The 72,089-nt window shown below is 39.3% G+C and overlaps 1 protein-coding gene across 1 annotated transcript; it reads right to left on the minus strand.

The window, feature by feature from the left end:
- Window positions 1-6,336: 6,336 nt before the first annotated feature.
- On the minus strand, window positions 6,337-20,098 carry LOC110289434 (pyrin and HIN domain-containing protein 1). The gene is made up of 7 exons (XM_021155639.3): window positions 19,829-20,098; window positions 14,583-14,864; window positions 13,140-13,276; window positions 11,747-11,986; window positions 10,110-10,523; window positions 8,004-8,192; window positions 6,337-6,835 (listed from the first exon to the last, which is right to left on the minus strand). The coding sequence occupies exons 2-7, from the start codon at window positions 14,842-14,844 to the stop codon at window positions 6,815-6,817; spliced, it is 1,263 nt and encodes a 420-aa protein (XP_021011298.1). The 5' UTR covers window positions 14,845-14,864; window positions 19,829-20,098; the 3' UTR covers window positions 6,337-6,814.
- Between the last annotated feature and the right edge of the window lie 51,991 nt (window positions 20,099-72,089).

Consider the following 72,089-nt stretch of genomic DNA (forward strand, 5'->3'; position numbering starts at 1 on the left):
CACCTGTTTTGTTTTGTTGGGTTTTTTTTTCATTTTTTTAAATTTATTTTTTATTAGATATTTTCTTTATATACTTTTCAAATGCTATCCCGAAAGTTCTCTATACCCTCCCTCTGCCCTGCTCCCCTTCCCACCCACTCCCACTTCTTGGCCCTGGTATTCCCCTGTACTGGGGCATATAAAGTTTGCAATACCAAGGGGCCTCTCTTCCCAGTGATGGCCGACTAGGCCATTTTCTGCTACATATGCAGCTCTGGGGGTACTGGTTAGTTCATATTCTTGTTCCACCTATAGGGTTGCAGACCCCTTCAGCTCCTTGGGTGCTTTCTCTAGCTTCTCCATTGGGGGCCGTGTGTTCCATGTTATACATGCCTGTTAGCATCCACTTCTGTATTTGTCCGGTACTGGCTATAACAGAGTCCCATCGATGCTGGCAAGGATGTGGAGAAGGAGGAACACACCTCCACTGCTGGTGGGATTGCAAGCTTGTAAAATCACTCCGGAAGTCAGTCTGAAGGTTCCTCAGGAAATTGGGCATAATACTCCCAGAAGATCCAGCAATACCTCTCCTGGGCATCTACCCAGAAGAAGTTCCAACTGGTAATAAGAACACATGCCCTAATATGTTCATAGCAGCTTTATTTATAATATCCAGAAGCTGGAAAGAACCCAGATGTTCCTCAACAGAAGAATGGATACCGAAAATGTGGTACATTTACACAATGGAGTACCACTCAGTTATTAAAAACAATGGATTTGTGAAATTCTTGGACAAATGGATATATCTGGAGGATATCATCCTTAGTGAGGTAATCCAATCACAAAAGAAGTCATTAGATATGCACTCACTGATAAGTGGATATTCGCCCAGAAACATAGAACACCCAAGATACAATTTGCAAAACACAAGAAAATCAAAAAGAGGGATAACCAATGGGTGGATACTTCATTCCTCCTTAGAATAGGGAACAAAATAACCAAAAGAGAAGTTACATAGACAAAGTTTGGAGCTAAGATGAAATGATGGACTATCCAGAGACTACCTCACCCGGGGATCCATCCCAGTATCAGCCACCAAACCCAGACACTATTGCATATGCCAGAAAGATTTTGCTTAAGTGACCCCTGTTGTTGAATAAGGGAAAACTGACAGAAGTTGAGGAGAAGGGCAATCCTGTAGGAGGACCAGCAATGTCAATTAATCTGGACCCCCGAGATCTCTCCAACACTAGAACATCAAATAGACAGCATATACCATCTGATATGAGGCCCCCAACACACATACATTTGAGGACTGCTGGTTCTATATTCATCCAGAGATGATGCACCTAACCTTCATTAGACTGGAGGTCTCAGGGAGTTTAGAGGTCATGTGGGGTTGGAGGTGGGGACATCCATGTGGAGACAGTGGGTTTGGGTGTGGAAACAGTTGAAGTTTGGGCCAAGGGGGGATAAAATATGGAGTGTAAAAATTAATTAATTAATTAAAACAAAGAAAAAATACTAGAGTGGGAGGACTGAATTATAAGCCATCAGACAAGGAATTTAAACTTTAGGATAACTTACTCAGAAATACCTTCTGTTTTAGAATTATATGTGTGTGTGTTTGTGTGTGTGTATATATATATATATGTATACATATGTATATATTCTATTTTTTAAAAAAAATGAAGTATGTAGCAGGCAGGAGGAACATTAGCAAGTGTTATTTTCTTGTCTTTTGTTTCTTCTGCAGGTGTTGAGTAAGTTAGAGCTCTTTTAGAGACCTAGGGCATTAGCACCCTTAGCTTTTTAAGTCTTACAACTCTTCAAAGGATGTGAAGACAGCCTAGCATTACAGCCTCTGGGCAATCTTAGGTGTTGAGATGCATGAGTCCTGGTAGGGTCTGATTTTGAAGTTCCCAAGTCTGAGGTGTCTGACCCCTTTGACTCTAAAGCAGTGGTTCTTAACTTGTGACAGTGAAACTTTTGCAGGTTGAATGATACTTTCACCGGGGTTGGGTATTAGATATTCTGTGTATCAGATATTTACATTAAGATTTATAAAGTAGTAAAATTACAGTTATAAAGCAGCAACAAAAATAATTTTAAGGTTGGGGTCACCACCTCATAAGGAATTGTATTAAAGGGTCACAACATTAGGAGCATTGGGAACCACTACTCTAAAGGCTTGACCATTATCACGAACTATCCTAATGATCTTAACTGGTGGGTTTTCTTTTCTGTTTCTTCCCTGACTAGTCCGTTGATCACTGTCATCTTTACTCCTACTCTCCCCATTCTTTCCTGACAACTCTCTCAAAATATCTAGCTGTCTCTTCAGTTTCCAGGAGTCTGGCCACCTTTGCAGTTTAGCCTGGTGACAGCATAGATGCCACTGCTGTATCACTGTCTCTGCCACTACTGTCATCCTGCTGCTCTGCTGCTCATGTAACCATATATGATTATATATGTTTGTTCTCATATAACCAAATCTGCCCTCACCACTAAACGTAGCCAAGAAGAGAAGCTAGACAGAAGCCTATCATTGGGCCATTGTACTTCTCTAAGAGCCACAAGAGTAGAGGTTCTTCCTGCTCCCTTGGTAAACTTGAACAGCATCATTATACAGCCAGAGAAGAGTGTCTGCATCAGTTAAAGTACACTTCATCCACAAGTGAGGGTTTGTCTGCATCAAAACCACAGGTGTTCTTGGCATCAGGGAAAAAGTGGTGTTCCTCTGGCTGCTTCTGTGAAATGGTTTCCGGGGCAATGTTGCCCAAGGCTTTTGACAACAAACTCTGATACCCATTGTTTGTCAAAGTCTCCTTGAGGCTGTGTTCTCAGAAGCTAAAACCATGAGCCGCAATTGTGTAATCTTCTTCAAACATCTCTAGCATATTCATTTGATGTTGGTATAAGGTCAGTCTGAATATGCATTTGGCTAACATGTCAGCCTTTTGGACAAATGGTCAAGGAGAGTAAGGGAGTGCCCAGGAACTGTTTTTTAAAGAGCCAAAGCTCCCAACCCTTCAGCCCATGTGTCCATTTAAAGGAAAAGGTACTCAAGGGGGACAGCTTGTAATAAAAACTTGGAGAAATTATCATGAACAAAAATGGTGATTTTTTTTATCAGAGCTTTTACAACACTGGACTCATACACAACTCCCAGGAACAAATAATCTATCTATCTATCTATCTATCTATCTATCTATCTATCTATCTATCTATCTATCTATCTCCATTCTTATTTGGTGTCAGTACCCAACTCAGTAGGTAGCTTCATTCCTAAGGCATATGGTTTATATAAAATTGTTTAGTTAACCATGAACAAGGAATCAAGAAAGAACAAGCAAGAGAACCAGCTAGTGGTGAGCTTTTTCTTGTGGTTTCTTGTTGGAGTACCTGCCATTAGTTCTTGGCCTAGCTTTCCTCATTGATAGACTGTAACCTGGACGTGTAAGCCAAAAAGACGTTTTCCTTTCTAAATTTCCATTAATCAGCATGTTCTTACACAATAGAGAAGAAAGTAGAATACCAGTGCTATGAAATCAGTGTTATGGGGATTAGCAGACTTATAGTTCATTGAAGTTGGACCCCTCCCTCATGGCTAGCTTTGGATCCCATGCTTCATTTCACTGGTAATCCTAGAAAGGTGAACGTAAAAACTATTTTTTCTTAGGGTTTTAAAATACTATATGAACATGTAGAGCAATTGAGGATTTGTAGAGGTCCACTAAAGGAAATCCACTTTTTTTCTGGTTAAAAGGATGGCTAAATTATGCCTCTGTCTAGGAATGAAGAGATGATATTATGAAATGCATTGTATAGTGTTTGTTAAGGCCTAGGTAAAGTATTAAGGGCTATATGGAATGTTAAGGCTTAGGTAACTGTTACCCAGCTAGTCTGGCATTTTGTGCTGTTACTATTATTGTAAGGAAACTTTCTCATATGTTGTTTCTGCTCTTACTAGGAAACTTTTCTCATGCCTAAGTTGATTACAATATTCTGTGCCCTTGGAAATCAATCATGACAGAAGTCAGTAGGACTGCTTTGTATAGCTGGGAAAACAAAGAAAAGACTTTGGCTATTAGTGAGATTTCTTGCTGTATCCTTGTTACAGGATGTGCTGTGTAGTCAACTTGGCACAAGCTAGGTTATATGAAATGAGAGAACCTCAATTGAGAAAATTGCTTTGTAAGATACAGCCATAGGTCTTTTCTTAGTGCTTGATGGAGAAGGGCACAGCCCATTGAGGGTGGTACAATTCCTGGGCTTTTGGTCCTGAGTTCTATAAGAAAACAGGCTAAGCAAGCCAAGAATAACAAACCAGTAAGCAGCACCACTCCATGGCCTCTGCATCAGCTCCTGCATCCAGGTTCCTTCCCTGAGTTCTTACCCTAACTTCCTTCATTGATGAATAGTAATAGCCAAATATCACGCCCTGCTGCAAACTTGCTTTTTCTTATAGAATTTCATCACAGCAGTAGAAACCCTAAGACATAAGATATTTGTGTGCTCAGGTTCTTGACCACTTATTCAGAAATTAAATTGAACAATCATACAATTTTCAAAGTAGGAGCGGACATTTATTTAAAGCTGTGGAATATCGCAGGTGAGGAAGAAATATGAAGTCAAAGTGAATAACAGGCCACATAATGAAGATACTGAAGCATAGCAATTACTGTGGTGTTAACATTATGGACTTCAAGAGAAGTAGGAGGTTGATTGACCAACTTGGGTATCATAGGATTTTGTTTATTGCATAGGTCATTTAATATTAATCAGTAGCATATACAATAATATATAGGCATAAAATGGTAAATAGTAGACAGTTTGTCTCTTTTTTTTAATTTTTAATATTTTTATTACATATTTTCCTCAGTTACATTTCCAATGCTATCCCAAAAGTCCCCCATAGCGCTCCCCACTTCCCTACCCACCCATTCCCATTCTTTTGGCCCTGGCATTCCCCTATATTGGGGCATATAAAGTTTGCAAGTCCAATGGGCCTCTTTTTCCAGTGATGGCTGCCTAGGCCATCTTTCGATACATATGCAGCTAGAGACAAGAGCTCCGGAGTTCTGGTTAGTACATCATGTTGTTCCGACAATAGGGTTGCAGATCCCTTTAGCTCCTTGGGTACTTTCTCTAGCTTCTCCATTGGGAGCCCTGTGATATTTGTCTCATTTATGCAGTCAAACAAGTCTAGGCTGGATTAGGCTATCTCTTGTAGTATCAAGGTGTGTTCTGGGATATATATCACTAAAGAATTGCTAAAAGAATAATCTACTTCCATGTTTGAAACATATATCTGAAGCCTGATGCACTTGAGCATTCTAGGTTGTCAATTGGTTTGTAGGTGCATTGTTTATAGAGGGGTTTGTTTGCATAGTGTTTGAAAGTAAGTCTCTGAAGCTTCCAGTTCATTGTTAGAAGGGGGTTGGTTATATGCCCCAAGCCAAGTGGAGTTCCAGGTTGCTAAACTATAACCTATGCTTGATTGATTTCTTCTCAGGTGGTAGTAATATAAAAAAAAATCCAAGAAATCGGTCCTCAAGACCCATTACTTTGTAGTGATATCAATCTATTCATGAGAACTGATAAAACCCTTATGACCTTCGTACATCCCAATTAATCCCATTTTCCAATGTCAGTCTACTGAGGCCTTTGTCTACACAAATTTCCCAAGGGGTCAGAAACACTTATATCTTGTACTTATCTTGTTATAGCTGCTATTTCTACCTTTCCTTTGCTCCTTTTCTCCATGATTGGTCATCATTGCCCAGTGTCCTTATTGATATTGATTATAAAGGTAACAGGATATAGATCCACGTAGGAGGCAACACTCTGGGCATGTTTGTGAGGAATTTTTTTTTCCATAAATCAATTTGGGAATTCAGCCTAAATGTGGGTGACAACATTCTACTGGCAAAGTTTGTGAATTGAATATAAAAAGAAAGAGAGCTCTCCGCAAGAGCATATAATTGCTCTCTGCTTTCTGCTCTGCTGATACAATGTGATCAGCCACGGCACTCTCATTTACCATTAAACTGTGAGCCAATATAAAGCATCTCTCTCAGTTTCTGTTTCTAGATATACAGTCATGACAATGAGAGAGGTAATTAACACTGCAGGAAGCCTTGACTGAGACTCATTTGTTTTAGGACAGCTTCCTCATGGTCTCAGGATTTCCTTGACATGCTTTCACCCTATATTCAGAGGTGAGATTCTTTTCTGTTGCAAGCAGTACAATGTACTCTGATCATCCACTTCTGGAAATTCATCTTTCAAATGACTAAACTCTACAATGTACTCACATTGACTCAGGGAAAGGCATAGGAAGGACTGCATCACTTCTGAAGACATTAGTCTCCACAACTGCATTCCAGCCTGCATTTCAGCCTCCATATGCTTTTTATTGATGGCTTGATGTTTCTGAGGATGGCACAAGCTGTCCCTTTATGAGTAAGGCTTTGTCTTTAAATAGCACACCCAAAACATAAGTGAAAATATTTCATGAAACATGTTTATTCCACCTTGGTCTTCAGACCCAGTTTTAAAGCAACTGACAAACGCAAGAAACTTGTGAAGTACCTGAAGTTTTTTTCATTCAAAGTATAAACACTATAAAATCAAAATATGTAATAAAATGCTAAAACTGTAGAAAGAATAAGCACCATTTCCTAAAGCAAAGAGCTTGCTTTTATCAATTGAATGACATTTTTCTGTAGTTGGAACAGGATCTTATCTGTATAAACATCAGTGATGTCCAAGTCCACAAAACAATAATTAATGTAGTTTCATAAAGGAAGCAGGACTGAGTGGTTGTTTCTCAATTCCTAGCTTTGATAACCTTGAAAAAGATAGTAATGACATTAGATCAGTCTTAGTAAAGCTGGTTATACACTCCCCCCCCCTTTAGTCACACTATCTGGTCTCTTTGTGCCACTTCTATATTGTTTTTTCATCATCACCTGCCTACTTATGATTTTCTGCCCCTGTGGTCACCTTTTACTCTTTGGCTAGAGACAACTAAAATGCATTATTTTTTTTTTTTTTTATATTTTTTACTCTAAACCAGCATGGATGAAGGTGGAAGAGAATGATAGTTTATGGAGCAACGAGAGAGAAGAAGGTGCAAGACCTAAAGGCAAGGGCTCTTGAGTGGAGGGCTTGTATTGGGTAGGAGAACAGGAAGAATGTACAAAATGCATGCCCCAAACAGCTGCTGTGGGAGGGTTTAGAATGTTGACTCGTGGTCCTAAGAACTAGGGCTCTCTGAGAACATTACAATGTGACTCAGGAGGCCAGCCCTTATATTTCATTCCTTTGCACTATAATCTTAGCCTTGCTTTAGTATACAGCCAGTGCTGCATGGATCTGTGTGTCAGGGTGACAAGAACATGGACTCTTGCAGCTTTGTGGAGTAACTTGCTCTGGGTATTCTTGGCTGCTTATATGAACTGTTGTAAGTTCTGCTTATTAGTCTTGGTGATGTGCATTAATTTTATGTTGTAGATGAGGAGTTTTACTCATTTTGTAAAGAAACCATGTAGCCAGAATTTGAAACATGTCTCTTAATCAAAGCTACATTCTTATCAGATAATCTCTCTGTTTGCATAAAATTAATACTTTCATTACTTAAAAAAAAAAAACCAAATAAAAAAAAAACTGACTGTTTTGGAATTGGGCTGGCTTAGAACTCACTATGCAATCCAGGCTAGCATCCAACTCATACATATCAACCTGCTTGAGTCTCCTAAGTGGTGGAATTAAAGGTATCAACTACCATGTCCTGCCCATAATATAATGGCATTTAAGAATCTTTCTGAATTGCCTTTTTTTTATAATTAAAATCATCATAGTTTAAAGGATAAAAAGGAGATGTTTACATATATTAACTGGGAAACTTACTTTTCTTTCATCTCTTGAATTTTCTATGCTATAGCAGCACTGAGTTTCAGTATAATATCCTGAAAGCATGACCCCTGGGAAGGAGAATATTCCCCTAGAGCACTCACCTGCATGTTACTATGTGCTGTAGATCTCAGCTGTGCTTTTTCTTCATCTGAGGTCAGTTTAAAGCATACGAGTCTAAGTTTATCTCCAGGATTACAAGCAATATTGGTCAGTCGTCCATAGACCTCCACTTCCATCATTCCTGTATCATCTCCTATCTCATAGCAAATGTAGTTCCTCTTTTCTTCTTTCTACCAAATAAATTAATGTTCATTCTGTGAGAAATGGCCAGACATTGTCACATCTATCAGAATTGAAGGGTATCTGCAGAACCTTGCTGCTGACAAGAAGATTAGAGCTATAGGTTGAGATATGAGGCAGCAAAACAGATTCTGGGTTGCAAATCCTGATTTGTAAACCCCTTTCAAGCTTTTCTTATAGCCTGTGATGCCCAGTCTTGGTTGTCAACTTGACCACACCAAGAATCAACTAAACCACAACTGAATGCAAAGGTAAGGGGTTATCCTTGATTGGATAATTCAAGATGGGAAGACTAACCCTAATTCCAGACACTTTGAGGTCAACAGACCCATTTCAAACTTGGGTTACCCCTTCTGATGGAAGCATACAGAAAAAGACCTGGAAGTAGGATGCTTCTCCTTTTTACTTGTCTGCCCTCACACTCACAGGTAATTTAATCTACTCTGCTGCCGAGTCATTCCTTAACAGTTATTAGAACCTACTTCTTTGGGGATCCAGTGTAGGTTGATGACAATCTAGGTTATTCAACCTTAAGGAAAGAACAACTAAACATAGGATTATTGGATTTTTTTTTTTTTTTTTTGGTTGGGAGATACCCATTCTTTGACTAGCCAGACCATATCCTATAAGCTACTTTACTATCTCTTTTTAGTATATATATAGATTTATTCTACCAGTTCTGTTCCTTTAGAGAATGCATACCTATATTTGCTGCAGCTTTCCCCCATAGGAAAAATTGCCTTAATTTTTACTGCTATACCAATATAGGTTAAATTTCTTCAGGGGTCTACATAAGAAAAGTGAAAACAAAATCTGTGTATTTCTTACATAATTTCCCATATAAAGATAAAAAGGCCGCCTTGTTTATTTTTGTGTAGAAGAAATACTGTTTTGAGTTTTCATTGACTGGATCCACATTCGTGTAACACATACATTTCCTAATCCCTGCTGTGTCAGTTTGTACTCCACCCAATTAATTTTTGAACTCTATGTCTATTATACCTGCAAATTCATTTAAATTAACTGCACATAAATGCCTGGAAAAATAAAAAACAAAAAATTCACTGTGTGTGCACGTGCACCTGTGTGTGAGAGCATAAATACACACACACACACACACACACATTACAAATTCGTGATTTGAAAGCATTTATGTCTGTTAAGCATAGATAACTTGAACTAAAAGACATACTCTTTCATTATTTTTCTATTTCATTATCTCTATTTATAAACTAAGAGATTAAACAGCCTTTCTTATCTGTTACATTTATTTCTCTTATCTTTTAAAGCAGAGGTCATTCTCTTAACTACCTTTTTGGCTAAAAGTAAAGAATGGCTGATCAGAGCCGGGCTTGGTGGCGCACGCCTTTAATCCCAGCACTCGGGAGGCAGAGGCAGGCGGATTTCTGAGTTCGAGGCCAGCCTGGTCTACAAAGTGAGTTCCAGGACAGCCAGGGCTACACAGAGAAACCCTGTCTCGAAAAACCAAAAAAAAAAAAAGAATGGCTGATCAGAACCCAACTTTCTGCACCAGCTCCATTTGGGGGCAGATGGGTTTATTTTGATTTTTGTTTTGGTTATTACAGCCTGTGTCATTTCTTAGGACATCAACTCTCAAATTCTCCTTCAAATTCTCACTAATGTAGGAGGTAAAGAATTCAACAAAGCAAAATTTTAATGATACAAGTCTTGATGTAAATGCACAGTCTATGGATGTCTATGAATAGCCACCATTTCTTGGCAAAGCTCTTTCTAAAGCAATTTTCATCATGATATCCCAGTCTCCAATACTGATCAAGTATGCCTTGAGTTCTGGCACTCAGAAAATTGACCGATAGCATCTGCCAAACTAAGATTGAAAATTAGAGATTGCAGAAGAAATTTTACCAAATAATACAATAGCTTACCTTAAGTACAGTAAACACTCCATTCACAAATATTCCTCTTCTCTTTGAGCAAAGATAGTTGATTTTAGGTGTTCGATTGGCGCTTTTCCTCAGTGAAAGTGGGATATTCATTGGTTTGCCATCATTTACCTCTGACACACTAGATGCACTGTATATATTTATGAATCCATTGTAACCAACATAGTTTGAGATGGTAAGGACCTTATTTGGTATGAACTTCTCCTTCAGGACAATGTCAAACACCTTTACTCTAAAGAATTCTGTTTCTGTAGCCACAGTGGCATGGAACATCTTCTCTGTTGTCATGTCATATGAAAATGGTTCTGTTACTTTTAACACCATCACTTTTTTGGAACCTTGCTGGTGACCATTTTCCTCAGAAGGTTCTTTGGGTACATTTTTCAGTCTCTGTCTCTGCATAGAATGTACACAGCAAAAATGATACCATTAAGGCAAATAATTAGGTAGAATGAGAAAAACAATCTGAACAATAGCTGGCATGATATAACTTAGTTCTTAGAAGAAATGGAGATGTGGGTAATAATTTCAGCTTAGTAGATACTTTCATACTTAGTAGATAAGGCTATTATATGTACATTTCCCTAGTATTAACAAATAAAGCCAAGCTAACTTAAATAGTAGCTCCCAGGATGACACCAGTGTCTGATAAATAGTGTACAGGACTTAAGGAATCACTATCATACACTTTCTTTAGAAATGAAGGACGTTTAGTTACAGGTGATTTCAGTATGCTTTGCAGGTACAGAAAAGACTGGAAACAGCCTAAAGCCAAACTACACAGGGTTATCTCCATAGATTCCTCATGCAGTGTTTCATATAATAAAATCATTTATGCCTACATTGATTGCATGATTGGTAATTCAACAAATATTAACTATGGTAAATATTTTTAAAAATTGTTTTCTGTGAGAATGAGTGTAAGAATGTTCATAGATGTGTGAGTGACAGAGAACACAGGACAAGCTGTGGTGCTAGTCTTGCCTTTTAACCTTGTTGGAGATATTTTTTTCTGGTTCACTGTGGTGTGTGCGAGGTAGGCTGGCCTGTGAGCTGCTTGGGGAATCTTGTGTGTCCTCTGATGTCTCCATTGGAACACATTATTGTTAAAGAGATGATTGCTACACTCTATGGTGTTTACTTGCTATGCTCTTAGGATTTTTCAAATTGATATAAACTAAAATGAACAGAAAGAGGGAATCTAAACTGAGAAGTTACATCCATAAGACTGGCTTGGCAACCAGGCTATAGGGTGTTTGTTGTTATTGCTGTTGTTGTTGTTGTTGTTGTTAATGACTGATGTGGAAGACATAGCAGTTCTCTCTGAGTGGTGCCATCTCAGGTAGATGTTTCTCTATTATATAAGAAAGCAAGCTCAGCAAGTAAGGGTTTCCTTTCTGGTCTCTGTTTCAATTCCCACCTTCAAGTTCCTGCCTGATTTTCTGCTTTGGCTTCCCTCAATGAAGGAAGCTTAAAGTGAAATAAACTCTTTCCTTCCCAAGTTGCTTTTGTTCAGAATGCTTCATCATTGGGAAAGAAAAAAGCTAGTACAGGGATTAATGAGGTTGTCCAAGGTTGTAATAACCATCTGTCATTCTATTGTGAAAACAGAAAATTACCTTGGGCGGTGTTGCTAGAGGAACTCCAAGTGCCTGGGCACTGCTGGATGCTGTTCCTGGAGACACTGGAGGGTTCAGAATCCTGCTGGGTGGTCTTGTTGGAGTTTTGGGGGACTGAATGATGCTTTCTAATGTTTCTGAAGATCTGCTGATGGTCTGACCACTGCTGGATGCTATTGTTGGAGAAATTTGAATGGCTTCGTTTCTTCTGGAAGCAGTTGGTAAAGATACCTGAGCAGCCTGGACAATATGGGAGGGAGTTGGAAGGCATTTCAGAAGTCAGGGGACTGAGGCTGTTGCTGCAGACACCTGATGAGTCAGATTCTGGCAAACATATAAGATGGCTCTGTAATCTCCTGAAGTATTTGTGACAACAGTTCAGGATTTCTGGTGTCATCTGTTAACATTAAAGTATTTTAACTGACCATCTAAAAACTCTAGATAAATTATACTGCTGCCTATATATAGTCTATTGCCATCAAAATGACTTTATATTGGCATACCCTCCCAAGGAAGAAAAAAGATTTATTTAACTGAGGTTTTGATATAAGCATTTGATAATAGGGTGAGTGATTTAATCGCATGAAGAGATTGTAGAATCCTAGGTTTATATGGGTTTGCTTTCCCTTCTTTCAGTGATCCACATCTCTTTGTCTTGTTAACCATCAATTTTCTTCCTTTATTATGTTAGAGACTAGATCCAAACTCTTATGCATGCCAAGCTGCTCGCTCCTCTCCTACTTATTCTGAACCCCTCCACTAGTCATGGTTTTCAATGTGAAATGAAGCACAATCATTTTCGAAAAAGAGATTCAAGATCCTTGAGAACAGCATCCTTTAAATAGAAGATCAGAGGTAGGATTGCCTCACACTGGTTCAAACAATTCATTTACATCACTCTTCAGTGCATCATCGTGGTGACAGATTAGCTGGTCTATATTTAGAAAGTCCAATTTGAGGTTCAATATCCTCTAACAGGGTTTGGAAAGCAATGTCTTTAAACTGACCACATTTAAACAATGTATAAAGAAAAATAATGATTTAGCCTGTTTCATATTCCCATATTGTGCCTGTTTGGGTGGGATGTACCATTGTGGCCTGTGGGATCTGTGGGTTGAACATGGGCCTTCAGCATGGCACTAAGCACCTTTACTTGCTGAGCCATCTTGCCTGCCTAAGTAATGATTTTATATTTCCATTGTAGAGAATTACGTAACATAAGTTACAGCATGCACTAGTTCAGACACATGAACGACCAGTAAATATAAAATTAATTACTTCAAATATCGATTTTTACTAGGTCCTATGACTAGGTGGACAGATAAATATTCACTTGGTGGTAAAATGGGGAGGGACCTTAGTAGATTTTCCACTGGGATCTTAGCCACCATACCTGTGTGTCAGGTGTTCTCCTCCCTGATTCTGGTTCTGCATCTTCATTTGTGGTGGACATAGGTTGGGAAGTACTGGGTTCTTCTTGCCTTTGTCTTTTTGCTGCAGTTTTCCTTTTCCCTGTCCGTTTCCTTTTAGCTGATGCAAAGAGAAAAGACAGTAAACACTGGGAACTTTTCTAAGAGAACTGAAGTATACCCTTTGCTCTCAGCTCCTGCTTGTCTCACTGTGCTTACCTCCCTCTGCTAGTGAAGTTTCGTGTGCCCACACAGTGGTCAAAACTATGAAGTCAGGCACAGGACAGCCTCTGGGTTTTCCTTGTTCTCCACAAGGGAAGTTGGTATAGTTTTCCCATTCTGGGGACTTCTATGTCTATCAGTCAATCCCTGCCCCAACCCTCTTATTCTACAGTCTATTTCTAAGAATTTAAAGTTTAGGTCTGGGGAGATGTTTCAGTGGGTAGAGCCCTTGCTCTCAAACATGAAAACCTGACTTTGGCTATCTAGTGACAACTCAAATTGCCCATCTAGAGCTTTTAGCCTGAGCAGGAATATTCTAGCTTGCCTGTTTAAGAGAAAATGAGAGCCTCACGTTCAGGAAGAGACTTTTTCTCAAAAACAGTATAGAACACAATAGTGGAAGTCACCCAGTGTTGATCACTGGCCTCTAAATTCTCCTATGACAATAACCATTGACAAATCATCCTTTGTAGATGATCACTAAGAATTAGAAAATCATTGAAAGAAATGATCTGATTGGTGATATGACAAAATGGTGCTATTTACCTTGACTTTCTACCTTTGTGTCTGTTTGATTTTAATCTATTAATTTGATTATTGATTGTTTGTAGGGTTTGATATTGAGTCTAGCTACATAGCTACAGCCTGGCCTTTAACTGAATATCTCTGTGTTTCATCTTTCACAGATGGGACCACAGATAGGATATTTTATGACCAAATTAATCATACTTTTTGTTTGTTTGTTTGTTTGTTTGTTTAATGCCAGGTGACTTTAAAAGTGGAACCACTTATCATTCAGAAGTAGACTTTAATGTATTTATTTAATTTTATTGTATTACAGATAATGTTGAGTGCCTTAATGGAGCATTAGCATTAATTAACTTAAATATTTTAAAATAAATATCCCTAACTTTATTTTATAATTTTCTCACCTTTCTACAGTAGGGAGAAGTCTCATCTCCCAAGAGCTTCTGTGTTTTTATTTTTCAGAATGCCCCCAAAGATATCTAACCCCAAATACATCAAAATTCTTTGCAGGAAGGAAATTTTGTCAGGTGTCAAAATATTGACACCTGAAATGTTGACATTTCTATACATCCAGAAACACACACCAAAATAGGCCATGTCACTTATGATCACTGTGGAGCAAGCACATGTTTGAAAAAACTAAAGAAAGGGTGACATCCAGGGTGTTCCCCTATTACCTTTTGCCTTCTCATTTTTGAGTTTATTAGCAATGTCTCCAAGTCCTGGAATCTGCTTATATAGTTTTATCAGTTGATCCACTCCAGCATCTTTTGGGTACTTGTCTTCCATCAAATCAGCAATCTTAACTCTGTCGTACTCATCTTGCATTCTATTTAGTTTTAGTTCTTTGCTCAACAAGGACTTAACCATTCTAAAATCATGGTCATTAATACCCATTAATCCTGTCAGAAGAACAATTCTCTTGTATTCATTCACCATCTTTCAAATTATGTGTGAACCTAAATGAGAATAATAACATACATAATTATAAACATTTACATACAATTTCAAAAACAAGATACACCCAGGTGAGTGAAAGACCCATGCCATGTCTGTCGTGGAAGAAAAGAGAAATAAACAGTTGCTGCAGTGTTTAGAGTATGGGCTATAAGCATTGTCTTAGTCATTGTTCTATTGCTGTGAAGAGACACTATGACCACAACAACTCTTAGAAAAGAAAGCATTTAATTGGGTGCTACATCCATCATCATGATAAGGAGCATGGCAGCAGGCAGGGATACACAGTGCAGGAAAAATAGCTGCGAGTTCTACATCAGGATCCATAGGCATCAGGAAGAGAGAGCCACTGGACCTGGCTTGGGATTTTTTTTAAGCCCACACCCAGTGACATACTTTCTCTAACAAGGCCACACCTATTCCAACAAGATTGTACTTCCTAATCCTTTAAAATAGTGCCACTCCCTAATGACTAGCAATTCAGATCTAGGAACCCATGTGGGGAGCATCCTTATTCAAACCATCAGATATGTTGAAATTCTGGTCGGTCTTTCTAGTAATCATTGATAGTGGAGCTTATCTCTGGATGTCTGAAGCTTGTAGGTTCCCTACACTATTGACTGGAATGGATTATATGCAAAGGGGCTGCATCCTCTCACCATATAAATGGATATTGGTTAGCTACAACACACAACCCTTACTGGGGGCACTGACTCTTGCCCACTTGGTTCTAATCATCTCTTATTGGCATTCTGTTTCTGTTGAGTCCTGATCTCAGGGTCCTCTGTGACCAAATGATTGTCACTGTGATGAACATATTCATACTTTTAAGAGTCAGGTCACAATATTTATTGGGCAGAAGTATGCCAAAAGTTGCTTGTTTTTTTTTTCTCCTTTCTGTTTGATGTCTTTTGATATCATTCATCACTCTTATTTGTTCATAGAATCTGTTTACTGTATATAAATGATGAATACATTCAGTTTAAATCCCTCGATGATCCCTCAATTTGTTTTTGTTTTAAACATTACTCCTTAAAATCTTCTGGGAAGCCTCAAATGATCTGTCTTTGTATTTGTGTTCTTTTACTCTTAATATGAGAGTCCTAAGGGTCTACAGCCTTCCTGCACTTGTTCTGCTTTGTGATGTAGCTAAAAAGAGTTGCACTGCCATTTATTCATTTCTTTCTGTCTGTTGCCTATGATAACTTTTAGGAAGGAAAACAATATGAGCCTTTGCCTTCTGGAATGTTCCAGAATTCCTGAAAGAACATTATTCTGCAAGTCTGGATCTGATTAGCCATTTGTGTACTTTCTGGGTGACTCCGAATAGGTTCCAAATTAGCTTAAATCTGTAAATACTGTGGGTTAGGGATTATGTTCTGTATATCTTTTGTATAATTGGAATGTTACATTTCCTGGGCCTATTCATTGCTATTCTTTGGAGAAAAATTACAAGCATCATGTGGCTGAAAAGACCCAGAGGATGAAGGGAAAGACCACTCAAAGATACATGCTAGGTAAGATGATTAAATATATTGAAGAATGTGAGTGTCCTGTAAACCTTTAGACATGAAGATGGCTATCTTAGGGTTTCTATTGCTGTGATAAAATATTGAACCAAAGCTGCTTGGGAAGGAAAAGGCTTCAGCCTCCAGTTTCTTGCCTTAACATCCTGTCCTGATTTCCTTTAAGGATATGCTGTAGTGTACAAAATAAACTCTTTTCTCCTCATGCCACACAGGGATGTTGCTTACTGGCCTGCTCTCCATAGCTTATTCAGCATGCTTTCTTACAGGACCTAGAACCACCAGCTCAGGGATGACACTTCTCACAGTGAACTGGGCCTTTCATGTCAATCAAGAAAACTCCCCACAGTCATGCCCACAAGCCAGTCTGGCAGATCCATTTTCTCAATGAAGATTCTGGTTTACAAAATGACTCTAGTTTGTGTCTAGCTGACATGAAAGTAGTCAGTCCAACTAGACCACTTGCAAAGATTCGAGGACAAGGTTAAAGCTTATTCTCAGCAGAAACTTTGCCTTGAAAAAGAATGTGTGAACTTTACATATCACTCCTCCATGATATAATAAATCAAAGAGCTTTACAAATAAAAATAATTTGATTTCTTTCATGACTTGTGACAAAACACAGCTCCAAAAGATAATGATATGTGACATGTCAGAAGGTATGAATAATTTGTATGCATTCCACTTACATGGGCACCATCACATTTTGTTCTTGACAGACTGCCTTGATTTTGTGGTAATGATCCCTATCAGTGAAGTTCCCAGTAAAATTGTATTTAGGAAATAGGTATTAATATACATCTGCAGATACCACATTCTGGATAGGAAAATATATTCCTGCTTTTATAAGGAGGTTCCTTAAACTTAGCATAAATTAAAATAAAAAAATGAAACAAAGCCTGCAAGTAGTATCTTAAATTGATAAACATGATAGTTTCAAAAATATATTGTGTGATACTGCCATCTTCAGTAGTTTCAAAGACCAAAACCACAAAAAACAGATATTAGAATTATTTGTGAGGAAGCAATTGTGAGTAAAGTTGGATTGCCTTGCAGTAAAAATTTAACAGAAACACAAATTTTACTGGTCTTGCCTCTGCATTACAAGAGAAGCCCAAGTGAAAGAAGAAAAACAGGAAGAATAGCTGACTGTTAGAGCAATGGAAAAGATGTAACAGTTCACTAACAGTTTTCTTTAAACTATAAAACATATCTATAAAGAAAAGACAAGGAGGAGAATACAGAAGTATCACAAATGAAACAACTACAGCAGAAACTTGAAAAAAATGGTATTATGAGCCTGAATAGATAAGTCATAGTCATTTAAGTAAAAGCTTTTGTTAAATTTTATTTAAGATATGTTGCTCTGGTTAAGTCAATGATAAGCAAGCTATAATCTGTAGAACCACACGGGGTAGGCATAGAATAAACAACTTGAGCTGTTGTTCTCAACCTTCCTGATACTGAAACTCTTCAATACAGTTGCTCATGTGGTGACCCCAACTGCAAAATTATTTTGTTGCTATTTCATAACTGTAATTTTGCTACTGTTATGAACTGTAAATATCTGTTATGCAGGATATCTGATATGCAGAATATCTGATATGCAACCCATGTGAAAGGGTCGTTCAAACCACCAAACATGTCCCACCCACAGGTAGAGAAACACTGGATGGAGTGAAGAGATAGATCTCTTTAGGAAATGACAATAAAATAGATAATTATGGAATGGGACTTGGGACAGGAAGATCAAGTGGGGAGGGGAAGAGGAGAAGGAGTTATGGAAGGGAATATGGGGAGAGAATATAAAGTTAAAGGACATTTGAGGAGTAGTATGGAAACCTAATACAGTAGAAATCTCCCAAAATATTATATATATGAAGGCAGTCTAAGTGGAATTTCAAATTAATAGAAGAGACAGAGTCCCACCTAGGCACTTCTTGTCACCATATGAAGCTTTCATAACTGGAATTGGGTTACACTTAATTGAGTTGTTGTCCAAAGGGTCCCCACAGGAATTCCCAAACAGCCCAGGCTTTTGCCAAGACTTCCGGTTGCTCATCACAAATGGACAAAAGGCCCCAGTGAAGAAGATTTCACTGTCACAACTCTGAACATAGAGATGTCTGGCTGGTGCCTACATAAAGCCTCACCCCCACTTGCTAATTCTGTTGGTACAAAAAGATATTCTGCACACTAACAAAAGAGAATTATAGAAGGGTTTTGCCCCCCCATGGGAAGAACAACAATATCAACCAACCAGAACCTCCAGAGCTCTCAGGGACTAAACCACCAAAGAGTATACATGAAGGGAACCATGGTTCCAGCTTCAAATTTAGCAGATGATGGCCTTATTTGGTATCAGTGGGAGGGACAGCCCTTGGTCCTGTGAAGGCCCAATGCCCCAGTGTTGGGGAATGGCAGGGCAGGGAGGCAGGAGTGGATGGGTGTGTGAGGGAGTACAGTCATAGAGGCAGAGGAAGAGGGGATAAGATAGTAGGTTTGAAGAGGGGAAACTGGGAAGGTGGATAACATTTGAAATGTAATAAAATAAAATAAAAATAAAAATAAGAAAAAGAAGTACATCTCTTGATTGCTAAAAATAAGTAAAATCTTTTGCAGTGATTTAGAAAGTTTAGCTACAATAATTAATAAACTTAGCGAGACTGGTCTAATGTTTACAGAACTCTGAAATCAATTAAGAGCTTCTATCCAAGTTCACACAAAGTCCTCTGCCGTGGTACATATATTCTTCAAACTGTTCTATAAATGTGCAAGATACATGTGTTCTAATTAACTTTCCATCACTCTATTACACTTCACCATTAGAGAACCAAAAGGAAAACAACACAGCCAAAATAACTTTCCTGACGGTAGAAATTAACAATGGAAATACCATCTTTAGAGAGGTGTGAAGAAGAGAACAACACATAATGGGCTTGGGAAATGGTTAAACCACTGTGTGTTTATATATTATGAACCTGAGAAACTTCCTACTACACATAGTGATCGGATACTAGAAAATTCATTTCATGTCCAGAGGCACTTTTCATTCACAATAATTTTTCATGTCACTATCTTGGCTTTTTCCCACTCACCCACAGCTCCCAAGTAACCATGAACTCCCTATCCAAGCTAATTAAAGCTTTCACATTACCCACTTACTCAGATTTATACTTAGAAAGTTCATTAAACGATGTAAAATACGCAAAATGTTTTATTCTTAGCTCATTCCTCTGTGGTGGAGGACTAAAGGTGTCTGCCATCTTTTTGAGTGACTGACCCTAATCTGGCTGCTGTGGGCTCACTGCTGAGTGCAGCAGGCACCAAATCAGCACTGCCTCCTCCACAAGAACCAGCAAAGGTCTTTTCACTGTCCTTGTTGTTTTTACAGATGTAGCCAATATCTACCATATCTACAGAAAACAGGTAGAACTCACCTTACTGGATGTTTTTCTAGGGATGTAAAGCTGAGATCTTCTACAGGGCAGGACTAGAGGCTTCTCCACTCCTCTTCCTCCTCTTCTCTTTTGTCTTTCTTCTTCTTAAAGTTTGTTGGGGACTGGGAGGAGTTGGTGTGTGTGTGTGTGTGTGTGTGTGTGTGTGTGTGTGTGTGTGTAAGAAGATAAACCAATAAATCTCTTGGGAACTGGAAAATGTAATCTACAGAAATTCTCAGGTTAGACTCACTCCATGGACTGAGGCTTGCTGAATGTCTCAGCTGGGTGTTGTTTTGTGGGCAGAAGAGCTAAGAAACAGCAAGTTCCCCTCCCGGCAGAGTGCATCGCTTTCAATTTCCTCAAAGATTGAAACTCAACAGTTTTCTTCCTGTATACCTTTTAGCCACCATAAGAAAGTCAGAGACAGTTACACTCCATTGATATGTTTTGCTTTTCTTACAAATCTTACAGGTACAAGAACCAAATATAAAAGCTCTGCATCCAACAAACTCACAAGTGAGTCACCAGGAATGTGCTCTCTTTTGAATAAAGATGAAACCCCAAAAGGCAAAGCTAAGTCACCAGGTCTCTTTCTTTCCTGCTCAGGATGCAGATGGCACCAGTAGAAATTGGCAATTGCTAGCTGCTCTTGAATGAATTTAAAAAAAAAAAAAAAGAAGAAGAAAAGAAAAGAAAAAAAAATCTGAGATGAAATTGCTTTTGGTTTAAACACTTCACTCCTTGGTTAGTTCCCTGGACTTTCCAGAGTACCATGCTGTTAGAAACATAGGACTCCAATCTCACGTAAGCAGAAAGGATTTTGGCTTTAGTTTTCCTCTTTTCTGTTACTACTACTACTACTACTACTATTATTATTATTATTAATTTATTTACTTTCAAAGACAGTCTCACTGTGTAGTCTTGGCTGGCCAGGAACTCTCTCTGTAGACCAGGCTCAGTTTAGGTTTAAATCTTTTACGAAGCTTTGGAAAGTAGTATTCTTTAACTGGTGGTTGCCTTAGTTAAGAACTTTTAAAAACGTGCCATCATTTCATGTTTTCATCATTGGGAATTGGATTACCTTGAAGTATTTCTGAAACAATGTAGATGACTAGAAACTGTGGATTTGCTGACTAGATGCCACCTTCACTAGTTTCTTAGACTACATAAAATACTAATTATTCCCAAAAAGGACAGAAGGGGAAGGAAAGCCAAAGAGAAGCTTTTCTTGGGAGAGCTAAGGCACTGGACCTGTGCTGTGTCTCCACCATTGATTCTGGTTGTAGCCCTTTATTCATGGTGGATGGAGGTTGAAAATTACCATCTTTATCTTTCTTTTGTTTGGCCAATGTAGCTTTTTTCATTTCCTTTCTTCATCTTTTGAACTGATGTAGTAAAGAAAGCCAGGGGAAGTTGATCCTACTGTTTCCACTCAGCTCCTGCTTATGTCTCAGTGGACTTGCCTATCCCTGCTGCAGAAGCCCAACATAGCCACAAGGTAGCCAAAGGTACCAAGCCGGGACAAGCACTGTGGACAGTCTTTGTATGGATCATTCCAAATTACAGCATCAGAGAAAGAAATTATGGTTTAATTTGTGATGTGGCAAAGTGGTGATGTTACACTTTGACTTCTTATCCCTATTGCTGTTGTCATTTGATATGCAATGCAGGGTCTGACTATGGAGCCCAGGCCAGTCTCAAAATGTAGCTCTCCATGCACTGGCCTCCTGAGTGTAGGGATCACATGTGTGTACACTATGCCTAATTTCATCATGTTTTCTTTATTACCAATTGACTTTATAAAAGGGACTTGCTCATATCTCTGAGATACAGTTTTACTTATAATTAGATATTGTCGCACAGGATGAATACTAATAATGTAATCAAATAATAATTAAACACGAGTATTAACTTATTTAATGTTTAATGAACTTTTCTCTAAATTAATTTTTACTTTTCACTATTTTATATAAAATTCCTTTTTTCCTTATTATTTTCCACTTTCACTTTTTTTAGATTTAATTTTTATTATTTTAGGTGTATGAATGTTTTTGCCCACATGTATGTCTGTGCAACATATAAATGCCTGGTACCCAAGGAGGTGATAAATCTCCATGTGGTTGCTGGTAATCGCACCTGGGTCCTGAAAGAGCAACAAATACTCTTAACAACTGAACCAACTCTTTAGCCCATAACATTAATTTTTATTTGAAAACTTCACAAACTTATGTGATTCATTCGGTCTCCATAAGAGTCCAAGAATCGCTGAAGGAAGACCCCAGACTCAAATAGTATGCAAAAGCAAAGAGCATTTATCTTGCAGAAATGTCTACCGGGTAAGCTATCCATACAAAATGGAGACAACCCAGAGAGATCTCAGGCCCCATTTATGCAGGGCTGGAGGAATTTTCTAGAACAGTTAGGAAACCTCTAACATGATTGGCTAGAACTGCAGCAGCGACATTAGTACAGTTTTGATTGGTTCTATTATTTGGTGAGGCCTCGAAGAATCTAGGAACTGACTCAGCTCTGGGCTTGTTTCTCCTTCAGCTAAATATTCCAGGAAATGACCCAGCTCTGGGCTTATACTCCCTTTTGATCCAGTATTAGGACAGCCATTGATTAATGGCCCATTTTTCCTGGCTGCCCCAAGGAACCTTGTTCATTTTCCTGGGAAACTCAAAATTTTTCATTCCCAAGGTTTTTGGATCTCTCAGCTCAATTAATTTTTAATTTTACTTCATCATTTTCTTTCTTTTTTAATTTACTTTTTTTTTACAAACCATATTTTATTCTCCCCTATACCCGTCCCTACTCTGACTGTTCCACATCCCATTTCTTCCCCCAACGCCACCTGTCTCCACAGGGATGTCCCCATCCCCGACCCCACCTGACCTCTAAACTCCCTAGGACCTCTAGTCTCTTGAGGGTTAGGTGCATCATCTCTGAATGAACAGACTCGGAAGTCCTCTAATCTATGTGTGTTCAGGGCCTCATATCAGCTGGTATATGCTGCCTGTTTGGTGTTTCAGTGTTTGAGAGATTTCAGGGGTCCAGATAAAATGAAACTGATGGTCCTCCTACAGGATCACCCTTCTCCTCAGCTTCTTTCAGCCTTCCCTAATTCAACGACAGGGGTCAGCTGCTTCTGTCCATTGGTTGGATGCAAATATCTGACTCTTTAAGCTGCTTGTTGGGTCTTCCAGAGTGTGGCCATGCTAGGTCCCTTTTTGTGAGTGCTACATAACCTCGGTAATAGTGTCAGGCCTTGGAACGACCCCTTAAGTTGGATACTACTTTGGGCCTGACACTGGACTTTCTTTTTCTCTGCCTCCTCTCCACTTCCATTCCTATAATTCTTTCAGACAGGAACAGTTATGGGTCAGAGTTATGTCTGTGGGATGGTTCCCCTCTCCCTCAATTTGATGCCCTGTCTTCCTGTGGGAGGCGGGGTCTATAAATTCCTCCTACCTACTGTCCAGCATTTCATCTAAGATCCCTCCCTTTGAGTCCTGAGAGTGTCTCACATCTCAGGTCTCTGGTGCGTTCTGTAGGGTTCCCCCAACCTCCTATCTCCTGAGGTTGCCTGGTTCCATTCTTTCTGCTGGCCCTCAGGCCTTCAGTCCTTTTCACTCACCCAATACCAGATCAGGTTCCCCCCTCATTCCTTTGCCTCCCCCATCCAATATACCTCCCAGGTCCCTCCCTCCCTCCCAACTTGTGATTGCTTTGTTATCCCTTTCAAGTGGGACTAAGGCATCCTCCCTTGGGCTTGTTGACCTATTTGAGATTTGTGGACTGTATCTTGGGTATTCTGTTTTGTTTTTGTTTTTTGTTTTTGTTTTTTGTTTTTGCCTAACATCTACTTATTAGTGAGTACATACCATGCATGTCCTTTGGGGTCTGAACTACCTCACTCAGGGTGATATTTTCTAGTTCTATTCATTACAAAACTCAGGATAATAGCTTAATAGCTGGATAATCTTAATAGCTGGGTAGTATTCCATTGTGTAAATGAACCACATTGTCTGTATCCATTCTTCTGTCATGGGACATCTAGGTTGTTTCCAGCTTCTGTCTATCACAAATAAGGCTGCTATGAACATAGTGGAACATGTGCCCCTGTGGCATTGTGGGGCATATGTTGAGTATATTCCCAAGAATGGTATACCTGGGTCTTCAGGTAGATCTATTTCCAATTTACTGAGGAACCTCCAGATTGATTTCCAGAGTGGTTGTACCAGTTTGCAATCCCACCAGCAATGGAGGAGTGTCACTCTTTCTCCACCTCCTCTACAACATGTGTTGTCACCTAAGATTTTGATCTTAGCCATTCTGACTAATGTCAGGTGGAATCTCAGGGTCATTTTGATTTGCATTTCTCTGATCACTCAGGACTTTGAACATTTCTTTAGGTGTTGATTGGGTTGTTTGGTTTTTTTGGTGACTAGCATGATGTATTGGAATTTATAAACTCCCTCTTTTTTCAATTTTAACCCTCCTGAAGACATCAATCTCAAATGCATTAGAATTGTTGTAAGAAAGAAGTTCTTGAGTATAAATTAGCTGCAGAGGGCGGGGAAAGGGTGGGTGTTCTATGACAGTGCTTTCTATTATCTTTGCCTTCATTAAGATTTCAGCAAGGTCTTTAAAATCTTCTATGAGTTCACACACTTCTATCAATTTTTCTAGTATAGTCTTTTGGGGAAATGTATACTCCATCAGGACAGCCAGCTGAATCCTGTCATAATCATCTTGCATTTATTTCTTTAGTTAGTTTAATTTGTTTCTTAGTAAGGGGAACTTGATTGTCTTAGACTGGTAGTCATCCATGCCCTCTAATCCTTTTAGAAGAACAATTTTCTTGTATTCACTCACCATTTCTCACATTATGTCTGAGCCTAAAGGATAAAAATGGATACAGTATTGCACACACACACACACACGCACATACACACACACACACACACACACACCAATTCTCTAAACAGGATATTCCTGTGTAAGTGAATGATCTTTTTCTTTCTATTCCATAGTGTTGTCCAAGAGTATACATGGAAAAGAGAGTTAAATATAAAATGTGGCACTGGAAAAAATAGGTGGGGAACTAATCAGTTGATAAACAAAGCTAGAACATTTTCCCTATTAATATCTGACTTATGTCTGTCATTATTTGTGGTGGGAGAATGTGTGGAATTCAGTAATCACTGTATTGTTTGGAGTTGTGACTGTTGAAATTCTGGGTCCTTCTTTTATCTCTTATTGGTGCTAGAACCTGTTCCTGGATATATTCTTGACTCTTCCTGTGCTCTTGGCCAAAGTGCAAAGGGTCTGCATCCTCTTGTCATATACAGGAATCATGGTTGAGAGCTTCACTGTGGCCCTTGCTCACTTCCTGTTTCTTAAACAGTTCTCATTATAATCTCATATTCCTTTGTATTTGTACCCTTGTTCGTGCATTCTGTGCCCCAATGACTGCCATGCTGAACAACTGAACAATTGATGATTTAATTTGTTAATAGGTCTTTCTATCTACAAGTCATTCTAAAATCCTGCTAGAGTCCTACATCTATTGTAAAATACAAAAGGTTTAAAATTGAAAAGGTTTGAACTATTTTGTGACTTGTGACATTACAAGTATATCCAAAATATAGTTGGATGTGAGATGACAAAAAACTATGGATACTTTTATGAATCTGAATTACATGTGAACATTCATGTTTTGCTGTAGAAATATTATTAAGGTTTTGCCATATGATTGCATTCAGAATTAGTGAGGGTGCAGTTGCCACATTTTAGATACTAGAATATATTCAGCTCCACTGGCATAAATAGGTGCTGGAGCTAAACATAATTCAAATCTAGTCTTAGTATTTTTTTATTATTTTTTTAATTGGTTAATTTATTTATTTACATTTCAGATGTTATACTCCTTCCAGGTTTCCCCTCTGCAAGTCCCCCAGTGCATCCACCTCCCCTTGCTTCTATGAGGCTGCTCCCCACTCATGCATTCCTGCCTCACTGCCCTAGCAGTCCCCTACACTGAGGCATCAAGTCTCCACAGGACCAAGGGCCTCCCCTCCCATTGATGCCAGATAAGACAACCCTCTGCTACATATGCAGCTGGAGCCATGGGTCCCTCCTTTGTTGGTGATTTAGTCCCTGGGAGCTCTGGGGTGTCTGGTTGGTTGATTTTGTTTTCTTCCTATGGGATTGCATAGGAAGAAACCCCTTTATCTCTTTCAGTCCTTCCTCTAACTCCTGCATTGGGATCCCCATTCTCAGTCTGGTGGTTGGCTGAGAGAATGTAAGCATCCACATCTGTTTTGGTCAGACTCTGGCAGAGCCTCTCAGGGGACAGCTATACCAGTCTTCCTGTCAGCAAGCTCTGTTGGCATCCCCAATAGTATCTGGTTTTGGTGTCTATAGATGAGATGGATCCCCAGGTGGGGCCTTCTATGCATGGTTTTTCCTTCAGTCTATGCTCCACTCTTTGCCCCTGAATTTCCATTAGACAGGAGCAATTCTGGGTTAATATTTTTGATATGGGTGGGTGATCCAATCTTTCAACCACAGGCTGTGCCTAACCACTGGATATGGTTTCTACAGGTTCTATCTCCCCTTTGTTGGCTATTTTGGCTAATGTCATCCTTTTTGGGTCCTGGGAACCCCTTGCTTCCATGGCATCTGCGACTTTCTAGTGGCTACCCTTGTTTCCCCATCCTCCACTGGTACACACCTCCATTCAATTTCTGACCCTCTGTACTTCTCCTGCCCTCTCTGTCACCTCCCACACCTGATCCTTTCCCTCCTCTCCTTTCTCCCTCCCAGGTCCCTGCTAACCTCTACCTCCCATGATTATTTTGTTCCCCCATCTAAGTAAGACCGAAGCTCAAGAAAAAGGATGACCAAACTGTGGATGCTTTAGTCTTAGTAGTTTTAATGGTAAAACCCACATAAAAACAGCCACTGAAAGTGTAGGAAGGAAACAGTGAGTAAAACTGAGAAATACTTGAAACCAAGGCCGAGCAGCATGAAAAAGAAGCTTGCTTCACTGTGCCTCTGCTTCAAAACTAAAGCCCTGGCCAAAGAAAGGGGAAACAGGAAGGATATCAACATGGTTGACAGACAGAGAAAGGAGGGCATAAGTCCTAATTTATATACTGTTAAATGTAAGAAAAAATACTATAAGGTGAAGGGGCAATAATGAAAAGAAAGCAAAGCAAAATAAAACCCCATATTATATATACTATATATATAATATTATAGTGTTATTATATATTACATAACATTAGAGTGTTATCAATCTATGCTGGGAGCAGCTAAACAGCCACTGAGATTTAACTTTTATTAATTTCCAAACACATTCACCTGTATGTTGTGTGTAAATAATTCTTAAATGGTGAAATAATTTAAAAACAAATTACACAATAATTCTTTGAAAGGCTAGATTATTTATGTAATGTACTTTCAAATAGAACTCAGGAAATGTTTTTTAGTAGCTATCACAAAATTATAGAGTTGCTCTTTCAATAAAAAGAGAATATTTTGGATTATGGATTTATTCAGTAAAATAATACATTGTATTTCTTATAAAACTCATGTTCATTCACCATTCAAAAATAGTGTCCTAAAATATATTTTGTCCCATATATGTACACATGAACACACACCCACTCAAGTATGTACACATTGTACATTCCATTTGTATATAAGAGAGCACACATAAACTAATTTGAAAGAGCCACAAGAAAAACCAGACATTGATTTATGCTACATTTTGTATGGTGTCTCTCAGTTCATAAGTGGACAAAATGAAAACATCTGCAAAGAGTTAGAAAGTTTAGTAATATAACTGATAAACTTGAGAGGATTTTTCTAATGTGTGTTGAATCAACATTTAAAGTGCTTTGTACAAATACACATGATGGGCTATTCCAGGAATGTATAGGTAGCTTGTAGAATATTCCACAAGTAGGTAATAGAAATGATTTTCACATTAACTACATCTCTTCCCCATGTCTTAATGTAAGAAATTAAAAACACAAACTAACAAACCAAAACCGTGACATCTCCAGATGATGGACCTTTCCTCATAGGGCTTGTTAAATGTACTCATGAAATCATTAAAACATCGTTAGTTTGAGTAGTTGTGCTTGTGAACCCGAAAAATTTTCTACTGCGCATGCCCATCAATCTTGCCTGCTGTGTAATAGTGAGAATGCAGCTTAATGTACGGATGTACTTTTGACTAAATACTGTTTCATGATAATTCTTTTGTTTCACTATTTTATGTTTTACCCAGTCAATCAGCACAGCCAAGAGGTTCCTTTGCACTCTAGGCCAAGCTAACCAAAGCTCTCTTCTTGTATTCTGTTTACTCATACTTACACTAAGAAAGTTTGTTTTATGATCTGCCACAATCAAAATGCATTTGTGTTGGCCCAGGCTGCAGTAAGGGTGGGCTAGAGATGTTTGCTGTCTTCCCTAATGAAGCATCATGATCATGCTGCTGAGGGTTCACTGCCCAGAGTGCAGCCCAGATCCTTCCACTCTCCCATAAAAGAACCAATAATGGTATCCCCTATGTTGCTGAGGGTTCCCCGAGCTCCCAACTCCATTCAGCAGAGACAACACTCATCTCTCTGGGGATTTCTTTAGCAGTGTCTAGGTCCTGGCTGATCCTCCAGGCAAGAAACAGGACGATTTTCATTTGAGAAAGAAATGAATAAGGTCCAGGTTCTCAGAAACAGGACAGGGATGTTGCAATCCCTAAACTGCCAAGAACATGAAGTATTTTAAGAGATGGGAAGAATGACGTTGGTCGGAGTCATTCAAGCTGAGCAACACTGAGTGTCTTGTACTATGTTCTCCCTGGGGAGAGAAGAGTTGCAAGAGATCCTCCCATTGTTCTTAGCTTTCAATTTCCCCAACTAGCAAGATTTGGTGATTTCCTGCCTAGATACACTTTACCTGCTGCGAAAAACTAACGCCTGCTGTGCTGTTGATTGTTGTTTCTATCTTTTTTTTAAATAGGTATTTATTTCATTTACATTTCCAATGCTATCTCAAAAGTCCCCCACATGCTCCCCCACTCACTCCCCCCACACTCACACTCCTACTTCTTGGCCCTGGTGTTCCCCTGAACTGAGGCATAAAAAGTTTGCACAACCAACGGGCCTCTCTTTCCACTGATGGCCAACTAGGCCATCTTCTGATATATATGCAGCTAGAGACACGAGCTCCAGGGGGTAGTGGTTAGTTCATATTTTGGTTCCACCTATAGGGTTGCAGATCCCTTTAGCTCCTTGGTTACTTTCTCTAGCTCCTCCATTTCGGGCCCTGTTATCCATCCAATAGCTGACTGTGAGCATCCACTTCTGTGTTTGCTAGGCCCTTCATAGTCTCATAAGAGACGGCTATATCTGGGTCCTTTCAGCAAAATCTTGCTAGTGTATGCAATGGTGTCAGCTTTTGGAAGCTGATTATGGGAAGGATCCCCGGATATGGCAGTTTCTAGATGGTCCATTCTTTTGTCTCAGCTACAAACTTTGTCTCTGTATCTCCTTCCATACATGTGTTGTTCCCAATTCTAAGAAGAGGCAAAGTGTCCATACTTTCATCTTTGTTCTTCTTGAGTTTCATGTGTTTTGCAAATTGTATCTTATATCTTGGGTATTCTAAGATTTTGGGCTAATATCCACTTATCAGTGAGTCCATAATGTGTGAGTTCTTTTGTGATTGTGTTACCTCACTCAGGATGATGCCCTCCAGGTCCATCCATTTGCCTAGGAATTTCATAAATTCATTCTTTTTAATAGCTGAGTAGTAATCCATTGTGTAAATGTACCCCATTTTCTGTATCCATTCCTCTGTTTAGGGGCATCTGGGTTCTTTCTAGCTTCTGGCTATTATAAATAAGGCTGCTAAGAACATAGTTGAGCATGTGTCCTTCCTACTGGTTGGAACATCTTCTGGATATATGCCAAGGAGAGGTATTGCTGGATCTTCCAGTAGTACCATGTCCAATTTTCTGAGGAATCGCCAGACTGATTTCCAGAGTGGTTGTACAAGCTTGCAATCCCACCAACAATGGAGGAGGGTTTCTCTTTCTCCACATCCTCGCCAGCATCTGCTGTCACCTGAATTTTTGATCTTAGCCATTCTGAGTGGTGTGAAATGGAATCTCAGGGTTGTTTTGATTTGCATTTCCCTGATGATTAAGGATGTTGAACATTTTTTCAGGTGCTTCTCAGCCATTCGGTATTCCTCAGGTGAGAATTTTTTGTTTAGCTCTGAGTCCCATTTTTAATGGGGTTATTTGATTTTCTGGAGTCCACCTTCTTGAGTTCTTTATATATATTGGATATTAGTCCCCTATCTGATTTAGGGTAGGTAAAGATCCTTTCCCAATCTATTGGTGGCCTTTTTGTCTTATTGACTGTGTCTTTGCCTTACAGAAGCTTTGCAGTTTCATGAGGTCCCATTTGTCAATTCTCAATCTTTCAGCACAAGCCATTGCTGTTCTATTCAGGAATTTTCCTTCTGTGCCCATATCTTTGAGGCTTTTCCTCACTTTCTCCTGTATAAGTTTCAGTGTCTCTGGTTTTATGTGGAGCTCATTGATTCACTTAGATTTGACCTTAGTACAAGGAGATAGGAATGGATGAATTTGCATTCTTCTACATGATATCCACCAGTTGAGCCAGCACCATTTGTTGAAACTGCTGTCTTTTTTCCACTGGATGGTTTTAGCTCCCTTGTCAAAGATCAAGTGACCATAGGTGTGTGGGTTCATTTCTGGGTCTTCAATTCTATTCCATTGGTCTACTTGTCTGTCGCTATACCAGTACCATGCAGTTTTTATCACAATTTCTCTGTAATACAGCTTTAGGTCAGGCATGGTGATTCCACCAGAGGTTCTTTTATCCTTGAGAAGAGTTTTTGCTATCCTAGGTTTTTTGTTATTCCAGATGAATTTGCAGATTGCTCTAATTCATTGAAGAATTGAGTTGGAATTTTGATGGGGATTGCATTGAACCTGTAGATTGCTTTTGGCAAGATAGCCATTTTTACAATGTTGATCCTGCCAATCCATGAGCATGGGAGGTTTTTCCATCTTCTGCGATCTCCTTTAATTTCTTTCTACAGAGACTTGAAGTTCTTATCACACAGATCTTTCACTTCCTTAGTTAGAGTCACGCCAAGGTATTTTATATTATTTTTGACTATTGAGAAGGGTGTTGTTTCCCTAATTTCGTTCTAGCCTGTTTATTCTTTGTGTAGAGAAAGGCCATTGATTTGTTTGAGTTAATTTTATATCCAGCTACTTCACCGAAGCTGTTTATCAGGCTTAGGAGTTCTCTGGTGGAATTTTTAGGGTCACTTATATATACTATCATATCATCTGCAAAAAGTGATATTTTGACTTCATCTTTTCCAATTTGTATCCCTTTGATCTCCTTTTGTTGTCGAATTGCTCTGGCTAGGACTTCAAGTACAATGCTGAATAGGTAGGAAGAAACTGGACAGCCTTGTCTAGTCCTTGATTTTAGTGGGATTGCTCCCAGATTCGCATCCATTTACTTTGATGTTGGCTACTGGTTTGCTGTAGATTGCTTTTATCATGTTTAGGTATGGGCCTTGAATACCTGATCTTTCCAAGACTTTTATTATGAGTTGTGTTGGATTTTGTCAAAAGCTTTCTCCTCGTCTAAGGAGATAATAATGTGGTTTTCGTCTTTGAGTTTGTTTATATAATGTATTACTTTGACCTGCATCCCTGGAATAAAACCTACTTGGTCAGGATGGATGATTGTTTTAATGTGTTCTTGGATTCAGTTAGCTAGAATTTTATTGAGTATTTTTGCATCTATATTCATAGGGGAAATTGGTCTGAAGTTCTCTATCTTTGTTGGATCTTTCTCTTGCTTAGGTATCAGAGTAATTGTGGCTTCATAGAATGAGTTGGGTAGAGTACCTTCTACTTCTATTTTGTGGAATAGTTTGTGCAGAATTAGATCTTCTTTGAAGGTCTGATAGAACTCTGCACTAAACCTACCTGGTCCTGGGCTTTTTTTTTTTTTTTTTTGGTTGGGTGACTATTAATGACTGCTTCTATTTCTTTAGGGGATATGGGACTGTTTAGATTATTAACTTGATCCTGGTTTAACTTTGGTACCTGTTATCTGTCTAGAAATTGGTTCATTTCGTCCAGGTTTTCCAGTTTTGTTGAATATAGCCTTTTGTAGAATGATCTGATGGTGTTTTGGATTTCTTCAGGATCTGTTGTTATGTCTCCCTTTTCATTTCTGATTTTGTTAATTAGGATGCTGTCCCTGTGCCCACTAGTGAGTCTGGCTAAGGGTTTATCTATCTTGTTCATTTTCTCAAAAACCAGCTCCTTGTTTGGTTGATTCTTTGAATAGTTCTTCTTGTTTCCACTTGGTTGATTTGGCCCCTGAGTTTGATTATTTCCTGAGGTCTACTTCTCTTGGTGAATTTGCTTCCTTTTTTCTAGAGCTTTTAGGTGTGTTGTCAAGCTGCTAGTTTGTGCTCTCTCTAGTTTCTTTTTGGAGGCACTCAGAGCTTTGAGTTTCCCTTTTAGAAATGCTTTCATTGTGTCCCTTAAGTTTGGGTGTGTTGTGGCTTCATTTTCATTAAACTCTAAAAAGTCTTTAATTTTTGTCTTTATTCCTTCCTTGACCAAAGTATCATTGAGAAGAGTGTTGTTCACTTTCCATGTGAATGTTGGCTTTCCATTATTTATGTTGTTATTGAAGATCAGCCTTAGTCCATGGTGATCTGATAGGATGCATGGGACAATTTCAATATTTTTGTAACTATTGAGGCCTGTTTTGTGATCAATTATATGGTCAATTTTGGAGAAGTTACCCTGAGGTGTTGAGAAGAAGGTATATCCTTTTGTTTTTGGATAAAATGTCCTGTAGATATCTGATAAATCCATTTGTTTCATAACTTTTGTTAGTTTCACTGTGTCCTGTTTAGTTTCTGTTTCCACGATCTGTACATTGATGAAAGTGGTGTGTTGAAGTCTCCCACTATTATTGTGTGAGGTGCAATGTGTGCTTTGAGCTTTACTAAAGTGTCTTTAATGAATGTAGCTGCCTTTGCATTTGGGGCATGGATAATCAGAACTGAGAGTTCCTCTTGGAGGATTTTACCTTTGATGAGTATGAAGTGTCCCTCCTTGTCTTTTTTGATAACTTTGGGTTGGAAGTCGATTTTATTAGATATTAGAATGGCTACTCCAGCTTGTTTCTTCAGACTATTTGCTTGGAAAATTTTTTTCCAGCCTTTCACTCTGAGGTAGTGTCTGTCTTTTTCCCTGAGATGGGTTTCCTATAAGCAGCAGAATGATGTGTCCTGTTTGTGTAGCCAGTCTGTTAGTCTATATCTTTTTATTGGGGAATTGATTACATTGATATTAAGAGATAGTAAGGAAAAGTAATTGTTGCTTCCTATTATTTTTGTTGTTAGAGTTGGCATTCTGTTCTTGTGGCTGTCTTCTTTTTGGTTTGTTGCGGGACTACTTTCTTGCTTTTTCTAGGGCATGGTTTCACTCCTTGTATTGGTTTTTTTCTGTTATTATCCTTTGAAGGGCTGGATTCGTGGAAAGGTAATGTGTGAATTTGTTTTTGTCGTGGAATACTTTGGTTTCTCCATCCATGGTAATTGAGAGTTTGGCTGGGTATAGTAGCCTGGGCTGGCATTTGTGTTCTCTTAGGGTCTGCATAACATCTGTCCAGAATCTTCTGGCTTTCATAGTCTCTGGTGAAAAGTCTGGTGTAATTCTGATAGGCCTGCCTTTATATGTCACTTGACCTTTTTCCCTTACTGCTTTTAATATTCTATCTTTATTTAGTACATTTTTTGTTCTGATTATTATATGTCCAGAGGAATTTCTTTTCTGGTCCAGTCTACTTGGAGTTCCGTAGGCTTCTTGCATGTTCATGGGCATGTCTTTCTTTAGGTTTGGGAAATTTTCTTCTATAATTTTGTTGAAGATATTTGCTGGCCCTTTAAGTTGAAAATCTTCATTTTCATTTACTCCTATTATCCGTAGATTTGGTCTTCTCATTGTGTCCTGGATTTCCTTCATGTTTTGAGTTAGGATCTTTTTGCATTTTCTCTGATTGTTGTGGCTATTTTCTCTATGGAATCTTCTGCACCTGAGATTCTCTCTTCCATCTCTTGTATTCTGTTACTGATTCTTGCATCTATGGTTCTAGTTTTCTTTCTTAGGTTTTCTATCTCCAGTGTTGGCTCACTTTGGGTTTTCTTTATTGTGCCTACTTCCCTTTTTAGGTCTTGGGTGGTTTTATTCAATTCCATCACCTGTTTGGTCATGTTTTCCTGCAATTCTTTAAGGGATTTTTGTGCTTCCTCCCTAAGGTCTTCTACCTGTTTAGCAGTGTTCTCTTGTATTTCTTTAAGTTAGTTATTAAAGTCCTTCTTGATGTCCTCTACCATCATCATGAAATATGCTTTTAAATCAGGGACTATCTCGGGTGTGTTGGGGTGCCCAGGACTTGATGGGGTGGGAGTGCTATGTTCTGATATGGTGAGTGGTCTTGGTTTCTGTTAGTAAGACACTTATGTTTGCCTTTTGTCATCTGGTAATCTCTGGAGTTACTTGTAGTTGTCTCTGGTTAGAGCTTGTTCCTCAGGTGATTATGTTAGCCTCTATCAGCAGACCTGGGAGACTAGATCTCTCCTGAGTTTCAGTGTTCAGAGCACTCTCTGCAGGCAAGCTCTCCTCTTGTGCCAAGATATCTGGTGTTCAAACCTGCCTCTTGTCAGAAGATGTGATCCACTCAACAGAGGTCTTAAGATCCCTTGGAGGGTCCTGTGGGTACCTTGCAGGTGTCCACAGACTCTGCTCCCAAGGTATCCCGGTGCTGGCTTGGACTGGAAGGGACTTGTGACCCTGATCAGGCCGGGTTTTCTGCTTCCCAAAAAATTCAGTCTCAGGTCCCACGCAATTGGATTGGAGCAGAAGCTGTGTTCCACTCACCAGAGGTCTTAAGTTCCTGTGGAGGGTCTTGTAGGTACCTTGCAGGTGTCCGAAGGCTCTGTGCCCAAGGTACCCCGGTGCTGGCGTGGACCGGAAGGGACTTGAATACTGATCTTTCTTGTTGTGACCCCTGTCTTTATACTGTTTAGCTGCACTATCAGCTTCCAGGAAGCCTGCAGCCTCACCTTTTGCAGATTGGCCTACATGTCACTGCTGCTCTAATGTATGTGCCTTTTCTGTCATGCCACCACTTCTGCTGTTTCCTTTTTCTTGTTTCTCATGCTTTTTAACATAAAACATCATAGAGGGAACTTTTAATAGTCTTTGCTCATGCCTGCCCTTTCCCAGATCCTATCTATCTCCCTATGTGCTCAAACATCACCAGGCTCTCTCTCTCTCTCTCTCTCTCTCTCTCTCTCTCTCTCTCTCTCTCTCTCTGTCTGTCTCTGTCTCTGTCTCTGTCTCTGTCTCTGTCTCTGTCTCTGTCTCTGTCTCTGTCTCTCTCTCTCTCTCATCTGTTTGTCTCCGTCTAATAGAATACAAATCAAAATGAGCAACAGCAAGCAATATTTGAGAGAGGTCTATAGAACCCCTTTGGCCAAGAATTCAACAAGGTGTAACCCAAACCTGGAACTGGATACTTTGTTTCCCCAATTATATGGTGTCTCCATAGAAATTATTGTCTTATATGCATATATTTCAGGAAACTTCTACAGTAGTAGGCTCTACACTGCTTTTTAAAAGGTCTTTCATGTTAGTTGTAGGTCCCTCTATTCCTCATTTCGACCTGCCCCCAGCCCCTCACCCATTTACCTCTATTTTAGATCCCTCTTTTTATTTTTGTGATACTATGTTATATTTATTCTTCCTTAGAAGATCCCCTCCATCCCCCTGGTCCTGTATTAGCTATCCCACCACTATAGTTATTCTAAATAAAAATAGACATATTTTAAGCTTAAAAGCTAACATTTACATTTAAGAGAAAACATGCAATATTTCTTTGGTGTGCCTTACCTCACTCAGAGTGATTTTTTCTAGTTCCAGCTAAAACTCAACTCCAAATGGATTGAAGACCTCAACATAAAACCAGGTACACTGAACCTGATAGAAGAGAAAGTGGGAAATAGTTTTGAATTCATTGGCACAAGAAAACACTTTCTGAATAGAATAGCATTAGCACAAACAGTAAGATCAACAATTAAATGGAATTTCTTAACTGATAGAGGGCTAATACCCAAAATATATAAGGAACTCAAGAAGCTAGTCCAAAAAAAAAAAAAAAAATTAGGCCAATTTAAACTGGGGCACAAGCTAAACAGAGAATTCTCAATAAAGTAAACTCAAATGGCTGAGATAACACAGAAAGGTGAGCCATCAGGGAAATGCAGTATCAGAGTAGTTTTAATATCTATTATGCTAATGGCTTGTCATGTTTCTCCAACATCTGTGTTTCATTATTTGAGAGTCCTTTGTTTGCTTTTATATCCCATTTTAATAGAACTATTTGTTCTTGTGATGCTCAGATTTCTAGTTCATTATATATTCTGTGTTCTAACCCACTGCCAGATGCTTGATTGATAAAATGTATTTCCTACCCTGTAGGCTGAGAATGATGGCAGCCTTTGCTCAAGCTTTTTACATCATAATGTCCTATGTATTAACTGTTGATCTTAAGACCTTTGCTATCAGGGATCATTCAGAAAGTCCTTTCTCATTCCTATTAGTTCAAGCCTATTCCTCACTTTCTCTTGTATCAGATTCAGGATTATCTTGTCTTATTTTGAAATCATTGATGCATTTGGAGTTGATTTTTTTGCATAGAATGGTGTGGGAAGCCATTCCAGACTCCCTGGCCATCTGGATGGAAATCTGTGCCAGGCAGTACAAGCCCATATTTGGTGGATGGCTCACCCTTAATCCCTGATTGGCTGAGCAAGCCTGCCTGGTGAGGTGATCTGACCTGTGGTGATTGGTTGAGGCGTGGTTGTGGCTTGAGTGGATAAGCTTGTACCCCGAGGCGTGGGGGATTTGAAGATAGAAGCTGCCTGAGTAAACTGCTTTAAGAAGAACAGGTAGTTGCATTTTCTCTTGCTGGCTGAGTTGGACACAAAAAGTGGTGCCGAAATCTGGGACCCGACTCCCCCACCGAAGAGGTTCAGAACTTTCTGCAGTCAGGGTCTGTTGACAGGATGAGTATGGTAAGTAACTCACCATTCCGGGGTTGGGATTAGGGTCTTGGTAAAGAGACAATTAGGCTCTCGGTAAAGAGACAATTAGGCTTTCGGTAAAGAGACGATTAGGCTCTGGGTAAAGAGATGATTGGGCTCTCGGTATGAGACAATAAGGCTCTCTGGCTCTGGAGACAAGAAAGTGAAGGTCAGAGGGTAGTGAAAGTAAGAGGGTAATAGGGACAGTCTATGGATTACTTTCTTTTTCTAGCCATTTGAGTAATTTTTCTGAGCCTTTTTTGTTGCTGTGGTGACTATGTGGGGTGTGAAAGACTAGATATGGGGTCATCACAGTCACACCCAATTTTTTCAGTGCTCGATGAGCTGCTAAGAGGGAAGGGTGCAAAACTCAAAAAGCATACCATTCAAGCCTTCCTCGAGGAGTGTGACAGGGTTGCTCCTTGGTTTGCCGTGTCAGACCATTTGAATCCTGCTAGCTGGGATAGGTTGGGAAAAGACCTATATTTCTCCTGAGAGCAGGGTGTCCTTAAAGAAGGTACTAGAGCAGTGTGGGAACTAGTGAATTGCTGTTTAGAAGATGAGTGCTGTTGTCAAGCAGTGGAGACAGGCAAGCAAGCACTAGATCAATTGAAGGAAGAGAGATCATTAAGTCCGAAAAGGCGAGCTCATAGAGCTCTGAAAGTGAATCAGAGGAGAATATAGAGGAGCTAGCACAGGAGTTAGGAAGAAGCTCCTTGTATCCTGATGTTATAAGATTAAAGAAGGAGACAAGTGAGGAGCGGAGGAGTAGGGATCAAGGCAAAACCTCTAGTGCAGACCTTAAAGATTACAGACAGGAAAGGAGGAGGGAGGAAGTGACCCCTACAGCTCCCCTGCTCTATCAAGATTTGAGCGTGACTGGCAACTCGTTTTGCCCTGATGCTTGGAGGGAGGTTAGATCCTCTTTGGGTTGCTTCCCTGTTTTCCTAGATCAACAAGGGTATAGTTACCATGAACCATTGGACTTTAAAGTTATTAAAAATCTAGCAGAATCTTGCAGAGCCTATGGAGTCTGTGCTGCCTTCACCACAGTTCAGCTAGAAGCGCTACAGTGCTATTGCCTAACACCCAGCGATTGGGCAAGGTTGGTGAAGGCATGTTTGTCTCCTGGAAAATATCTGGATTGGAGAGCATTCCTGATTGAATTTGCTAATGAGCAGGCTGCCACTAACGCAGCTGCGGGGAATCAAATCTGGGATAGAGATATATTACTTGGTCAAGGTCACTTTGCTCAACAGCAAACTGGTTACCCCCTGCACGTTTATGAGCAGATTAATCAGATAGGAATTAGAGCCTGGAAGTCTTTACCAAATAGAGGAGAAGTGAATGGGAAGCTAACAAAGATTATACAGGGAGCTACTGAGCCTTTTGCTGACTTTGTGGCTAGAATGGTTGAGGCTGCTGGGAGGATCTTTGAAGATCCTGACACTGCCATGACGTTAATAAAACAACTGGTATTTGAGCAGTGTACTAAGGAGTGTAGAACAGCCATTATTCCCTACAAGAATAGGAGAATTGAGGCCTGGATGAAGATTTGCGGAGAGCTTGGAGGGCCTTTGAGCAATGCTGGACTGGTTGCAGCTGTGATGCAATTGCAGGGGAGTAAAAGAGGAACTCCTGCAGGAGCATGTTTCCACTGTGGCCGGATGGGACATGTTAAAAAGGATTGTCCAGAAAGAAGTGCAACACAAGGACCTCGAGCTAGACAGCCAGGACTGTGCACAGAATGTAGGAAAGGAAACCATTGGGCCAGTGAATGTCGATCTATAAAGGACACCAACGGACAGCTCCTTGTCTCCTCTAATTCAGGAGCTCGGCCAAAAAAAAATGGCCAGCGGGGGCCCCTGTCCTCAGGGCCCGCAAATATATGGGGCAGTGAGTGTAGAGAGCCAGGGGGAAACAACCTGGCCTCTTCTTCATCCTCCTCGAAGCCGAGGAGAGCAACTGAGGGTTCAGTGGGATTGGACCTCTGCTCAACCACCAGAGTCATATTGACTCCACAGATGGGAACCCAATTAATTGACCCAGATTTTAGAGGACCTTTACCCAAGGATACAGTAGGACTGCTCTTGGGGAGATCCTCCTCGGCCTTGTGAGGTCTTATAGTCCATCCAGGAGTGATTGATCCAGATTATGAAGGAATTATCAAAGTCATGGCCTCCTTGCCACGAGGTCTGGTAGCTATTTCTCCAGGGGATAGGATAGCACAACTTTTAATCATCCCTAGTCTTCATGGCTTATACCCAGCCGCATCACAAAAAAAGGGGAGAAAAAGGATTTGGGTCTTCAGGCACCCAACTTACCTGTCTGTCAATACAAATGGATCACCGTACTGGAGTTACAAGTGGATGGAAAATCCATCTTGGGGCTTTTAGATACGGGAGCTGATAGGTCCATAATTGCAAGGAAGGACTGGCCAAAAGGATTCATGAGTCAGAACAAATATTACAAGGCCTGGGATATGCAAAGAGCCCAGACATAAGTGCCAGGATGCTCCCTTGGAAAGATAAGGAAGGGCATGATGGGATGTTTCAACCATATGTGCTTGAGCTGCCCATTACCATATGGGGTAGGGATTTGTTGAAAATAGTGTCCCATTTAGGAGCAAGGATCGCCCCTATGGCCGTTTGGCCTCAAAAGATACAGTTGAGGGTTGATTCCTTGCATACTTTAAATGATTTTCAGAAATTGTTAGGCGATATCAATGGGATTCAGCCCTATTTGAAGATCCCAAATGTTAAATTAAAACCTCTGTTTCAAATTTTAGAAGGAGACTCAGAGTTAAGTTCCAAAAGGGAATTAACACCTGAGGCTAGAAAGGCCCTTGCCCTAGTGGAAGAAGAATTGATTAAAGCCCAGCTTCAGCGTTGTAGAGAAGGGTTGCCCACCATTTTGATAATATTACCTACTGAGATGCAACCCACAGGATTATTGTGGCAAGAAGGCCCATTGTTATGGATCCATTCCAAAATATCCGCTGGGAGGACATCAGATCATTATCCTACAACAGTGGCTTCTTTAGCCTTGTTGGGAATTCAGCATTGTTTACAATTTTTTGGTATAAAACCCAGCTCTATTGTAATCCCTTATGATGGGTATCAGCAAAAGGTCCAAACAGCAAATATTGATGAGTGGGCTATTTTAGCCTGTATTTATGAGGGCCCATTTGATAATCATTATCCTAAACATCCTTTAATGACCTTTTTAAAGGAACATCCAGTCATTTTTCCTCAAGTGGTGAGGAAAACACCCATTAAGGATGCAGTTAACGTGTTTACTGATGGATCAGAAACCGGATGTGGAGTATATATGGTAGAGGGGAAAGATCCTGTGGTCAGGCAGTATTATCCCTGTACTCCGCAGATGGTGGAATTACAAATAGTTATTGAGGTCATTAAGGATTGTGATTTTCCTTTTAATCTAATTTCAGATTCACAATATGTAGTTTATTTAGCTTTATCCCTAGAAGTGGCTGGCCAAATAAAAGCTCGTAGTACCATCCAAGCCTTGGCCTTACAATTACAGAAGTTGCTATGGGAAAGACACCAACCATTATATATTGGACATGTCCATGCCCATAGTGGGCTTCCAGGACACTTAAGTAGGGGAAATGATATTGTGGATAATTGTACTCGTATGGAGTTCATATTTTTAGCATCCCCTATGGAGTTAGCCTCACAATTTCATTCTAAATTTCATATTAATGCTAAAACTCTGCAGAGAATATTTGTAATCTCTAGAGCACAAGCTCGGGATATAGTCACTACCTGTGGACGTTGCCTTGAGTTTCAACACCCACCTTCTTATGGAGTGAATCCTAGAGGATTGCTCCCTCTACAGGTGTGGGAGATAGATGTGACACATTTTTCAGAATTTGGCAAATTGGAATACGTTCATGTATCCATTGCCACATGTTTATGCATCTCCCATGGCAGGGGAAAAGGCCTCCCATGTTATACATCATTGTTTGGAGGCCTGGGCAGCTTGGGGTAAACCCCAACAACTTAAAACAGACAATGGAAAAGAATTATTAATAAAACAAAAAGGGGGAATAGGCTATGGCCATACCCCAAAGGTAAGACTCTCCTTAGCTCTTTTTACCTTAATTTTTTTGCAATTGGATAAGGAAGGTCGCTCTGCTGCTGAAGACATGCTAATACCAGCCCCAGTAGACTGGGGTATGCTAAATGGAAGGATGTGCTTACAGGATCATGGAATGGTCCGGATCCCGTGTTGGCCTGGGCGAGAGGGTCTGTTTGCATGTTTCCACAGAATCGCGCAGAGCCAATGTGGGTTCTGGAGTGGCTAGTGCAACGCTGTCAAAATGAAGAAGCTGATCTTGCTGCTGATGAGCATATGTCTGCCCCTGATGGGTGCGGAACCCAGATGGGGGATACGGTCGGTGTCTAAATTGGACTGCAAATTTTGATGGCAAGATGAATGCGCTTCACTCGGTGATTGTCACTGTGAATTCTACCCGAGTGGATCCTTGCTTGGCATCGGGAAAGAATGGGCTGGGATAGGTGCCCTCGCTGTGGCCCTTGTTTTGGCATGCACGTTGTGTGTATGGTGTATGTGTCTGTTGCAGAATGCCCAGGTCCGAACTGCTGCCATGGTGGTGCAAGCTTTTGCCGAAGTGCAAGCAGGGCAGTCACCTCAGATTTGGCTTGCTGCCATGAAGAATGAACAATGAAGCGATCACTTTGTAGGGTTGTAAGGCTAAGCACTGCACAGAGGTTAGTCTGGAAGTTGTTTGACAATCTCTGGGAGGTATGTCTGATTGCATGAGGGTTGAGTGTCCTAGTGTCCTTCCCCCAGGAAAAATAGCAAGGGAGCAGGTCAGGGTTGCTCTGGGTAAAACCCTGTGAGCCTAAGAGTCAATCCTGTACATGGCCCCTATTTCTGCACACTGGGTATCAGACCTCTATCTTCACCCATGGAGCTTGCTTCAAAAGAATATAAAAGGGGGAATTCTGGGAAGGGATTCCGAACTCCTTGGCCAGCTGGATGGAAATCTGTGCCAGGCAGTAAACAAGCCCATATTTGGTGGCTGGCTTGCCCTTAATCCCTGATTGGCTGAGCAAGCCTGCCTGGTGAGGTGATGTGACCTGTGGTGATTGGTTGAGGCATGGTTGTGGCTTGAGTGGATACACTTGTACCCCTAGGCACGGGGGATTTGAAGAGAGAAGCTGCCTGAGTAAACTGCTTTAAGAAGAACCGGTAGTTGCATTTTCCTTGCTGGCCGAGTTGGACACAACAGAATGGTCGATATAGATCTATTTTATTGGATGTCTACATGTAGCTATTTAGCTTGACCAGTACTACTTGTTAAAGTTTTTTGAGAAATATTTTATCCTGTGTATATTTATTTTTTATTTTTGTAAAACAATCAGATGTCTTTAAGTGTGTGGACTTATGTCTGGATCTTCAGCTCAATTCCATTTATCAATATGTCTGTTTATATGCCAATACTATGCTGTTTTTATTATTAAAGCTCTATCACATATTGAAATATAGATAATGATAGCTACAGCAGTTCTCTTATTACCCAATGTTGTATTAGTTATCCTGAGGGGTTTTGTGTGTGTGTGTTTGTGTGTGTGTGTGTAGTTGAAGATTTTTTTAAAAAAAATTCTGTGAAGAATCATGTTAGAATTTTGATGGAGTTCACACTGAATCTTTAGTTTTGATGGGATGGATATCATAATAGTTACTGAACAAGCTCATGGACAATGCCTATCTTCTCATATTCTGTTGTCTTCAATTTCTCTATCCAGTTTATGAAAAGTTTATTTATATAAGTTTTTACTGTTTAGTAAGACTCATTTTATATTTTTCCTTTTTTTGTTTTATTTTTAGATGCTGTAAAAAGTACTGTTTCCCTGATTTCTTTTCTAGTCTGTTTGTCATTTGAAGGTTACTGAGTTTTGTGTGTTGATCTTGATAGATAATCATTTTCATGGGTTCTCAGATTCAGTTTTCAGGTATTTTACTGAGACTCTTTTCTTTCTATATTCATATAAAATGTTTTTCAATACATTTTTCCATAATTAAGTCTTTGTGTGAACTTGTTATTTGAGAAACAATAAATCCATAAAAAGTATTAGATATTCCTTGAGTTTCTACTTTGAGAAGAATTAATATTAGCTTTTCTTTGGAGATCTGGTAAAATTCTTTACTAATCTGACCCTAGGATTTGTGGAGTTGGGAGATTTTTAATTACAAAGGTTATTTCCCTATGGGTAATAGATTTGTTTAAATTATTTATTTCATATTGAATTAAGTATATATATGTATATGTATATGTATATGTATATGTATATGTATATGTATATGTATATGTATATGTATATGTATATGTATATGTATAATCACAGAATTCGTCCATTTCTTTTAGGTTTTCTAGTTTGGTGGAACATAGACTTCTAAAGTATGTTCTTATGAATCTTTGAATTTTCAGTATCTGTGGTTAATGCTTCCATTTACATTTCTAATCTTGTTAATTTCTATTTGTTCTCTCACTTTATTTTGTTGATTTCACTTAAGATTTGTCCAACTTGTTCATTTCTCAAAAAACCAACTCATAATTTATTGATCCATTGTAAATTGTAGTATTGTTTCTGTTTTACTGGTTTCAGCCCTGAGTTTGATTACTTCTTCATGTTTACCCTTTTTGAGTACTATTTATTCCTGTTTGTTTTCCTAGAGCTTTCAAATCCATCACTAAATTATTAATATGATACCTCTTCAGTTTTTTTTTTTGATGTAGAAATGCAGTGCTATGAACTTGCCTCTTAGAACTACCTTCATTTGTTCCCACAAGTTTGATTATGTTGTGGTTTTCAAATAATTCAGTTCTAAAAGATGTTTAATTCCATCTTGATTGTGTTTTGACCCAGTGTATATCCTGTTGAGAGTTGTTTATCTTCTATGGGTGTAGTGCATTTCTTTGGGATTGGGGGGGAGGATTTCCTAAGGCTCCTTTGCTTCTAAATAAATATAACACTTTTTTTTTTGCCTTGTCTAGCCAATTTTAGCTTCTGAGTAAATGACACAGGAAACTATATGTTTTTTTAATAAGTTGTTTGTAGGTTCTAAATTATTCTAGCCCTCTAAAGCTAAGAGCCAGACAAATGCCTCATTACTTGCCAATCTGGTCTTGTCTGCCTTGCTCTGGTCCATGTGTGACCACATATTGACTTGCTCATCACGACTTCATGGCAAATCCTCCTGGTCTTACCACATGTTCTCTCCACTCATTTCTCTCTCTGTGGTCTTTTTTGTTTCCCCTCTCTCCACCTGGGACCCTGGCTGGGATCTCAAATTCATTCTTCCTCTCTCCTCTGCCCAATCATAAGCTGAATCAGCTCTTTGTTATCCCATCAGAGATGATGAAGAACAAATTTTACCTAACAACGAGATCAGAGATACTTGATTATGCCATCATATGTACTGTAGACAGATGTTTAGGCATAGAAATCAGCATCTGAATACAAAATGTACAAAACCAACCCCAAAACATGGGTTTGTGTAACCTCCTTCAGCCTAGCCAGGCTGGTTCAGACCAGCAGAACCACCTGCTGTGTTGCTTCTCAGGACTCTCCTTTGATGTTACACTGCCTGCTACCTTCCTGAGGCCTAACTGGTTCTCCAAGATCTTCTGGAGTTAGCTGTGAACTGTGAATTTCAAGAGTTCCTGCTAAAAGGCTGTTCTGACAACTTCACAAGAGACTTGGCATGATTGGGAATGGGACTCCCCTCTCCATTAAAGTTGAGCCTTGATCAGAATCCAGTCTTGGTTCCATTTCTCTCTCTCTTCTGCCTAGATTCCTTTATGCCCCCCAGGCTCGAACCAGGACATGAGAGCTGCAGGCCGGCCACAACAAATTGATGTTCCACTCGGGGCCTGGGAAAGGCAGAGGACACTGGATGAAACACTACTGGTTTGGAACTCCATGGAAGAAGAAAAGAATTAAAGAAAATTCGTACTGGAACACGAGAAGCAATAGGCAAAAAGTTGCCAGGTGTGATATGGTCTAAGCTGGAACAGCACTAAACCTGTGTGCTGGATTCACTTAGGTGCAGCAGTGATATCAGGATCTAGGAACTTAACAGGCAGTTGGCCCCAGCTTCCATAGCTGGTTTTTAGGTGAGAGAGATAAAAGGGTTTGGATTTAATAATCATGTAGATTGGCCACAGTCAGAAACTGCACCAGGCAGGAGAAAACAGAGACAGAGAGAATCGGGGACACCCTGCTTTGTTCTCTCTGGGCCCAACAGCAGAAGTTCTCTGCCCTCTTTGTGTTATTGTCTAAGGTCTTGTCTAATGTTTTTTTCCTAGGAAAATTCTCTGCATTCATGATCATTGCGTTTAGCTAATGACAAAGTGCTTTTTATTTTACTTTTATAGCTAGAAAAATTAATATTCTCATTGGTCTACGTGTAGCTGCTTCATTTGGTTTTTTACTGGTAATGTGCTTTGTGTGTCTTCACAATCAGCTCATAAGTTATTGGTTAGGATTAAATAATTATTACATTGGTAACAGAAGGTTAGACTTAAACTGGCGACTCAGGAGTCTTTTCAAACACGTGCATAAGCAGGCCAAAAAACTGGGCCTCCTAAGATACTTCTAGCTGAGATAATATTTAATGTGATTCTTATCCTAGAAAGTAAATTTAAAGATAAGATTTAAAGCAATGTCTCTTTAATGAATCATGAAAGCTTGCACTGTCATGCATTCAAAGGCATAAATTAGCAGCCAAACTTTGTAATATGATAGTAATGCTTGCAATATTGATTCTAAAGATGATAAATTGTTTTGAAATTGGGTTTTGCTATCCCAAAGTTATAGTTATGGCCTAATGTTGCAGAAGGAACTTAGTAATTCTAAAATCTGCCCTCATGGCAGGAGGAACTAAGCTTGGACAAGCCTCAGGGAGGTTTGTGTGACTTTCTTTTGTCTTGCAAAAGGTGCCTTAAAAAACTCTCCTTGCCCCTCTTTGCCTCCAGGGAAATTTTCTTTTAGCTAAAAGAGCACCTTTGCAGATCTAGCCAGATGCTATTTTAATAAAGTTCAAATTCAAACTTTATAAAGGGTCAATCAGATGGTAGAATTTATAAAGGCATTACAATCTGGCTTGCCTACTTTTTATATAGTTATTATGCATCTAAAAGTTTGTTTTTTCCTTTGCATCTTAATAATTGTAAAGGGTTTGCTTCTAGTGAGTTTGTAATCACTGGAAAATTTTGCCTCTAGGTATGGCTAAATATAGGTCCATATTATGTAAGGAATTTTTATCATTTCTGCTGCTATACAAGAAGCGAAGATTTTGAATCTTTCAGTGTATGTTGTTTTATAAGTGGAAAGTATTTTATTAGCTAATGCTTCTCAAGGGAAGTTTACTTAAAACCTTAGCTGTCATTAAACTGACCCTAAGAAGAGCCACTTTATCCTACTGTCCCCGCTGGGATAGCTGTATTTTTCCCACTAAGACTCGGGGTGCCACCAGGGCCAGGGCCGAGGAGCTGCCACTTGACATAGCAGAGGCATGCTGTCAATGGCGGCTTTAAAAGCTTGCACCACCTTTGCTTAGGAGATGTGGGGCTCAGCAGTGGGTCAAAATCCAGAGTTCTTTTCAGAGTGGCTCCGCACTCCATGGTGGCAAGCAGCCAACATTCGCCTCGGGCAGGGCAGGAAAGGATGATGGCAAATGGGCCCTCTGAGGTGTCCAGTGGGTGTGGTGCCTGGGACAGTGGAGCCGCGACAAGACAGGTGGGCAGGGCCGAGGTGGTGCTCACCTCAAAGCATGGTTTCAGCTTCCTATTAAAACTACTGTGGTGCTAATTAAGAATTGTAAGATATATTCACGTATTTTAGAAAACCTATAACAAAAATTGTGTCTTCGGAACCTGACAAAGTGTCTATTCCTTGTTCCAAACAGAAATTAATTTGGAATATTAATAATTGATCTATTGCATACCATCATTTTAAATAAAATTGACAATAAATATCCCTAAGATAAGTTAAAAATTGTTTTTATGCATGCTTTTATATTTTCTATAGATTCATGCATGCATACATCCCATTTATTGTGTTTAAAAACAACTCCTCTATGGGAAATAAGTAGATGTGAATTAGATCACACCCTTATTCTTTTGAGCTTCCCCCTGCTTCAGCACAGATAATTAAGTTGTGTGCTGTAGATGGTGTTTTAAAATGCTGAACAATCAAACCTTAATTTGTATATTAATAGTCAATATTATATCTCAGAGCTCCAATTGCTTAAGATTGTTTGTCCCTCGGATGCTATTAATTCTTAAATTTGCAATTGCTTATACATATACAACTCATAAGAAAAAATGCTGTCCTTTTAAGAAGGCTGTTTTTGGACATTTAATAAATTGTTCTGGATTGCCTGGACATCTTAAAGCAATGCCATGCTGGATTTATATCTCAGGCAGTCTATAGGTACTACATATAAGATAGGTTGGATATATAATCTCGTTCTTTATATATTAAAAACAGTTATGGTTTAAGATAATATTTTAGTATTCTTGGATATTGTGCATGTCAATTTCTTTGCTCTTAGTGTCCTCAGTTACTACTTTTTTCCACATAATAGTGTTAGTTCTTGAGGACTTATACTTAAGAAATTGCTGCAAATAAATGCTCCTATTTCTGAGTTAATAACTAAATAAATTATCCACATGTGACTATTAATAACTTTTCAAGTTTTCTAGTTACAACCGCTCTTTAAGAGAAACAATTGAAAGTGCAATTAGTCACTGCTCATGTTACATGACTATAACAGTCCGTCAAGTATTTGAGATGTTTTGTCAACAAATTATTAATTCTCAAGGACAAGGATTGTGGAATTTTAAAACTTTAGCTTCTTAAAAGACAAAGAAGGGGGAAATTATATCCCCATGCATATTATTTAGTGCATTTCCATGCACATTATTTAAATCATACTTTTATTTTAGAATTTTGAAATTTAGATGTCAAAGAACTTAATAAATGCCTGTAGTATCTTAGAAGGATCTACTTATCAGCATATTTCCTGATCCTGAATAGCTACCTTATTAGGAAAGGGAAAAACATAGGTTCTCTCCACAGACGCTGTAGAAGCATGATGGCTAATTTGTGTGACAAGTTGGCAGGTGAGTTGGCTCAGTGCTCTGACTGAAGTGACAGTGAAGCTAAATTTGGTACATGTTTCGACCATCCTTGCTTGTCCTTTTTCCAGTTTGGACAGACAGACACACAGACAGACAGACAGGAAGGAAGGAAGGAAGGAAGGAAGGAAGGAAGGAAAGAAGGAAGGAAGGAAGAAAGAAAGAAAGAAAGAAAGAAAGAAAGAAAGAAAGAAAGAAAGAAAGAAAGAAAGAAAGAAAGAAAGAAAGAAGAAAGAAGACACCTAAGTGAATCCCTTTATTGGGATTAATCTCATACTTATATAAAAGTTTCTATAGGATAGTTTCTTTCAGGTCCACATAGTGATCATAGGCTACTTACTAATAACAACTAGAGAACAATTTGTATAAAGTAGTTACATTGGGTATCACATACATGTGAAAGTTCTTGTTTGCAGCAATCATAGGAGTCTTTCCACTAGGTGTTGAGAAACTGCTCTTTCTCTGGCTTATATGGAATGATTTCCAGTTCATGTAGATTCCTCAAGTTCAATGACATTAAAACAAAATATTTGAAAAAAATCATGGAAGCTGCAATTTTGAGAGCTGAAGACAATAATTAAAACTATGCCATTTTCTCAATTCATGTGGACAGTGCTCTAAAAAGTCAGAGTTTATATAAAGGGTCTTTGGCTGGCTAAGTTACTGGTAGTATTTTTGTTCAAAGAAGAGGAAAGCCAAATACCTGCTAATTGAGGAACCAAACTGTAGTCACAAAACCTGTTCCTAGTTCTGAGTCACAGGAATTTCTAGCAACAAACTGTAAAAAGCAGCTTCTCTGACCAAGGTGGAGAGTAGCACTAGTCTGTGGATAGAAATATGATTATCTTAAAGGAAAACTGACAATACATTATATGGTTTCTCTCAAGGACCTACTGACCTCTAGTTGGGAACTATTGACAAGGTGATAATGCTAGGTATGAATCTTCCCTTGTGTAGTAAAACTCAAGTCTGATCTGAAAACAGTTGGTCTGCCATAATTGGGCTGGGCATTCTAGATTTTCTTTTGCCCAAAAGTCATAGAAGAAACTGATAAGAATGTCACTGGTCTTTTTCTATACTTTGAGTGGTAAAACTAAAAGCAGACAAGGAGGTGAGTCCTTATGTATACAACAGAGGGACTGTTACATAACAGTGTACTCAGATCAAAATCTTTCACCTTAGAGGAAAACTTGGTAAACCATAGGATGGTTAAAAGGATACAAAATAGCAGGGTATTCTAAGAATGGGTGAAACCTCCTATATTTCCTGGAGAATCATTAAGGTTAAAAAGTGAACTACTTAGAGACTTCAGGAAGTTCCTGAAACCAGGACAGGCTGTCAGACATGTTCATAAGAACCCTAGGACAAGCTAAATACACCTGGAAAAAGTAGAGATGAACCAAGCTGTCCTGAAAAGGCCCAGAGCCACTGAGCTTCCTGAAGGGGACACTATGTTGGACTGCCTGCAGCCTGTAAAGGGCAGTCCAAGTTTCTAGCTATTGTGAGATGTTACTCACTTTAGGATGGAGTGGCAACATTGCCAACTTTGGATCATTTGTGCTCCTATAAGTATGCCTCATCAATATTATAAGAATCACAATAAAAAAAATCCCAATATTTCACCAAATTGGACTCTGGTTGTATCTGAACTTTTTGGCCTGAGGTAAGTAGACATTAATTCACATTTATCCAGGAATATTGTCCTACAATGTAGATACAAGCTAGTTCTAGCCCACTGTACATAGGTAGATTTGACACTGTCAATCTTGTCTTCATTGCATAGCATTTGTAGATGATAACTATATATCCATCCCTATCTATCTATCTATCTATCTATCTATCTATCTATCTATCTATCTATCTATCTATCTACGTTTTATGTTTATCTCAGATACAATTTTCTGTGTTGGACTATCATGGAAAATATTCTTTCATTTTGTGTTATTCTGTTTTGTGTTATTTCATATCACTACAGATAAAGTATTATATAAGGAGAATATATGAATTACTTACATTTCTGGAAGGCTTAGTTTTGGTAGACATTTACTCCTCCTGCATGTGCCTTTCCACAGAGCACTTTACTTTGATTACACACACACAAGTGTACATAGGAAGGAGGTGGTAAACAGAATATCTATCATAAAAGTTCACTTTAAAGACACAGTTTGTCTGGATGTACATTTACTCAAACTAGTCTCAGATGAATCAGGCCATCTTTCATGGCATCAAGAAAGTTCTATGATATATTTGACTATAAATATGATTTTAATGAAGGTATTTCTTTTTTTACTAGATATTTTCTTCATTTACATTTCAAATGCTATCCCGAAAGTCCCCTATACCCTCCCCCCCATCCTGCTCCCTAACCCACCCATTCCTGCTTCCTGGTCCTGGCATTCCCCTGTACTGGGGCATAGGGGAATATGATCTTCTCAAGACCAAGGGACTCTCTTGTCATTGCTGGCCGACTAGGCCATCCTCTGCTACATATGTACTAGAGACTCAAGTCTGGTGGGTATTCGTTAGTTCATATTTTTGTTCCTCCTATAGGGTTGCAGATCCCTTTAGATCCTTGGATACTTTCTCTAGCTCCTTCTTTAGGGACCATCCAAAAGATGACTGTGAGCATCCACTTCTGTATTTGCTAGGCACTGGCATACCCTCACAAGAGACAGCTATAGCAGGGTCCTGTCAGCAAAATCTTGGCTGGCATATGCAATAGTGCCCCTTTTGGTGGTTGATTATGGTATTTATCCCCAAATGGGGCAGACTCTGCATGGTCCTTTCTTCCATCTCAGCTCCAAACTTTGTCTCTGTAACTCCTTACATGGGTATTTTGTTCCCCATTCTAAGGAGGGTTGAAGTATCCACAATTTAGTCTTCCTTCTACTGGAGTTTCATGTGTTTTCCAAATTGTCTCTTGGGTATTCTAAGTTTCTGGGCTAATATCCACTTATCAGTGAGTGCATATCATGTGAGTTCTTTTGTGATTGGGTTACCTCACTCAGGATGATACCCTCCAGATCCATCCATTTGCCTAAGAATTTCATAAATTCATTGTTTTTAGTAGCTGAGTAGTACTCCATTGTGTAAATGTACCCCATTTTCTGTATCCAGTCCTCTGTTGAGGGACTTCTGGGTTCTTTCCAGCTTCTGGCTATTATAAATAAGGCTGCTATGAACATAGTGGAGCATGTGTTCTTATTACCAGTTAGAACATCTTCTGGATATATGCACAGGAGAGGTATTGCTGGATCCTCCAGTAATACTATGTCCAATTTTCTGAGGACCCCCAAACTGATTTGCAAAGTGGTTGTACAAGCTTGAAATCCCACCAACAATGGAGGAGTGTTCCTCTTTCTCCACATCCTTGCCAGCATTTGTTGTCACCTGAATTTTTGATCTTAGCCATTCTGATCTGTGTGAGGTGGAATCTCAGGGTTGTTTTGATTTGCATATCCCTGATGATTAAGCATGCTGAACATTTTTTTCAGGTGTTTCTCAGCCCTCAGTATTCCTCAGTTGAGAATTCTTTGTTTAGCTCTGTGCCCCATTTTTAAATGGGGTTATTTGATTTTCTGTAGTCCATCTTCTTGAGTTCTTTGTATATTTTGAATATTAGTCCCCTATCAAATTTAGATTGGTAAAATTCCTTTCCCAATCTGTTGGCGGCCCTTGAGACAGTGTCTTTTGCCTTACAGAAGCTTTGCAATTTTATGAGGCCCCATTTGTTGATTCTTGATCTTACAGCACAAGCCATTGCTGTTCTGTTTAGGAATTTTTCCCCTTTTCCCATAAATTTGAAGCTCCCCCACTTTCTCCTCTATAAATTTTGGTGTCTCTGGTTTTATATGGAGTTCCTTGATCCACTTATACTTGTCTTTAGTACAAGGATATAAGAATGGATCAATTCAGTGACACCCAACCATGAAATTATTTTGTTTCTGCTTTATAACTGTAATTTTACTATTCTTATGAATCTTAATATAAATATTTGATATGCAGAATATCTAATACCCAACCCCAGAGAAAGTATCATTCAATGTGCAAAAGCATCACTGTTACAGCTTAAGAACCACTGCTTTAGAGTCAAATGGGTCAGACACCTTAGACTTGGGAACTTCAAAATCAGACCCTACCAAGAACTCATGCATCTCAACACCTAAGATTGCCCAGCGGTTGTTATGCTAGACTGTCTTTACATCCTTTGAAGAGTTGTAAGACTTGAAAAGCTAAGGGTGCTAATGCCCTAGGTCTCTATAAGAGCTCTAACTTACTCAACTCCTGCAGAAAAAACAAAAGACAAGAAAATAACACTTGCTAATGTTCCTCCTGCCTGCTACATACTTCATTTTTTAAAAAATATGTATTTACAAATATGTGTGCATGTATATACATATATTCAGGTATGTATACGTGTGTATATGTATACATACATATACACACACAGACACACACACAAACATGCAATTCAAAACAGAAGGTATTTCTGAGTAAGTTATCCTAAAGTTTAAATTGTTTGTCAGATGGCTTATAATTCAGTCCTCCCACTCTAGTATTTTTTCTTATTTTTTAATTAATTAACTTATTTATTTTTACACTCCATATTTTATTCTCCCCACTTCCATCTAAACATTTACTGTTCTACATCCCATACCTCCTCCCAAACCCCCTGTCTCCACATGATGTCCTCACCTACAACTTCACATGACCTCTAAACTCCCTGTGGCCTCCAGTCTCTTGAGGGTTAGGTGCATCATCTCTGAATGAATCTAGAACCAGAAAGCTGTCCTCAAATGTATGGGTGTTGAGGGCCTCATATCAGCTGGTATATGCTGTCAATTTGATGGTCCAGTGTTGGAGAGATCTTGGGGGTCCAGAGTAATTGCGACAGTTGCTGCTCTCACAGGATTGCCCTTCTCCTCAGCTTCTTTCAGCCTTTCCTAATTCAACAACAGGGGTCAGCTGCTACTGTCTATTGGTTGGGTGCAAACATCTGTATCTGACTTTTTCAGCTGTTTGTTGGGTCTTCCTTAGTGTCCTCATGCTAGGTCCCTTTTGGTGAGCACTCTAAACCCCAGTAATAGTGTCAGGCCTTGAGACCTCCCCTTTAGCTGGATCCCACTTTGGGCCTGTCACTGGATCTTCTTTTTCTCAGGTTCCTCTTCATTTCTATCCCTGTAATTCTTTCAGACAGGAACAATTATGGGTCAGAGTTGTGACTGTGAGACAGCACCCTGCTCCCTCATTTGATATTCTTCTTCCTGCTGGAGGTGGGCTCTATAAGTTCCCTCTCCCTATTGTCCATCTGGCATTTCATCTAATGTCTCTCCCTTTGAGTCCTGAAAGTCTCTTACCTCTCAGGTTTCTGGTATATTCTGGAGGGTTCCCCCAACCTCCTATCTCCTGAGGTTGCCTGTTTCCATTCTTTCTGCTGGCCCTCAGGGCTTCAGTCCTTTTCATTCACCCAATATTAGATCAGGTTCTCCTCTCTCACCCACTCCCTCCCTCCCCATCTACTTTGCCTCCCAGGTCCCTCCCTCCCCACTTGTGATTGATTTCTTCTCTCTCCCAAGTGGAACTAAGGCATCCTCACTTGGCACTTCAACTTCTTATTGACCTTTTATACTTTTTGTTTTTTGTTTTTTTTGTTTTTTTGGTAAGATCTGCTTATTAGTGAGTACACGTCATACATGTCCTTCTGGGTCAGAGTTAGCTCACTCAGGATGATATTTTCTAGTTCCATCTTTTTGCCTGCAAAACTCAGAATGTCCTCATTCTTAATAGCTGAGTAGCATTCCATTGTGTAAATGAACTACAATTTCTGTATCCATTCTTTTGTCATGGGACATCTGGGTTGTTTCCAGCTTCGGGCTATCAAATAAGTCTGCTATGAATGTAGAGAACACTTGCCCCTGTGACATGGTGGGGCATCTTTTGTGTTTATTCCCAAGAGTGGTATAGCTGGGTCTTCAGGTAGATCTATTTCCAATTTTCTAAGGAACCTCCAGATTGATTTCTAGAGTGGTTGGACCAGTTTGCAATCCCACAAGCAATGAAGGACTGTTCCTCTTTCTACACATCCTCTCCAATATGTATTGTCACCTGTGATTTTGATCGTAGCCATTCTGATTGGTGTAAGGTGGAATCTCAGTGCCGTTTTGATTTGCATTTCTCTGACCACTAAGGACTTTAGACATTTCTTTAGGTGCTTCTCAGTCATTCGAGATTCCTCAGAATTGAAATCTAGTTTTAGTTCTATACTCCATTTTTTGATTAAGTTATTTGGTTTTTTGGTGATTAGCTTCTTGAGTTCTTTATGTATTTTTGGATATTAGCCCTCTATTTGATGTGGGGTTAGTGAAGGTTATTTCCAAATCTGTAGGTTGCTGATCTGTCTTATCAACTATGTTCTTTGCTTGACAACCTTGCCAGTTTCATGAGGTCCCATTTATCAATCCTTGATCTTAGAGCATGAACCATTGGAGTTCTGTTGAGGAAATTTCCCCCTGTGCCAATGAGTTCAAGGCTCTTTCCTATTATCTCTTCTATTAGATTCAGTGTATCTGATTTTATGTTGAGGTCCTTGATCTAATTAGACTTGAGTTTTGTCCAAGGTGGTAAATATGGGTCTATTTTCATTCTTGTACATACAGACAGCCAGTTAGACTAACATGCTTTTTTGAAACGCTTTCTTTTTTTTTTTTTTTTTTTCATTGTATAATTTTGGCTTGTCAAGATCAAGTGATGGGAAGTGTGTGGTTTTATTTCTGGGTCTTCATTTCTATTCCATTGATCAACATGTCTGTCTCTGTACCAATACCATGCAGGTTGAATCACTATTGCTCTGTAGGAAAGCTTGAGGTCAGGGATGGTGATTCCCCCAACTGTTCTGCTATCAAAGGCAGAGATATCCAGAAGTTGCCCAAGACTTTCACTTGGAAAGCAATTTAACTCCCATCGTTTTCATCCAGGTGACTGGTTACCAAGATATGGCATTATCCTCTTTTGCAGACCAGCTGGCAGGCTCACATACCATTATCTGCTGCTTGATGCCGCCGTTTGTTCCATGTTTCAGGATCACAACAAACCTTAATCCTTGAACTCTCCATCCCAGAAAAATGCAGCAGGACAAGCATTATTTCAGCCCATAATCTCAAACCAAACTCGAGGTTTCCCACTGTTTCCCAGGCCCCAGGTTTCCCTGTGCTTACCCAGGAATAATGTAGAGACACTGAGGAAACATTAACTTTACCATTGAAGGAGGACAGCTTAGTTCTATAATCAAGAGGGAGGTGGATAATGCCAAATGCCTTTGTATTTATTTGAGGATGCAGCTTGGAGTTGTGTGTTTGTAACATTATGCTCTGGCAAGTCTAGGTCTTGGGAGCTATTAAAGGATGCATAGATGCTACAGGAATGACTTAAACCAGGAGCCTTTTCATCTCAGATTTTCCTTGAAACCCATTCACATGCAGCTGGCAACTGACACAGCAAAGATCTCCTGATACTGACTCTGTCCTGATCAGAAAAGAAAGAAGAGGCTGGGTGACTTGGCTTTTTTGGTCTAAGTTTTCACCTTCATTCAAAGGAATGAAGATTCCTAGGGATCATTTTGTAAGCCTGTAGGACATGAGGATTATTAATCTAAATCTTGTGCCTATGAAGATTCGCAAGAAACATTCTGAGTGTAACTAGCTCTCTTTGACTTTTTTGGTAATTGTTTACAGGAAGGTAACTCTTGAGTTTCTGTCTCTGAGGAAATCGAAAGCTATGAACCTTGTCCACTCCCCACAAAGTAGCACAAGATGAGTAACCCAATACCCCTCAGTCTTAGCAGTCTGTGCAGTGACTATAACCAGTGTCAGCTTTCCATCTCTCTTTGAAAACACTTCATTTTCTCAGAATTTCAGGAGATTACAAAAATCCCCTGGTTCACTTTCTGAGAGATTTACTATTTACTCTTCTCTCTCTCTCTCTCTCTCTCTCTCTCTCTCTCTCTCTCTCTCTCTCTCTCTCACTTGCTCACTCACTCACTGCTTCCTGCCCTGCAAAGGCTGGATACCACTGAAGAATTTTCTGAAGAGGTGAGTCCTTCCCCTGCTTTCTCTGTGATTGCACAAGACTACAGGTGAAATCCTCATTGGTCTTTTGGTTGAGAGAGAAGGAAGCCAAACTGGTGGCTGCTACACTGAGCAGTGAATGTGCAGTATCTGGATTCAGGTCCTTGGCTCATAATGATGCTAGGCATCCTGATTCCTCCACCAGTAAGACTGACTGGAAAATGGGCATATTTCAGATTAAAAGCTCAGGTCAACTTCCCTATAGCGGTGAAATCTTGTGTTCCTTATCCGTATGCTATATTGTTGGATAGTTTGACAGAGTTAAGATCACAAATGTTGGCAAGTCTTTCATATTCATTATAATTCTTGTCAATTAACTAATTGTGTACATCCTAATTTAGATACGGAATCTGCTATTATGATTTTGTTAAAGAGACCTGCTTATGTTTTGCTGCCTGGAGATTTAGGAAATGATCTTTGGTTTGAGAATTTGGGAATGCAAACTTTGAAAACATTAAGTGAGCTTATTCGACCTAAGAGATTTGTTACAGCTCTGATTCTGGGGATTACTGCTTTAATAGCAATTATAACTTCTTTTGCATTATCTAGCACAGCCCTAGTTCAGCAGCTGCATACTGCTCATTTTGTTAACGAGATGCATAGGAATATTTCCATAGCTCTGTCAGAATTACATCTTATAGATAAGAAACTGGAGGCAAAGGCTAATGCTTTAGAAGTAGTTTTAGTAGTGGGACAGGATATAGCAAATATTAAAGTTAGGTTAGCTACTAAATGTCATGCTTCATTTCAATATATTTATGTCACACCATTACCTTATAATGCAACCATTGATTGGGAAAAGACTGGAGCAGTTAAAGACAGAAATTTCAGATATTAGCAGAAGTCAATTAGACACTGGAACATTGATGAAATGGCCAGAGATTTAAAAAAATAATCTAAGTGCAATGAATCCCTTAGATTGGGTTCAATATATAATCTTGCTTGCTATTATTATTGGCATTATATTATTCATAATTGTTTTGTTTCTACTCATCTTTAGAGTTCTTCTGAGATTTGTAACTACGACAAGGCAGGACATTCTGGAAATTCATCTGAAAAATAAGAAAGAAGGAATGCTACACCAACTCCATTGAAGACTGCATGGCAGGCCCAAGAGCTTGGACACAGTGCCTAGGCAAAAAGTTTCATGGAAACTTAATGTCCTGGAGCCTTGGCATCCCTGTAGCATGAATGCTCCAAACTTGTTCTTGTGTTAGCTGGTGAATGGATCTGTATGCTTTCTTTCCGTATTGTTTTATTAATAGGTGCCTCCAAGTAATGATTTTACTAATACCTAAATCAGGTTGAACTTTGCTTCCTGGCCTTCACCAATGTCCTAGGCAGTCCTGCAGCTGACCCTAGGCTTGGAATTTCGTAAGAATGTTTATCATTCAGACGAAATGCCCCAGTGTTGACAGTTAGTAATCTGGCATCTCACAGTTTGCCAGATAGGAACTAGCAATCTCAGGGCTAGTTCAAAATAGTAAACTTAGAATCCTCATTACAGTCAGGTATGGCAGACTACATTGCATATTAGAAGAAAGTTGATGAGTTCTACTGACCAATGGAGATTTCCATAAAGACACCTAAAAGAGCAGCCAGGTTACTCCCATATGCAAGAATTTATAATGGCCTAGGAAGAAGGAGGGTTGTGGTTTAAGGAAGAACTAGAGTATTGCATTATTCATGAAAAGGTCAGCAAGAGCAGAACCCCTCTGGTGCAACCTTTCACAAGGGGCAGAGGAATAGCACAAATTGTGAGTAGGGTGTGAAATCCTCACCTGGCTCCTGTCAATAGCTGACCTTAGATAGGGCTGATCTTATCTCAAATGTAAACATTGCCTGGTTCCTGCCAGTCTTTTTTTTTTTTTTTTTTTTTTTTGCCTTGCTCTATGCTGGCCTCTCTGCTATGGGAAGGAACAGCTGTTATGTTTGATCATCTTTCTTTCTTTCTTTTTTTATTTGGTATTTTCCTAGTTTACATTTCCAATGCTATCCCAAAAGTACCCCATACCCACCCCCCAAATCCCCTAACCACCCACTACCCCTTTTTGGCCCTGGCATTCCCCTGTACTGGGGCATATAAAGTTTGCAAGTCCAAAGGACCTCTCTTTCCAGTGATGGCTGACTAGGCCATCTTTTGATATATATGCAGCTAAAGACGAGAGCTGCGGGGTACTGGTTAGTTCATATTGTTGTTCCACCTATAGGATTAAAGTTCCCTTTAGCCCCTTGGGTACTTTCTCTGGCTCCTCCATTGGGGGCTGTGTGACCCATCCAATAGCTGACTGTGAGCATCCACTCCTGTGTTTGCTAGGCCCCCAGCATAGTCTCACAAGAGACAGCTATATCTGGGTCCTTACAGCAAAATCTTGCTAGTGTATATAATGGTGTCAGCATTTGGAAGCTGATTATGGGATGGATCCCTGGATATGGCAATCACTAGATGGTCCATCCTTTCGTCACAGCTCCCAATTTTGTCTCTGAAACTCCTTCCATGGGTGTTTTGTTCCCATTTCTAGGAAGGGGCAAAGTGTTTACACTTTGGTCTTCATTCTTCTTGAGTTTCATGCATTTAGCAAATTGTATCTTATATCATGTATATCCTAAGTTTCTGGGCTAATATCCACGTATCAGTGAGTACATATTGTTCGAGTTCCTTTGTGATTGGGTTACCTCACTCAGGATGATGCCCTCCAGGTCCATCCATTTGCCTAGGAATTTCATAAATTCATTTTTTTAATAGCTGAGTAGTACTCCATTGTGTAAATGTACCACATTTTCTGTATCCATTCCTCTGTTGAGGGGCATCTGAGTTCTTTCCAGCGTCTGGCTATTATAAATAAGGCTGCTATGAACATAGTGGAGCATGTGTCCTTCTTACCAGTTGGGACATCTTCTGGATATATGCCCAGGAGAGGTATTGCTGGATCCTCCAGTAGTACTATGTCCAATTTTCTTAGGAACCGCCAGACTGATTTCCAGAGTGGTTGTACAAGCTTGCAATCCCACCAACAATGGAGGAGTGTTCCTCTTTCTCCACATCCTCGCCAGCATCTGCTGTCACCTGAATTTTTGATCTTAGCCATTCTGACTGGTGTGAGGTGGAATCTCAGGGTTGTTTTGATTTGCATTTCCCTGATGATTAAGGATGTTGAACATTTTTTCAGGTGCCTCTCTGCCATTCGGTATTCCTCAGGTGAGAATTCTTTGTTCAGCTCTGAGCCCCGTTTTTTAATGGGGTTATTTGATTTTCTGGAGTCCACCTTCTGGAGTTTTTTATATATATTGGATATTAGTCCCCTATCTGATTTAGGATAGGTAAAGATCCTTTCCCAATCTGATGGCGGCCTTTTTGTCTTATTGTCAGTGTCTTTTGCCTTGCAGAAGCTTTGCAATTTTATGAGGTCCCATTTATCGATTATTGATCTTACAGCACAAGCCATTGCTGTTCTATTCAGGAATTTTTCCCCTGTACCCATATCTTCGAGGCTTTTCCCTACTTTCTCCTCTATAAGTTTCAGTGTCTCTGGTTTTATGTGGAGTTCCTTAATCCACTTAGATTTGACCTTAGCACAAGGAAATAGGAATGGATGAATTCTCATTCTTCTACATGATAACCGCCAGTTGTGCCAGCACCTTTTGTTGAAAATGCTGTCTTTTTTCCACTGGATCGTTTTAGCTCCCTTGTAAAAGATCATGTGACCATAGGTGTGTGGGTTCATCTCTGGGTCTTCAATTCTGTTCCATTGGTCTACTTGTCTGTCACTATACCAGTACCATGCAGTTTTTAGCACAATTTCTCTGTAGTAGAGCTTTAGGTCAGGCATGGTGATTCCACCAGAGGTTCTTTTATCCTTGAGAAGAGTTTTTGCTATCCTAGGATTTTTGTTATTCCAGATGAATCTGCCGATTGCACTTTCTAATTCGTTGAAGAATTGAGTTGGAATTTTGATGGGGATTGCATTGAATCTGTAGATTTCTTTTGGCAAGGTAGCCATTTTTACTATATTGATCCTCCAAATCTATGAGCATGGGAGATCTTTCCATCTTCTGAGATCTTCTTTAATTTCTTTCTTCAGAGACTTGAAGTTTTTATCATACAGATATTTCACTTCCTTAGTTAGAGTCACGCCAAGGTATTTTATATTATTTGTGACTATTGAGAAGGGTGTTGTTTCCCTAATTTCTTTCTCAGCCTGTTTATCCTTTGTGTAGAAAAAGTCCATTGACTTGTTTGAGTTAATTTTATATTCAGCTACTTGATTGAATCTGTTTATCAGGCTTAGGAGTTCTCTGGTGGAATTTTTAGGGTCACTTATATAAACTATCATATCATCTGCAAAAAGTGATATTTTGCCTTCTTCCTTTCCAATTTGTATCCACTCTTGATCTCCTTTTGTTGTCAAATTGCTCTGGCTAGGACTTCAAGTACAATGTTGAATAGATAGGGAGAGAGTAGACAGCCTTGTCTAGTCCCTGATTTTAGTGGGATTGCTTCCATCTTCTCACCATTTACTTTGATGTTGGCTACTGGTTTGCTGTAGATTGCTTTTATCATGTTTAGGTATGGGCCTTGAATTCCTGATCTTTCCAAGACTTTTATCATGAATGGGTGTTGGATTTTGTCAAATGCTTTTTCTGCCTCTAACGAGATGATCATATGGTTTTTGTTTCTGAGTTTGTTTATATACTGGTTTACGTTGATGAATTTCCATATATTGAACCATCCCTGCCTCTCTGGGATGAAACCTACTTGGTCAGGATGGATGATTGTTTTGATGTGTTCTTGGATTTGGTTAACAAGAATTTTATTGAGAATTTTTGCATTGATATTTATAAGGGAATTGGTCTGAAGTTCTCTATCTTTGTTGGGTCTTTTTGTGGTTTAGGTATCAGAGTAATTGTGGCTTCATAGAATGAGTTGGGTAGAGTACCTTCTGTTTCTATTTTGTGGAATAGTTTGTGAAGAACTGGGATTAGATCTTCTTTGAAGGTCTTATAGAACTCTGCACAAAATCCATCTGGTCCTGGGATTTTTTAGGTTTGGAGACTATTAATGACTGCTTCTATATCTTTAGGGGATATAGGACTGTTTAGATTATTAACCTGATTTTGATTTAACTTTGGTACCTGGTATCTGTCTAGAAACTTTCCATTTCATCCAGGTTTTCCAGTTTTGTCGAGTATAGCCTTTCGTAGAAGGATCTGATGGTGTTATGGATTTCTTCAGGATCTGTTGTTATGTTTCCCTTTTCATTTCTGATTTTGTTAATTAGGATGCTTTCTCTGTGTCCTCTAGTGAGTCTGGCTAAGGGTTTATCTATTTTGTTGATTTTCTCAAAGAACCAGCTCCTCGTTTGGTTGATTCCTTGAATAGTTCTTGTTTTCACTTGGTTGATTTCACCCCTGAGTTTGATTATTTCCTGCCTTCTACTCCTCTTGGGTGAATTTGCTTCCTTTTGTTCTAGAGCTTTTAGGTGTGTTGTGAGGCTGCTAATGTGTGCTTTCTCTAGTTTCTTTTTGGAGGCACTCAGGGCTATGAGTTTTCCTCTTAGAAATGCTTTCATTGTGTCCCATAAGTTTGGGTATGTTGTGGCTTCATTTTCATTAAACTCCAAAAAGTCCTTAATTTCTTTCTTTATTCCTTCCTTGACTGAGGTATCATTGAGAAGAGTGTTGTTCAGTTCCATGTGAATGTTGGCTTTCTATATTATTTATTTTGTTATTGAAGATCAGCCTTAGTCCATGGTGATCTGATAGGGTGCATGGGATTCTTTCAATATTTTGTATATGTTGAGGCTTGTTTTGTGACCAATTATGTGGTCAGGTTTGGAGAAGGTACCATGAGGTGCTGAGAAGAAGGTATATCCTTTTGTTTTAGGATAAAATGTTCTGTAGATATCTGTTAAATCCATTTGTTTCATCACTTCTGTTAGTTTCACTGTTTCCCTGTTTCCATGATCTGTCCATTAGTGAAAGTGATGTGTTGAAGTCTCCCACTATTATTGTGTGAGGTGCAATGTGTGCTTTGAGCTTTACTAAAGTTTCTTTAATGAATGTGGCTGCCCTTGTATTTGGAGCATAGATATTCAGAATTGAGAGATCCTTTTGGGAGATGTTACCTTTGATGAGTATGAAGAGTCACTCCTTGTCTTTTTTGATTACTTTGGGTTGGAAGTCGATTTTGTTAGATGTTAGAATGGCTACTCCAGCTTGTTTCTTCATACCATTTGCTTGGAAAATTGTTTTTCAGCCTTTCATTCTGAGATAGTGTCTATCTTTTTCTCTGAGATGAGTTTCCTGTAAGCAGCAAAATGTTGGGTCTTGTTTGTGTAGCTAGTTTGTTAGTCTATGTCTTTTTATTGGGGAGTTGAGTCCATTGATATTAAGAGATATTAAGAAAAAGTAATTGTTGCTTCCTATTATTTTTGTTGTTAAAGTTGGCATTCTGTTCTTGTGGCTGTCTTCTTTTAGGTTTGTTGAGGGATTGCCTTCTTGTTGTTTCTAGGGCGTGGTTCCCGTCCTTGTATTGTTTTTTTTTTTCTGTTATTATCCTTTGAAGGGCTGGATTCCTGGAGAGATATTGGGTGAATTTGGTTTTGTCATGGAATACTTTGGTTTCTCCATCTATGGTAATTGAGAGTTTGGCTGGGTATAGTAGCCTGAGCTGGTATTTGTGTTCTCTTAGTGTCTGTATAACATCTGTCCAGGCTCTTCTGGCTTTCATAGTCTCTGGTGAAAGATCTGGTGTAATTCTTATAGGCTTGCCTTTATATGTTACTTGACCTTTTTCCCTTACTGCTTTTATTATTCTATCGTTATTTTTTGAATTTGTTGTTCTGATTATTATGTGTCGGAAGGAATTTCTTTTCTGGTCCAGTCTATTTGGAGTTCTGTAGGCTTCTTGTATGTTCATGGGCATCTCTTTCTTTAGATTTGGGAAGTTTTCTTCAATAATTTTGTTGAAGATGTTTGCTGGTCCTTTGAGTTGAAAATCTTCATTCTCATCCACTCCTATTATCCGTAGGTTTGGTCTTCTCATTGTGTCCTGGATTTCCTGGATGTTTTGAGTTAGGATCTTTTTGCATTTTCCATTTTCTTTGATTGTTGTGCTGATGTTCTCTATGCAATCTTCTGCACCTAAGATTCTCTCTTCCATCTCTTGTATTCTGTTGCTGATGCTCACATCTATGGTTCCAGATTTCTTTCCTAGGGTCTCTATCTCCAGCGTTGCCTCATTTTAGGTTTTCTTTATTGTGTCTACTTCCCTTTTTAGGTCTTGGATGGTTTTATTCAATTCCATCACCTGTTTGGTTGTGTTTTCCTGCAATTATTTAAGGGATTTTTGTGTTTCCTCTTTAATGTCTTCTACCTGTTTGGTTTTGTTTTCCTGCAATTCTTTAAGGTATTTTTGTGTTTCCTCTTTAATGTCTTCTACTTGTTTATCAGTGTTCTCCTCTATTTCTTTAAGTGAGTTATTTAAGTCCTTCTTGATGTCCTCTACTATCATCATGAGATATGCTTTTAAATCCAGGTCTAGCTTTTCAGGTGTGTTGGGGTGCCCTGGACTGGACAAATTGGGAGTGCTGGGTTCTGATGATGGTGAGTGGTCCTGGTTTCTGTTAGTAAGATTCTTACATTTACCTTTCGCCATCTCATAATCTCTGGAGTTAGTTGTTATAGTTGTCTCTGTTTAGAGATTGTTCCTCTGGTGATTTTGTTACCCTCTATGAACAGACCTGGGAGACTAGCTCTGTCCTCTGAGTTTCAGTGGTCAGAGCAGTCTCTGCAGGCAAGGTCTCCTCTTTCAGGGAAGGTACACAGTTGTCTGGTGTTTGGACCTCCTCCTGGCTGAAGATGAAGGCCCAAAACAGGATATTTCTGAGACGTTGTGTTGCTTTGGCCTGTCACAGAAGCCATTGTTTCAATAGTCCACACTCTCCCCTGTGTAGACTACTTTCTGCAGAGTCCTGAAATCAAGATGGCTACCACGGATCCTGAGGCAAAGGTCACCCAGGCTGGGTGGACACCTGTAGTCTGGCCAGGAAGGTGGATGGTTGTCTGGAGCCGAAAATGGCCCTGCCTCAGGAACTCTGTGGCTCTCGCCTGTCCCAGAAGCTGCTAGCCTCTGTAGTCCACACTCTCACCTGCAGATTGCCCGCCGCGGAGTCCCGGAACAAAGGTGGCTCCTGCAGAAACTGAGGCAGAAGCCTCCTGGGCCCTGCGGACACCTGTCCTCTGGCCCCGAAGGTGGCTGGTTGTCTTCCTGCCAGTCTTTATGTATGCAGTTTTTGTTTTATGTCAGATTACTTCAATGTACCTTGGCTGATGTGTCACCTAACTTCTCTGTTTTCTTCTGTAATATAAATCTTATATTCATTTTGAGAAATTACATTCAGATACAGCACTCTCTCTGTGTCAGTGTCTGTTTGTCATCCATCCAATACCTTGTCAACCTGATTACCAAAGTCCTGGTTCCCTATGGCTTGAAGGACCCACTGAGTCCAGTTCATAGCACCTGTATTTCTTTCAGTAAGTTATTGATATCCTCTTTAAAACTGTACTATCTTTATAAAATAGGATTTTAGGACAGATTTCTGATTTTCAGGTGTGTTGGTATATTCAGGACTTGCTGTGGTGGGAGAACTGGGTTCTGGTGATACCCACATATTTTGGCTTCTGTTGCTTATGGTCTTGTGCTTGCCTCTCTTCATCTGGATATCCCTGGTGTTTGTTTACCAGGGGGATTGTCTGAAGTCTGCCTCCTTTGTCTCTGGGTTGCTTCAGGTCTCCTGGTAGGCTTGTGGCCCTGGCTGTATCAGACTATCTGTGGGGCATTCCAACTAGGGGATCTTCACAGATGCAGAGAAGCTGCTGAGCTGTTGCCCTGGCTGCAATCGTTCTCATGGGAGGCTTTCAGACTGTTGGGTCTTCTGTGAAGCAGTCAAGCTGTTTTCCAACTGTTCTGAGTGCAGAGAGTCCTCAACTTCTCAACTGCTCTGAGTGCAGTGGGTCCTCTAGGATGGATTGGGATATGGAGTCTTCATGGAAGCAGACCAAATAAGAGTCTGCCCCAGTAAAATTCACAGTTCCAGTTCCCAGCTAACTCTGGAGGATCTTGGAGGATCAGTTTGGCCTCAGGCAGGTAACAGGCAGTTTAACATCAAAGGGGAGTGATGAGAAGCAACACAGCAGGTGGCTTTGCCTCAGTGGCAGAAGGTCTGAACCAGCCTGGCTAGACTGAAGAAGGTTACATTTTCCCCCTTTAATAATATTAAACAAAACTGGACTGAGTCACAAAATTTATTTATGCTCTATAGTCCTGCCTAGGAGTTATGGTGGCTTGCAACCCCACATGTCTTAGGAAATCTTAGATCTTAAAGAATCATCCTTATCCATCATAGAGTGTATGTGCAGCTAGTTTTTGTTATATTTCACACAAACATGGCTCTGTGGTGTATTATCAACAGCTACGGCCTTTTGGCATGTACCCCTGTCTTAGATTGGTATGATTCTGAGATCTGGGTGCCCATCATTGACTGTCACGCCCTCATATCACACTATACTCCCAATTCAGACCGAAGCCAAAATATGTTCTTAGAATGCTTCTTGATGGAGAATAATAACTACCACCTGTGCTTTGGAGGCAAGATTTTACTCCTGCTCCAGTCAGGCTGAAAGGTGGCTGAACTGCTTGAGAAACAAAGGTGGGCCAGTGAAAATGCAACTGTATAAAAAGCTTCTTTGAAGAAGTTCAGGTACTCCATTCAGTTGCAAATTAGAAACGACCAAGTTCAGGCTCTGGCCTCCAGGTATGGGGGAGCTGGCTTTGAGAATTAGCAGAAAGGCCAGAGATTCTCTGGAAGTAGAGGCTGAGCTCCAAATTAACTTTGCTAGGTAATTAAGAATTTTAGCTCTCTTCAATAGGAATCTCTAATAATGGAATTATTACTACACCAGTCTAAGATTGAGTTAGAATAACTGGTCACACTGAAGAAAAGAGAAGACTCATTCTAACTCTATTATATGACTAATCTTTATAAGTCAGAATACACACTCTCTGATGTTCTTTTTACCATAAAGTTAAAAAGCTTGAAGCAAGGCAGCTTCACTTGTCCAAACTGGCAAAAGGACAAGCAAGGATGGATCGAAACATGTACCCAATTTAGCTTCCTTGTCACTTCAGTCAGAGCACTGAGGCAACTCACCTACCAGCTTGTCACACAAATTAGCCATCTTGCTTCTGCAGTATCTGTGGAGAGAACCCATGTTTTTCCCTTTCCTAATAAGGTAGCTGTTCAGGATCAAGGCATATGCTGATAAGTAGATCCTTCTAAGATACTACAAGGCATTTATTAAGTTCTTTGACATCTAAATTTCAAAATTCTAAAATAAAAGTATGATTTAAATAATGTGCACGGAAATGCCTTAAATAATATGCACAGGGATATAATTTCCCCCTTCTTTGTCTTTTAAGAAGCTAAAGTTTTAAAATTCCACAATATCTTGTCCTTGAGAATTAATAATTTGTTGACAAAACATCTCAAATACTTGACTGTTATAGTCAGTATTCATGTAACATGGGCAGTGACTAATTGCACTTTCAATTGTTTCTCTTAAAGAGTGGTTGTAACTAGAAAGCTTGAAAAGTTATTAATAGTCACATGTGGATAATTCATTTAGTTATTAACTCAGAAATAGGAGCATTTATTTGCAGCAATTTATTAAGTATAAGTCTTCAAGAACTAACACTATTATGTGGAAAAAAGTAGTAACTGAGGACACTAAGAGCAAAGAAATTGACATGCACAATATCCAAGAATACTAAAATATTATCTTAAACCATAACTGTTTTCAATATATAAAGAACGAGATTATATATCCAACCTATCTTATATGTAGTACCTATAGACTGCCTGAGATATAAATCCAGCATGGCATTGCTTTAAGATGTCCAGGCAATCCAGAACAATTTATTAAATGTCCAAAAACAGCCTTCTTAAAAGGACAGCATTTTTTCTTATGAGTTATATATGTATAAGCAATTGCAAATTTAAGAATTAATAGCATCCGAGGGACAAACAATCTTAAGCAATTGGAGCTCTGAGATATAATATTGACTATTAATATACAAATTAAGGTTTGATTGTTCAGCATTTTAAAACACCATCTACAGCACACAACTTAATTATCTGTGCTGAAGCAGGGGGAAGCTCAAAAGAATAAGGGTGTGATCTAATTCACATCTACTTATTTCCCATAGAGGAGTTGTTTTTAAACACAATAAATGGGATGTATGCATGCATGAATCTATAGAAAATATAAAAGCATGCATAAAAACAATTTTTAACTTATCTTAGGGATATTTATTGTCAATTTTATTTAAAATGATGGTATGCAATAGATCAATTATTAATATTCCAAATTAATTTCTGTTTGGAACAAGGAATAGACACTTTGTCAGGTTCCGAAGACACAATTTTTGTTATAGGTTTTCTAAAATACCTAAATATATCTTACAATTCTTAATTAGCACCACAGTAGTTTTAATAGGATGCTGAAACTGTGCTTTGAGGTGAGCACCACCTCAGCCCTGCCCAGCTGTCTTGTCACAGCTCCGCCGTCCCAGGCACCACAACCACTGGACACCTCAGAGGGCCCATTTGCCATTGTCCTTCCCTGCCAAGCCCGAGCCAAATGTTGGCTGCTTGCCACCGTGGTGTGTGGAGCCACTCTGAAAAGAATTCTGTATTTTGTCCTGCTGCTGAGCCCCTCATCTCCGAAACAGAGGTGATGCAAGCCTTTAAAGCCACTATTGACAGCACGTCTCTGCGATGTCAAGCAGCAGCTCCGCAGCCCTGGCCCTTTCGGCAGAGCACCCCGAGTCTTAGTGGGAAAAATACAGCTATCCCAGCGGGGACAGTAGGAGGCTCATGGGGCAATGGTGAGCCAGGCTCTCCCTCTAGTTTGCTTCAAAACTGCCTGCTTTCTGGTGGCCTCTCATGTCACATGTTCAGGGAAAGCTGCTGTGCCCAAAGGCCCCACCCCGCAGCTGCCTGCAGCCCGCTGGCCTGGAGCCAAAGAATACAGAAAATAAAGGGGATAGTAAGTCACAGCAGGCAAAGTACCTAGAAGTTACCTGACAGGAAACAAAGGAATGACTTCAAAAGGATTAACAGGAACCAGATAAATGTTTACAGTAGGATAAAGTGGCTCTCCTTAGGGTCAGTTTAATGACAGCTAAGGTATTAAGAAAACTTCCCTTGAGAGGCATTAGCTAATAAAATACTTTCCACTTAGAAAACAATATACACGGAAAGTTTCAAACTCTTGGCTTCTTGTATAGCAGCAGAAATGATAAAAATTTCTTACATACTATAGACCTATATTTAGCCATAACTAGAGGCAAAATTTTCCAGTGATTACAAACTCACTAGATGCAAACCCTTGACAATTATTAAGATGCAAAGGAAAAAAAACAAACTTTTAAATGTATAATAACTATATAAAAAGCAGGCAAGCAGATTGTAATGCCTTTATAAATTCTACCATCTGATTGACCCTTTATAAAGTTTGAATTTGAACTTTATTAAAATAGCATCTGGCTAGATCTGCAAAGGTGCTCTTTTAGCTAAAAGAAAATTCCCCTGGAGGCAAAGAGAGGCAAGGAGAGCTTCTTTAGGCACCGTTTGCAAGACAAAAGAAAGTCACACTAACCTCCCTGAGGCTGCTCTGAGCTTAGTTCCTCCTACTATGAGGGGAGGTTTTAGAATTACTAAGTTCCTTCTGCAACATTAAACCATAACTATAACTTTGAGAAAGCAAAACCCAATTTCAAAACAATATATCATCTCTAGAATCAATATTAGAAGCATTACTATCATATTACGAAATTTGGCTGCCAATTTATGCCTATGAATGCATGACAGTGCAAGCTTTGATGATTCATTAAAGAGACATTGCTTTAAATCTTACCTTTAAATTTACTTTCTAGGATAAGAATCACATTAAATATTATCTCAGCTAGAAGTATCTTAGGAGGCCCAGTTTTTTGGCCTACTTATGCCACGTGTTTAAAAAGACTCCTGAGTTGCCAGTTTAAGGCTAACCTTCTGTTACCAATGTAACAATTATTTAATCCTAACCAATAACTTATGAGCTGATTGTGAAGACACACAGAGCACATTACCAGTAAAAAACCAAATGAAGCAGATAAACTTAGACCAATCAGAGAATATTAATTTTTCTAGCTATAATTATAAAATAAAAAGCACTTTGTCATTAGCTAAACGCAATAATGACGAATGCAGAGAATTTTCTTAGGAAAAAACCATTAGACAAGACCTTAGACAAAAACACAAAGAGGGCAGACATTAGACAAGACCTTAGACAAAAACACAAAGAGGGCAGAAAACTTCTGCTGTTGGGCTCAGAGAGAACAAAGCAGGGTATCCCTGATTCTGTCTCTGTTTCCTCCTGCCTGATGCAGTTTCTGAATTTGGTCAATCTGCCTGATTTTAAATCCAAACCCTTTTATCTCTCTCACCTAAAAAGCAGTTTCTGGAAGCTTTGGCCGACTGCCTGATATGTTCCTAGATCCTGATATCACTGCTGCACCTAAGTGAATCCAGTACTTGTGTTTAGAGCTGTTCCAGCTTAGACCACACCACAGCTGGCAACCTTTTTGCCTATTGCTTTTCGTGTTCCAGTATGAATTTTCTTTAATTCTTTTCTTCTTCCATGGAGCTCGAAACCAACAGTGTTTTTTCCAGTGTCCTCTGCCTTTCCCAGGCCCTGCATGGGACACCAATTTGTTTTGGCCGGCCTGCAGTTCTCATGTCCTGGTTCGAGCCTGGGGGGCATCTAGGAGCATAAAGAAAATGAATCTAGGCAGAAGAGAGAGAGAAATGGAACCAAGACAGAATTCTGATCAAGGCTCAACTTTAATGGCAGAGGACACACTATAAAAAGGAGAGGGGAGGCCCATTCCTAGTCATGCCAAGTCTCTTGTGAAGTTGTCAGAACAGCCTTTTAGCAAGAACTCCTAAAATTCACAGTTCCCAGCTAACCCCAGAAGATCTTGGAGAACCAGTTAGGCCTCAGGCAGGTAGCAGGCAGTGTAACATCAAAGGAGAGTCCTGAGAAGCAACACAGCAGGTGGTTCTGCTGGTCTGAACCAGCCTGGCTAGGCTGAAGGAGGTTACACAAACCCATGTTTTGGGGTTGGTTTTGTACATTTTGTATTCAGATGCTGATTTCTATGCCTAAACATCTGTCTAAAGTTCATATGATGGCATAATCAAGTATCTCTGATCTCGTTGTTAGGTAAATTTTGTTCTTCATTATCTCTGGTGGGATAAGAAATAGCTGATTCAGCTTATGTTTGGGCAGAGGAAAGAGGAAGAATGAACTTGAGATCCCAGCCAGGGTCCCAGGTGGAGAGAGAGGAAACAAAGAAGACCACAGAGAGAGAAATGAGTGGAGAGAACATGTGGTAGGACCAGGAGGATTTGCCATGAAGTCGTGATAAGCAAGTCAATATGTGATCACACATGGACCAGAGAAGGCAGACAAGACCAGATTGGCAAGTAATGTGGCATTTGTCTGGCTATTAGCCTTAGAGGGCTAGAATAATTTAGAACCTACCAACAACTTATTAAAAACATATAGGTTCCTGTGTCATTTACTCGGGAGCTAAAATTGGCTAGACAGGGCAAAAAAAAAAAAAAAAAAAAAGTGCTGTATTTCTTTGGAAACAAAGGAGGCTTAGGAACAACCCCCCACCCCTGGCCCCAAAGAAATACACTACACCCATAGAAGATAAACAACTCTCTACAGGATAAACACTGGGACAAAACACAATCAAGAAGAAATTAAACATCTTTTAGAACTGAATTATTTGAAAACCACAACATAATCTAACTTGTGGGAATAAATGAAGGTAGTTCTAAGAGGCCAGTTCATAGCACTGCATTTCTACATCAAAAAAAAAAAAAAAACCAAAACTGAAGAGGTATCATATTAATAATTTAGTGATGGATTTGAAAGCTCTAGGAAAACAAACATGAATAAATAGTACTCAAAAAGGGTAAACATGAAGAAATAATCAAACTCAGGGCTTAAACGAGTAAAACAGAAACAATACTACACTTTACAATGGAACAATAAAATGTGAGTTGGTTTTTTGAGAAATGAACAAGTTGGACAAATCTTTAGTCAAATCAACAAAATAAAGTTAGAGAATAAATGGAAATTAACAAGATTAGAAATGTAAATGGAAGCATTACAACAGATACTAAAAATTCAAAGATTCATAAGAACATACTTTAGAAGTCTATGTTCCACCAAACTAGAAAACCTAAAAGAAATGGATGAATTCTGTGATTTTATATATATATATATATATATATATATATATATATATATATATATATATATACTTAATACAATATGAAATAATTAATTTAAACAAATCTATTACCCATAGGGAAATAACCTCTGTAATTAAAAATCTCCCAACTCCACAAATCCTAGGGTCAGATTAGTAAAGAATTTTACCAGATCTCCAAAAAAAGCTAATATTAATACTTCTCAATGTAGAAACTCAAGGAACATCTAATACTTTTTATGGATTTATTGTTTCCCAAATAACAAGTCACACACAAAAACTTAATTATGGAAAAATATTGAACAA

Source organism: Mus caroli, unplaced genomic scaffold (assembly GCF_978045245.1).
Source record: "Mus caroli unplaced genomic scaffold, Mus_caroli_1 scaffold_1, whole genome shotgun sequence".
NCBI lineage: Eukaryota > Metazoa > Chordata > Mammalia > Rodentia > Muridae > Mus > Mus caroli.

Coding starts and splice junctions, on each gene's coding strand:
- LOC110289434 (XM_021155639.3), bottom strand. CDS start 14,844: ATGGTGAATGAATACAAGAGAATTGTTCTTCTGACAGGATTAATGGGT. Junction 13,277..14,582: donor CAAAAATGAGAAGGCAAAAG/GTAATAGGGGAA, acceptor TCTTTGCATCAG/CTAAAAGGAAACGGACAGGG. Junction 8,193..10,109: donor GAGTGTTTACTGTACTTAAG/GTAAGCTATTGT, acceptor TTTATTTGGTAG/AAAGAAGAAAAGAGGAACTA.